The 68,958-nt window shown below is 35.9% G+C and overlaps 6 protein-coding genes across 10 annotated transcripts; 3 read left to right on the forward strand and 3 right to left on the reverse strand.

The window, feature by feature from the left end:
* The first annotated feature begins 3,874 nt into the window (after positions 1-3,874).
* On the forward strand, positions 3,875-6,908 carry LOC111876695 (pentatricopeptide repeat-containing protein At1g20230). Its single transcript, XM_023873267.3, has 2 exons — positions 3,875-4,044; positions 4,159-6,908. The coding sequence occupies exon 2, from the start codon at positions 4,163-4,165 to the stop codon at positions 6,221-6,223; it is 2,061 nt and encodes a 686-aa protein (XP_023729035.1). The 5' UTR covers positions 3,875-4,044; positions 4,159-4,162; the 3' UTR covers positions 6,224-6,908.
* LOC111876697 (oxygen-evolving enhancer protein 1, chloroplastic) lies at positions 6,224-7,525 on the reverse strand. Its single transcript, XM_023873270.3, has 2 exons — positions 7,178-7,525; positions 6,224-7,085 (listed from the first exon to the last, which is right to left on the reverse strand). Exons 1-2 carry the CDS (start codon positions 7,409-7,411, stop codon positions 6,330-6,332), a joined length of 990 nt encoding a protein of 329 aa, XP_023729038.1. The 5' UTR covers positions 7,412-7,525; the 3' UTR covers positions 6,224-6,329.
* Positions 7,526-8,717: 1,192 nt separating this feature from the next.
* Positions 8,718-12,208, reverse strand: LOC111876696 (wall-associated receptor kinase-like 14). Its single transcript, XM_023873268.3, has 3 exons — positions 10,908-12,208; positions 10,128-10,202; positions 8,718-10,013 (listed from the first exon to the last, which is right to left on the reverse strand). The coding sequence occupies exons 1-3, from the start codon at positions 11,650-11,652 to the stop codon at positions 8,788-8,790; spliced, it is 2,046 nt and encodes a 681-aa protein (XP_023729036.1). The 5' UTR covers positions 11,653-12,208; the 3' UTR covers positions 8,718-8,787.
* A 23,193-nt stretch (positions 12,209-35,401) lies between these two features.
* On the forward strand, positions 35,402-39,069 carry LOC111876693 (protein DA1-related 1). Of its 5 annotated transcripts, none has more exons than XM_042899289.1 (12): positions 35,402-35,468; positions 35,823-35,986; positions 36,197-36,364; positions 36,490-36,769; positions 36,863-37,007; positions 37,091-37,211; positions 37,407-37,490; positions 37,602-37,934; positions 38,022-38,084; positions 38,157-38,272; positions 38,360-38,418; positions 38,512-39,069. In XM_042899289.1, the coding sequence occupies exons 3-12, from the start codon at positions 36,236-36,238 to the stop codon at positions 38,847-38,849; spliced, it is 1,668 nt and encodes a 555-aa protein (XP_042755223.1). In that variant the 5' UTR covers positions 35,402-35,468; positions 35,823-35,986; positions 36,197-36,235; the 3' UTR covers positions 38,850-39,069. The 5 variants fall into 5 exon arrangements, with proteins under 5 accessions (XP_042755223.1, XP_023729031.1, XP_023729030.1 ...); XM_023873263.2 differs by lacking the exon at positions 35,402-35,468 and adding an exon at positions 35,475-35,719; XM_023873262.2 differs by lacking the exon at positions 35,402-35,468 and adding an exon at positions 35,475-35,633.
* A 656-nt stretch (positions 39,070-39,725) lies between these two features.
* On the forward strand, positions 39,726-41,603 carry LOC111876692 (serine/threonine receptor-like kinase NFP). The gene has a single exon (XM_023873261.2). It carries the CDS (start codon positions 39,726-39,728, stop codon positions 41,601-41,603), a length of 1,878 nt encoding a protein of 625 aa, XP_023729029.1.
* A 71-nt stretch (positions 41,604-41,674) lies between these two features.
* LOC111876691 (lysM domain receptor-like kinase 4) lies at positions 41,675-44,145 on the reverse strand. Its single transcript, XM_023873260.3, has one exon. It carries the CDS (start codon positions 43,777-43,779, stop codon positions 41,830-41,832), a length of 1,950 nt encoding a protein of 649 aa, XP_023729028.1. The 5' UTR covers positions 43,780-44,145; the 3' UTR covers positions 41,675-41,829.
* Between the last annotated feature and the right edge of the window lie 24,813 nt (positions 44,146-68,958).

Consider the following 68,958-nt stretch of genomic DNA (forward strand, 5'->3'; position numbering starts at 1 on the left):
TAACAGTTTCAAAACAGATAATCACTCAAAATTAAACCTACACTCGGATTAGGTAGATAAGGGTATGGAAAACGAAAAAATTGAAAGTGGAGGTGCGTCTTTTTTTATTTTTTTTCCGATTCATCTCATGTACAATCAATTGTAAGACCAATGCTCTGATACGACGGGTGGAATTTTAAGGTAACAAAAATCATGTACTTGCAGAAATTCTCTTAAAACTTAAGGATATATGCAACCTAATGATCTATGTATTCACACATTAAAAGCAACATACAATGAACTACAAGAACCCTAGCTATAATCAAAATTACTAGAATTTGGGTTACATACCTTTGTATTGTTATAGCAAACAATACCCTTGAATCCTTCCTTGAACTTCAGAAAGCAAGCACCAAAAGTATGATGCCTCTAATGGCTCACACTTAAAGCCCTAGAAACCCTAAGATGAAGAGGATAGAGAGGAGAGAGGAAAAAATTTCGTTCATATGCCTCTTAGGAATGTTATATACGAAATTTGCAAGCCAGTGAGTCCTATTTATAGTTTAGGTAATTTGCAGATGAATCCAGATTTTAATTAATTAAATAGTAGATTTAATCACAGTTCAAATCATTTCCTTATTTGCAATCAGAAGGCTTCCAAAAACCCTGGAAACACCTCCAAAACCGTCCATACCATGGATGGTTCTATAATTGTTCATTTTATTCAACTATTAAACAATTACAATTCACCATTTGCACCTTTAATTCATTCCAATCAATCCCGAATTAAGTATAGATTAATTATGATTAATAATTAGCTAATTCTTATTGATTTCATATTAATTTATTAATCATATAAATTAACAAATCAGTTATATAATCATTTATCTCATATTAATTTATTAATCATATAATAAATTAACAAGTTAATTATATGTTTATAATTAATGTATTAATCATATAATATATTAACAAATCATTTCTTCTCTCTCTCATAATAATTTCTAGCTATTTCTAGTTATGAGGGCAACCCAAAAAGGACTTTGCTTATAATTACAAGTATATAACAATTTAGTCATAAGCTTAGACACCTTAATCCAACAGCGTTAAAGACCCCTAAATTACAAGTAAAAAAGGAATGGTCAAGATGAAGGTGATACTAGCATGAAAATGGTAAAGGGTCAAGATGAAGGTGATAGTAACATAAAAAAGGGAAAAGGTCAAGAAGAAGGTGGTATTAGAATGAAAAAAGGAAATGCTCAAGATGAAGGTGGTGGTTCCAGAAAGAAAGGGAATAGTCAACAACAACAGGATAAGCTGAAGCTAAGGAGAAAACCAGAAAGGATAATTAAGATGACATTGGCAAAAGAGTTGAAGGTAAGGATGGTGAAGGGGATAGCTCATTGAAACCAATGGACTTAGATTAGGATTTTCATGATGTGTTGTGCATGAGGGAATGTGTTGCCGATTGTTTTCTTTTTTAATTGTGGACAAGTTTCTATGTTGGTGTGTTTTAAGTTGTTATTGACAATTGCATAATATGAATGTTTGTTTGTGGTTATGAGACAAATATAACAATGTACTTTACTATGAATGTTGAAACTTTACTTAGAATGTTGACACTTGCAAACTGGATCAACACTGTACAAATATAGCAATGTACTTTACTATAAATATTGACACTTTACTAATAATGTTGACACTTGCAAACTGGATCAACATTATATAAATATAGCAATGTACTTTACTATAAAGGTTGACTTTTTACTATGAATGTTAACACTTGCAAACTGAATCAATACGATACAAATATAGCAATGTACTTTACATATTTGCATTTATCAAAACTACACTACCAAATCAATCAACAAAATGCATTTGGAAAAAATGAACAAAGTTGTATATACCAAGTTGATATCATAAGAAAACATTAGTAAATAATAACTAGATTTTATTTCATTAATCCAAGTGGCCATACATACATTAGAAATGAGGTTATCGTCTAACCACCCCCCCCCCCCCAAAAAAAAAAAAAATGGTTCTAAAAACCCTAAAATCGCCAAAAGTGACAACCGATCCAAACAACCAACAACAAACATACCCTAATACACCTTTTATACTATACATATGGCGAAATTAGACAAAAACAAACTACACCCATCAAAAGCCCAAAAAACACTAAAATCGTCATCCATTTACCTACATAACTACACCCACCGAAAACCCCAATTAATGACATCAAAGTAACCACATACCCCAATCGTTGACACCACTGCAACTCCAATCGCAGTCATCACGGTAACAATCTTTTTCAACAAAATGATTTCAACCATTATTTCATCTGTCATCTCTCATTTCCTCAAGTTTCACTTGTGTTTCCATGGCATGGAGCTAGTAATAAGTTGGTATGTCTATTTCCGATTCTCTGAAACCACCATACGATAAGCTTTGTTCTGAAGCCATCTTCTTGATTTGTAGTAGCAAAAAAGATCATACTTGGCTTATACAACAAAGGTTTCAATTAGGGTAACAAAGTGGGTGGAAAAAACTGACTTAAGGTAAGTTTTAATTTATAAGAGGGGTCATCGAGTTAGCTGACAATCTTGGGGACCAAGGGATTGGAGGAAGAATGGGTGGGTGTTGATTCACCAATGGTGATCACCGTTCATTTCCTTAAAAAAACCTAAAAATAATAATAATAATAATAATAATAATAATAATAATAATAATAATAAAAGAAAAATAAAAAAAATTTAAGTGATTTTTAAAATAATTGAATTCGTTGAGATTAGCCCTAAAAAAATTGTTTAAAAAAAAAGTTTACAAGGTGGGATAATGGGATTCCCATTTGTTCGGTTCCAATATACAGTATCTAGGGCTATTAATTGGGTCAACCCGATCGAGTTTCGGGTTAAACGGATCGGGTTAGTCGGGTTTTCACAAAAAATAATTTAACCCGGTACCCAACCCTATTAAGGTATGGGTTGGTCGGGTTCGGATTAATCGGGTTTCGGGTTAATAGGGTCAGGTTAGTCGGGTTAATACACTAAACACTTAATTTAAACATAATATATATGGTTTTTTCAAGAGTGCAATCTGATATAAACTAAACCATTTTTTTACTCTTTTCTTAACATCAAGAATGCATACAAATTGAAACAAATTAAAAATAAAAGATCATGGACCTCATGGTTATTACAACATACGAGAAAGCATGCAAACCACAATAACTAAAAGAGTTCTTCCATTATAAATATTAAATAGATGAACTTTAATCTCTAGTTAGCGATCAACACCATGTAGTTTATTCATGTTTATAGTTAGTTTAAAGTAGAAATAACTATCAAAATAAAATCTTTACTTTCTCAACCGTTCCAATAATTTTGAGATGTGGAGGTTTTATATCTTTTTGGACTTCAACTTCACAAATGGGAGTTATTTGACCCTTGTATGCTTCTAGAGTCACAAAAATTTACAATTTCAAAGGATTTGTAGCCTTTTTGTATGTTCAAGTAAAGAGCAGTGGAATATGTAATGGTTGTGAATTCCTAACAGGGTTATTCGGGTTGACCCGAAACCCGATTTTTTTGTAAAAATCAACCCTAAACCCGACCCTAACTACAAATCAGGTTTGAATCAACCATAAACCCGACCCTAACTACAAATCGGGTTTGTCGGGTTTATGTAGGGTCGGGTTTATGGTTGATTCAAACCTGATTTGTAGTTAGGGTCGGGTTTAGGGTTGATTTTTACAAAAAAATCGGGTTTGTCGGGTTAACCCGAATAACCCAACTTGGAATTCTAACCCTGTTGAACCCGACCCTAATTATCTTATTCGAGTTAGGGTCGGATCGGGTTAATCGGGTTCGGGTTTATTTTGACACCCCTAACAGTATCATATATGTATCTTTCTTGAGAACACCCGTGGATTATTACTCCGAAACAAACTAATTTTGATGAGACAATAAGTTCTTTAAGAGCTTCAGTTAGTTTTGCCCAGGCATGTCGGTTGATTTCGGGATTCTCACAAGTCATAACAACTGGATTTGAGGCAGCAGGTTGCGAGTGAGTAGCTTTCATACCATTCTACGTTATTATCTTTCCCTGTCAACACAGTGTTTCAGCAAATCCTAACTGCCTTATAATTGTTGGTCTTAAACTTGTATGCATTTTGACTAGTCAAATGTTGCCGAAGCTGCCAATCAACCTCCCGCCCCATCTTAGTCTCAAACTCATCAAAAATTACTGTGATTCCGGTGATCTACGACGTGCCCGCCAGCTGTTTGATAAAATTACCAGCCCAGATTTGCATTCATGGACGACGTTAATATCAGCTTACACACGACATGATCTCCAAAAAGAAGCTATTAATCTTTACACCCGGTTGAGGGACATCGGATTCCAACCCGATAGATTTGTACTTCTGTCAGTTGTCAAGGCTTGTACCACATCCGGAGATCTTATTCAAGCTCAGAGAGCTCACAAAGATGCTGTCATGTTTGGGTTTCATCACGATCTTTTGTTAGGGAATGCAATGATAGACATGTTTGCAAAATGCAAGCATCTTGAAGGTGCCAAAACAGCTTTTAACGATTTACATGTTAGAGATGTAATTTCTTGGACATCGATCTGTTCTTGTTATGTTAGTTGTGGGTATCCCAGAAAGGGCCTTCAAGCCTTTAGAGAGATGGGGTTAGATGGAGTAAAACCCAACTCGGTTTCACTTTCTTCAATCCTTCCTGCTTGTTCTAAGTTGAAGTGTTTGGATTTAGGTAGAGTAATACACGGATTTGTGGTGAAAACTGGAATGGGAGCAAATGTGTTTGTGAGTAGTGCACTTATAGATATGTATGCCACTTGCTTATGCATCAAAGAGGCTGAAATGATATTCAATCAAATGGTTAACAAAGATATTGTGTCTCATAATGTAATGATATCAGCATATTTTGAGAATGGAGAACCCGAAAAAGCAGTATCCATGTTCAAAAAGATGAAAGAAAATCATTCCAAGTTAAATTACGCATCATGGAATTCCATTCTCTCTGGATGCTTTCAATCTGGACAAACACAAGAAGCATTAAACTTACTTTCAGAAATGCAAGAATCAGGATTCAAACCCAATCAGATTACATTGACTTCTGTGTTGACCGCATGTACAAATTCAGAAAGCTTGAGGGGAGGTAAGGAGATTCATGGCTACATCTTTAGGCACTGTTTCTTGAATGACACAACTGCCTTAACAGCTCTTATCTTCATGTATGCTAAATGTGGCAAACTTAAATTCTCTCAAAAAGCATTTGAGATGATGAATACAAGAGACACGATTGCTTGGAACACAATGATTATAGCAAACTCAATGCATGGAAATGGAGAAGAAGCATTAACTCTCTTTACTCAAATGCTAAAATCCGGTGTGAAACCGAATGCGATTACTTTCACAGGTGTTCTTTCTGGTTGTAGCCACTCAAAGTTAGTAGATGAGGGTCTTTCTGTTTTCAACTCAATGAGTAAAGTTCATTTGATTGAACCAGATGCTGAACACCATTCATGTGTTGTAGATATTTTAAGTCGTGCAGGTAGGTTAGAAGAGGCGTATAAATTCATACAAAATATGTCAATAAAAGCAACTCCTTCTGCTTGGGGAGCTTTACTTGGTGGATGTAGAGTGTATAAAAACGTTGATTTGGCACGAATTGTAGCAAAAAAGCTATTTGAGATTGAACCAAACAACCCCGGGAATTATGTTTCGTTATCTAACATTCTTGTGAATGCTAAACTATGGGGAGAAGCTTCAGAAACTAGGAAAGTAATGAGGGATAAAGGAATGAAGAAAGAACCAGGTTGTAGTTGGGTACAAGTTAAGAACAAGGTGCATACTTTTGTGGTTGGAGACAAGAGGAATGAACATAGTGATGATATTTATAAGTTCTTGAGTGATATGGGTGATAAAATGAGGCAAGCTGGATACTTACCTGACACAGAGTTTGTTCTTCAAGATCTTGATGGGGAGGAGAAAGAGGACACATTGTGTAATCATAGTGAGAAACTTGCTGTTGCGTTTGGGATTATGAATTTGAAAGGGGAATCGGAGATTACAGTGTTCAAGAATTTGAGAATTTGTGGGGATTGTCATAATGCTATAAAGTTTATGGCCAAAATTGTTGGGGTGAGAATAGTTGTGAGAGATTCTTTGAGGTTTCATCATTTTAGAGATGGGTTTTGTTCATGTAATGATTTTTGGTGATTAATAATCAAATATGATAACATTATTATAAGAATTCTTGATAATATACATTGAGCACAAAATCAGAATCAAGAAAACAAATAAAAACAAATACATTGAGTTAATATCACTCCAACTGAGCATACCAAACACCTTGAATTTTAACATCTTTAGGGACTTTTGCACCCAAATCAGTATCGGAGGGCTGAATGCTCTCAAACACTCCGATCACTTCACCGGTGTCAGGTTTGGTTGAGGTGACACTCAAAGTGATCTTCCCTGTTGACGCTGCAACATTCTTTACATTTTCTTTGGAAAGCTCCTCTTCATCTCCTCTCCCACCCGCCGGTAAAGCAACGGCGTTGTCATACCCGGTGGAACCACCTCTTCCCTTTGGGTCGAGAAACGAAGACCCTCTGTACGACGGGACTAGAAATTCCCCACCGAAGCTTTCCGGTTTACCGGAGGCGACAAGTTGTTTGATCGTGAACAGGAATGGCACACGCTCACCTCCAGGAAGCTGAACAGTGACGGCAGCATAGTCGATTCCGTCTTTCTCTTCGAATTTGATGGTGCCATCGGAGGATACTTCGAGAGGTCCCTCGATTTCATCGAGGGTGTAGGTCAATCGGGTCATGAGTTTGGTTTTTTGGAACTCCGGTGTGGAGTTCTTGCTAACGCCCTCGGCTTTGACAGTGAACGACGTCGGCTCTAAGCAAAATTTCTTGGCGTTGTAATTGCCTGGTTTGACGGCGAAGCCGTCGACTCCGCCTTCAATGGTTGGGCACTGGTTAGCGGTGCCTGTTCCTTTGACTTCCATGTAGGTCTTACTTTGGATTTCATCGAATGTTAGCCTTTTAGGGCTTCCTTCGGCGCTTGCTCCCTGTTATAATTAACGATTACAATAATATTGTAAGTAGAGGAGTAGGTAGAATTTGGATGATGATGATGATAAGATGGAGAATAAAAACCTACTGAAACGACGAGGGCGGAAGTTGCGAGAGCGAAGCCGGCGATTTTAGCAGCGTCGGTGCATTTGTGAGCGAAGTCTTTGAGATCGGATTGAAGGGAACAGGTGAGTTTGGCTCCCGATGACTCGACGCCGAAGGCCTTGCAGATGCTCTGAGAAGACTTGAGCTGTAAGCGGCTTGAGACGCCGACTTTGGTTGGCTGCATGAATGTTGCAGCTGCTTGTAATGAGGCTGCCATTGTTGTAAGTTTGCGAACCCCAATTCCCCTCCTGTGTCTGTTGGATCAGTCTGTTGTGAACTGTGATTGTAGTGACTACTTGCAGGGAGTTGGGTTGAAGTAGGAAAGGGATTTGTGTGGTGCATGGGAAATACTTGAGTTGATTGGAGGAAGATAAACAGATAGGATAAGGTGGTGTTCCATTGGATGCTCTGAGCTACTTTCTATGGTGTTGTGCATTGCCATGTGGTTCGTAGGACATGGAAATTCCTTTGCAACATATTTAATTTTAATTCATAATGTTTTCCTTATGCAGCAACCAGGTTTTTACTTAATTTTTTTTTTTTTAATCATGCTGTAAATCTTTTTATTCAATATTTTTGTCTTTGGTCTTGGTTAGAAAAATTATTATAATCAAGTTGATGGAATTAATTTGGATACAAAGTGTTCCTTTTTTATATGTATTTATGGAATGAAAATTTAAATAGTTGATTTTTGTGTTAGGGAAATGGAGAGATTGCATGGATATGTGGTAGAACATTGTTGGACAGGGAGGGTACTGAATATATTTTTGTGGGATTCGCTGGGAATGACATTGATCTTTGAGAAATTAAAGACCGTGTTTGTTTTCATGGTTACTTTTTTTCCTCCATAACAGACCGCATTGCTTGATAGAAAACAGTTATTGTAAATAAAGGTTTGTGAAGTTGTAATAATCAAGTAAATAAAACCTATATTTTCATTTTCTGTTTAGCTGATAAAATAAGCTCCAAAAATAAACAGATAAATATATATAAACCACCAACACGAATAGAATACCCTCCTATCCTCCTGTCAAATAGGGAGGGAAACCAATCAATATGAAAGTCTACCAAGATCCAGGCCTACGTAGAAGACAACATCACCATGTATTACCTGTAGTAGATGTAGTAGCAGCAGCAGTGGTGGTGGTGGTGGTTGTGGTGGAAGTAGACGCCTTCTCAGATGAAGCAACAACCACCCCAGGCCATGAACGACACATACAACGCTTACCTTCCTCTATACTCCCATACAAAATCTTCAAATGCTCCCCACAACCACCCCACCCATACTTTCCACACGTGTTGCATTCTACCCTGTAACACATTGTCTCACACACTCTTTCTGCCTACTCTCATCTCTTCCTCAATTTATACACTCATAGGAACTTTGGTATCATCTATGCATTCATACACGAGGCCTCCTATTGAAAATAACGATCCTCATTGTTCATTGTTTTAAGTCAACATAGACTCATGGAACCCCGAATAGGCACCCTAAGATCCAATTCTATGTTCAATGTGTGATGTGTCTTAACTCTTAACTCTTATACATGATCACGATTGAAAAAAACAAGAAATGACACAATTTATTAGAGTTCACTGTACAATGTTGCCTAACAAACTATTAGTCGAGGGTGAGCTCTGTTCACTTAACCACGGGTCCCGCACAGACACCGGTGACGTATCTTTCTCCTTTGACTTAGTCAAACGATTCAATATCATCTGTGGGACCACTACTTTCCGGCTTCCTACGCCCGCCACCGAAGAAGAAGAGGTGACTGATAATGGTGTCATGCTGACATCATCATCACCACTCATTCTAATCATCTCCAACTCATCTGCAACTTCTGTCATTGAAGGTCTCATGTCTCCATGAAAAGCTAAACACCGAAACGCCAGCTCAGCAACCTTGTGAATTGACGAAAGCGTCCACGCGTCCCTATTCGGATCCAAAAACGGATCGATAATCTCGTCCACACGCCCTTGACCGATCTTGTTTACAGCTAGAGCCGCCAGGTTGACTTCGGTGCTCCGCCTTGACAAGTCAACCACCTTCAAAGCGGTGATTATCTCCACAAGAACAACCCCAAAGCTATACACATCACTCTTATCAGAAAGATGATAGTTTTGATGATACTGTGGGTCCACATAGCCAGGTGTCCCTTGAGGTGCAGTTGAAATGTGTGACTCATCCATGATCCCAACTCTAGAAAGACCAAAATCCGCAACTTTTGAGCTGAATTTGTAATCCAAAAGTATGTTGCTGGATTTGATATCTCTGTGATAAATCGGAGGGTTCATGGAAGAATGAAGATAAGCAATCGCGTGAGCAGTTTCAGTCACAATGGTCAACCTTCTCCTCCATGGAAGACCATTTCCTCTTTCCTTTTGTAAATGTTGACAAAGTGTCCCATTTGGCATGAATTCATAAACTAATATCTGTTCGCCTTTTTCGATGCAAAACCCTAAAAGGCGAACAAGATTCGGGTGGCTTACAGAAGATAGAAGCTTGATTTCATTCATGACTTGGTCAATTCCATAATTTTCTATGTGTCGGATCTTTTTAATGGCAACCCATTCGTTGTTGTTGAGTTTTCCAGCATAAACTGTGCCATATGCTCCTATACCTAACCATTGTTTCTCAGAGAAACCGTTTGTTGCCTTTTGGATTTCTTTGTAGGGGTAAAATGGTACATTGAAGCTCCCTGTGGCTTCTGAAAGGAGACGCTTTGTACTCATTTGGTTTCTTGTAATAGCTCGCTTTCTAATGCAGTAGCAAATAAGTGCTATAATGGACATTAAAGATGCTCCCACAACAATCCCTAAAAAAATTGAAGGAACAAATAAGTAATGTTTGAGTGAGAAAATAGAATGGCAATGTAGTTTTTTGGGCATTAAGTAACAATTGAATTTAAAAGTGGTTGAGAGGAAATTACCTCCGATTAGAACAACTACTCTTGTGGTTCCACCACATTCACCAGACATGTATTTTGAAGCATTGCAATTTGAGACTGTTGCAAGAAAGCATTTTTCAGTCTGATTTATTTAATATATTCATTATAAACCTACGGAGATGAAAATTTTCCCTAATTAAGAAAAAAAAAAAGATGGTCCAATATTGACTATACATTCAAACTTAGTGGCTTTTTAGTTGTAGTCTTCATACCTTTACATGTCATTATCAACTTCTCTACACAGAGAAAATATAATGTATTTGCCTTTTTTGAAGTTATAATAACTCAATCTCTTATTTGGGAGCATGGATCACATCTTCATAAGATATAAATGAAACCCAAAAAATGGAAATGTTAAATGATCAAAACAAATAGCACCTACCAATTGGATGCTTTTTGGTCTATACTAGTGTGTGGTTGGAGTTCTATGGTCCATGAAGAAGATAGTTAGTTAAAATAAAACTATCAAGATCCACATATTTGGGTATTGCCTAAAGTCAAGGCAATTAGATCATCATCCCCCACATCCAACAAAAAAACAGATGGCTGGACAAGAAAATTAAATTCAGTTGCGTATGGTCTACTCTAATTACACATAATTAATTCATCCTCATTCAAAAATGGTAGACTAATGTTCTTGTTTCACCATTGTTGGTGTGCTTGGGACAAAATGAACAGAGGTATGGTGCAATTGAATTAACAAGGAATAACGACTAATCAGTGATTATACAGGTATATAAATTGGGTGAAGAGGGAACTAACCTCTCCTGCAACCATCGCCGTTGACGAATCCATCTCCGTCGTATCCCTTATTGCAGTGGCATCGGTACCCCGCCATCGCATTATAAATTGATATGTTCTCACAGACCGCTTGGTGATGGCAATGGCAATCCCCGTGCACCCACCACCCCAACTCCGCCGACTGAAACCCCATCGACAACGACGACCTCTGCGTACTGTTTCCGTCCAAAACAACGGTAATCGCCGAGTACAGAACCCGACAACCGGCCATATCTAATTTAGTCAAATCCATAAACTCATTTGCCATAAACTCTACGCGACCAAGGTCATCATCTGAGTAGCAATTTAAGCTGCTATTAGGTAATCTACAACTTGATGAGTTATAGTAACTCATTGAGACCGCGCATTTATTCAAGCCCACGCTACAGTTTCCCAACAGCAACTCATTTCGCTTTGTGAGGGCATAATTTTGGTTTCTGAGTAGTCGGATTTCTTCAAACCGGCGATCGCATTTAGCCGGCAAATTAATCAGTATATGATCTCTGGTTAGATTCAGAACCGTGTAGTTGCCAATACGAAGTTCTCCGGTATCTGCACAAGTAAGAGGGACTTCACAACCGTCGGAGAAGCCGAATGGGAAACGAACTGGGATATCGCGACTACTTCCTTTACAAACGCGATTGCAATTTGCTCCGACAGATGCTGCTGATGATGATGATGATGCGATTACCAGAATCACAGAGAAAAGGAGAAGGTGAAGAATCATGTTTCAATATTATTGAAATTGAAAAGTCCTACAAGTATTAAGCATAACGAAGGGAAAGCTCAAAACGGGGCCAGTAATGGACCATTTATTGGAAGAAATTAATGGGGTGCAGTTGATGTTGATGAGAATTTCCTGCTTTATTCAATAAATGATTTCGGTGAAATACTGAGAGCTTGAATCTTGGATTTTGAATTTAAATATGCAAGTAACTTAGCTGATTGATTTACTCTTGATGAGATATTTCTAAAATTCAAAATATGACGCCATTGACGAGATTCAATGCTCTTCGAATTGACTAATAAAAGTTGAGGGGGCTTAGAAACTAGAAGCAGATCCGGTTATCCTTTTAGTTTTTGCTCTTCTCCGGCGGAGGCGTTTGTGAGAGACGGAAGGAGGCCGCGATAGAATAAAGGACATCTCTGAACGTTGGCAAGCTGAATCGTGCGACGATGACGATCTTTTCGGGTTACCATTTTAATCCAGTTGAAGTAACAAAATACAAAATAAAATCTAAATTCAAGATCTTTTATAATATTATTATTAATAATCAGAGAATGAAGAATACAGTTATATAAAATATTAAAACATCAAAGATCTTATATGGCTCTTTCAATAGATATTTTTTCATCGGTCAAAAGATTTGAATATTAGAAATAATATGTTACGATAATTTTAAATCTTAATATCATATTGTTTCCATTTGTAAGAAGCTATAAATATAGATTTTTTTTTTTGGAACTGCAGTAAGAAGCTACATTGACCATACAAAGTTGAATTATGAGTTTATTTATTGAGCATGTGGTGTAAAATATATGTATTATACAGGTTGATTATATATATATATATATATATATATATATATATATATATATATATATATATATATATATATATATATTAAAATGTAAATAATAAATATTTTTTTAAAATAAAATGTTAAAATAAAAAATAAAAAAAATATTAATTGCAATTTAGTATAATATTTATTACATTTGATACTTTATATATATATATATATATATATATATATATATATATATATATATATATATATATATATATATATATATAAATAAGTATTATGTGCTTTTTAATTTTAAAATTTGAAAAAAAAAAAACATAATTAGTGTTCTAAAAGCCGTGTCATGGCGTGAGGCGTGGCGTCGCCGTTACGAAAAGCTTCATAACGTTGCTGTTAGGCGTGGCGCGTGGCAAGGTGTGATATGGCATGCCATGGCGTGTTATGGCGCGTGTTTTTTCGTTTGAGACACATTTTTTTGCTATTTTTTATACCTTTTCTAATCGGACATATAAGTATTGTGTTTTTTTATTAACTTTCGTCATAACTCATTAAGCTTGAGGCTTGGCCTTGCCGCCACGCCACGCCTCACGCCTTTTAGAACCTTGACCATAATATGACATGTGGATATTATTTATTGAAAAAATATCATAAAATGACAAGTGTCAAAACTCATTAAAAATTGACATATGACAAAATTATCTTCATTTATTATAATAGATTCTTTGAATCCACCTAAGATTAAACATACGGATGACAGGGGGTAACTAAATGAATAGTGATAAAAAAAAAAAAAAAAAAAAAAAAAAAAAAAAAAAAAAACCCTTCAATTATTGTTGAAACTCTTGGTGTATATAATTACTTGGCGAATCTTCTCGTGCTGCCCAAGATATAAATGTTAAAATTTAAGATTTATCTATTTTTTATGTCTCTTTTTATATTGTTATCATAGACTTTTATAAAAACGTCTTTGTGAACGAAATCACTAAACAATAGTTTAATTAATTTTTGAAGATACGATATTTTGTCTAATATATCCGATCGTAAAAAAATGTCGGATATGCTATATTAATATTTGTTAAAAATCGGGGTATAGAATTGTTTGGATCAATAAGAGTTGTGAAATGCTTTCATATTAAAGCATTTGGAGAGTATACTCGAAAATCTCTAATCAAATAAAACTCACTCTTTGCAAGAAGAGAGAATGTAGATGTTATGAAAATTTGTACCCAAAATGACTTCAAAATTGATTATATAACAAGAAACCAACTAACTTCGTGTCTTAAAACTTTCATATGGTGGTTACAGTAATGTAACTTCCTGTTACATAATCTGTCATAAATCAACTTAAAAACGGGTCTAGAACCAGGATCACAAAATCAAGTTTATTCCAAAACCAGGATCACAAAATTGAGTTTATTCCAAAAAACTGGATTTATGAGGCCTTTTTTATATAGCAACATAACACATAAAAAAAAATCGCGCTGACCTGGCAGTTCGACCCTAACCAGGGGCTCTACCCCTTGGACCCCGCCAGGGGCTGTCATCCTTGGACCCCACTCCTAGTGGCGCTACCCCCAGACCCCTGCCAGTTCAAGGGTTTTCCCCTAAATAGCAATATACTTTCAACAAAGACAAAATTAAACAAATGTGTACTCCGCACCATCCTAATTTTATGAATAATTATCAAAATGACATTGATCATCAAATTAATCATGTTACACTTAAATAATATTAGTGATATAAATATCACCAACAATATTATGTGAAGATCATAAAATTAGTATCTTTTATTGAGAATGTATGCCTAGGAGTTATTTTATAATAAAGTAAAAAATGACATTCTAGGACAAAAAAATTGTTGAATATGTGTCGTTTGTTTATGTTCAATTGCAATAGAAAGTTATATTTGAAGATTGATAAAACTTAAACGATGTTAACGGTATATTCTAATATACCAAACTTTGTATATTGAAAGTTATGATATAAAAATTAGTTAAGTTGTTCAAATTATTAAATGCTAATTAGAAATGAAACGATAATAAAACAAAAATAAACCAATAGTAATTATATGTATGTATGTATGTATGTGTATATATTGTTGGTGATTTTAGTGTCACCTGACATTTGTGTAATTGGAACTGACATATAAGCTAATGGGCTTATTGTTTATGCTATATATTATATGTTTGGTAAATGTGGAGTGCATGCATATGTAAGATCGAGTTATAAGTCGATACGACTTCATGGTGGGGGTTGCGCCCCTTCGCACGATCCTAGCGGGGTTTAAGGAGCATATCCCCTGTCTTCATAAATTTGAGTTAGTTTTTTTTATGGAAAAATTGAATTCTAGTGGGTGATTATAGTAAGATTGACACATCTTGTCAATTTTGGTAACCATTGATTATGTCATTAATTTCGAGATTTAAATAACTAATTTAGAAGATTGAACCCTTATTTGTCATGTATATATACGACTCTTCCTTTGAGTTGTATATGTAACACTCGGTTCATGTAAACATTTTATCAAGTTTAAAATTTAGGTAATTTAACTCGGATCATGACGTGAAGGATGCTTGTCACGCCGTGAGGAGAATAATGGAAGCGCACATCACCTTTGGGCTCACGGCGTGAGCACTTATGGCTCACGACATGAGGCCGGTCTGAGAGGAAACCCTAATTTTAGGGGTCTTATTCTGTATTTAAAGGAAGTGAGGGCTAAGGTTAGCCCACCCTCAACCCCATCACATCCTTGCACTCCCCTTTGAAACCCTAGAATCCATATTTGATCTTGAGCTTACTTGTGGTGATTCTAGTCAAGAAGAAGAAGAGGAGGGGCATCTAGTCCATCATTTTTGAATTTAATCCTCATAATCAATCATTTTCACACCTTCTAGACCTTTTGTGAGTTTCAAGTTCATTACTTTATGAGGCCATGAGCTTAGATCCAAATTTTTTATGATTTATCCTTCATATACAAGATGAGGTAGTGGTTGGAATCCATAAAGTTGCCAACTTTATGGATTTCAGTGTCCATTGAGTAGTATAGATGCTATATATGGAATATATGGAATATGGTTGAGTTTTATGACTCTTGCACGGGATTTGGTAACATTTCCTCCTTTTGTGCCCTAGTTAGTGTTTGGGACATGTATTGGACATGCATGTCCAAAAAGCCATGGTTTTATGATGTTCTGGAGTAAATAAGACACTATGGAGGATTTAGTTGCTTGTCCAAAAAGGGGTTAAGAGTTGTATTAAGCATTTCTATCCAGAGCGTCCTCACGATGTGAGCACTTGGGTGTCATGATGTGAGGATGGTGTTCCTCGCCTATTTTGGCTTATTAGGTCACGACGTGACCGCTAGAGGGTCACGACGTGATGAGTGGCTGTGGGAATTTCGAGTGTGGATTCAATTTTGACTTTAACCAGATTTTGACCAAATTTGACTCAGGGGTATTATGGGTAATTTGAGTAGTAAATTGAGTTGGGTTACTGTTTTCATATAGGTGATAAGTAGAGTCAGTATCCGAAGTGGTGATATGTTCAGCTATCATTTCATACTATAAGATGAGTTTTTCCTCACTACTTTTGGGTCAAAGACACTAATGTCAACCCTCTAGATTATATGTTATGGTATATAGGATGTTGCTATGTTGTAGTGATCTGTATATGTGCATGTTTTTTTGATGACTGGTTATATGATTATTTGTTTAATGAGTATCTGTTATTTGTTATGCATATATCGACATGGTATAGTGGGGTTATGACAGTACTGCTTTTGTTTTTATAGAAAGTAAACAATCAAGCAGTCAGTCAATAGGGCGAGTGTAACGCCCCAAATCCCACACCCAAAAATTTTGTTTTTATAGAAAATAAACAATCGATCAAACATGTTTGTCAAAACCATTAAGTATTCATAGTAAATCAAATAGCATCCCAAAAGTACATTAGAGTCATTGAGCAGAAAAATCCTGGTGTGTGCAAGGCGATCATCCCGAGCTCTTTCCCTTCGATCTGGAAGTACCTAAAACATAATCTGAAAACCGTAAGTACAAAGCTTAGTGAGTTCCCCAAAATATCTCATACCATACATACAATGGGCCTTGCCCGAAAACCATCGGGCCCCGTGCGGAACAAATTTATCGACGAATCTAGCATTTGTAGGTTCCCAATAATGATTATAATTATGAAAATAAGCTATCCTAAAAGCTTAGTAAGTGTGTTGCACTTACAGAGGTTTCTAGCAAAAACTAGGATTTATGTTGGCAGAACTCCGACTCGAGAGCTTCTAATTCTCGAGCCCTCTAATGCTCCAGAGCTTCGCTAAACTAAAATACTCTGAAATCCCAAAGAAAAAACCTATTTTCGTGCCTAAGAACTAGATAGGAAGTTTAGAAATGATGTGAGGAAGAATGGTAGATTTGAAAGCTATTTATAGGCGAAATTCCAGCATGTGCGTCACACACATGGTCAGAGCATGCCGAACATGCGGTTAGCTGGGTGACGTGGCCCCTGTGAAAACGTGACACGTGGCAAGATTTGGGTAGCCTATCAGAGCGCATTGTGCCTCCGATCGGCGTATGCCATGCACACGCGTATTTTCAGTTTTTTCAAAAAAACACATCTTCTTCATACGAGCTTCGTTTTCGACCTTCTTTATATCCACGCATAGCTATCGACATTATCTACAACTTTCATTTAAACTCTGTCGGCTTTTTCTCAATTTATTTTTAAAGCTATATTTTTAACAAGCTTAGATTATTAAAGTTCGTATAAAACTCATAACTCATTCATACAAATTTCATTCTCGACTATCTTTATATCGACGGAATAGGAGATCTTCAACTCTTGTTTAAATTGGTTTTCCTAACAATCAACCGATCTTGATTTTGGTTTGTAACGCCGCGTTTATTTAAATAAATTAATAAATGTAAGTCTCGGACTAAGTTGTGAAGAATTTTGAAAGTTGAGGGTTAAAAGTGTAAGTTTCGGATTTAGTTTTTAAATATTTTTGAAGTCAGAGGCTGTTTAGTATATGTTGGATTTAAGTTGCAAATATTCGTGGGGTCAGGGGCTAAAGTGTAAGTCTTGGGCTTAAATTGTAAAGGATTTCAGGAGTGAGGGTAAAAAGGTAAATTTGGGACCTAGTTGAAAGAAGAATGAGAATGAGTGACCAAAATCATCATTATGGAAATGAATTGGGAAAGCACCAAGGTATATAATCCATTCGGAAACTCTAACCCTAGCATTCTTTGAGGAGCCGTCACCCTCTCCACCTTCAACCTCTAGCCGCCACCCTTATCCCTCCACCCTCCCTTCCGACTAGCTTCCAGCTACCATGCGTGAAGACGGCTGCCACCATCAATTGTTGTTCCGACCAGTCAAGGGCCCGTTGCCGCTGCTCCTTCGCCGTCTAAACGCCTCCAGCCTCACTGTCGGGATGTTGTGTGCATCAGAGGATCGCCATGGCTGCCGGAAATGATGTCAAGGCAGTGTTGCTGGAATTTTGGACGTTCTTTTTCCTCCCTCTTCTTTTGGTTCGCGTTTAGGTGGTTGCTTCAGCTCATAACCGTCGTTGTAGTGTTGGAACTGTAGTGTTGCCATCAAATGCCACCACCTCTGCCCCTTTTCTCTCCGTGAGGATGACTGTTGACGTTACCGTTAACGAAGACCGAGCAGGGGCCACCTTTGGCCGTTGTTGTTGCTGCCGTTTGCCAACTGAGACCGCTAACCCTAGCCGCCACCCTCATTGATGGAGACTGTTAAAGAAGATAAGTTGTTGCCGCCCCCAATTGTCGCCTTCCTATAGCCACCAGCCACCGTGGAAGATGGTTGTGTGTGTTGCTATGTGTTTAGGCGTGTGTTGGCATATTGTGTTTTGGTGTGCGTGATGTATGTAGTTTCGTTGGGCCAGAAAGTCAATAAAGGGCGACCACCACCATGAGGTGGTAGCTGCCGCCACGAGCCACCACCGGCCACCATGGTGTGGCTGTGTGTGTGTGTTAGTTAGTGTGTGTATTTTGGATAAAAGCCTTGTAATTGTAATTGCGTGGAATAATGAAAATAATAATAGTAACCACCACCGTAAGGTGGTCGCCGCCGCCGTGAGCCGCCATTGGGCACCACTACCCGAGGCGGTAATGGGTGGTGCCCCGCAAGCAAGCCCTAATTGACCTAGCAAGACCTAAATGGGCTTAATGACTCATTTGGGCCATGTTTGAGTGAAAAACCCTAGTGTCAAGTATTTGGGCCTTGGACTTATTAGACCCACTTTTGGGCCATTGAGATGGATTGTGTATTAAGCCCAATTTCTCCATATCAATTATCTAGTAGAGTAAAGGACTTAATGGATTAAGTCCTTAATGGGCTAAGTGAGAAAACCCTAATATTCACTTGGGCTTTGTGTTGGGCCATCCAAGAATAATCAAATGGACTAGAGTAATTAGTTGGGCTTTAGGGTAAGGTCCATATGAAGGATTGGGCCCAATTTAGAAAATTGGGCCATAGTTTGGGCCTAGATGGTTGTATGATATTGGGCCCTTAGAATGAGACATGTTGGACTGGACTAAATAATTGGGCCTTAAGGGAAGTCCATGTAGAGGTTTGGGCCCAATTTGGAAAATTGGGCCATAGTAGGGACTTGGTCCATTATTAGACTTTTGGGACTTTGGTTTGGGCCTTGGGTTGGAGTCAAGCTAAGATAGGGGTAAAGTAGTCTTTTACCCAAGTATAGACAAGATGGTTATGATTTGGAACCTAATTATTAATTGGGTGTTATTTTGGTGTTAACAGTTCGGGAATCTGTCATCCAGCAGCTGGGGTTGAGTCTGCGGGATTTCAGCAGTGTGGGATTGTGTCTACGGGACTTCAGCAGTGTGAGGTGAGTTTCCTTCCAGTAGTAACGGGTCTACGGCCACAATGCCGGCCCGTTTATTTAGCAGTAGTTTAGTGTGCTTGATGTCTTTGTGATTCAAGCATGTCTTTGTGTTATGCGTTCCGGACTTCGGTCCGATGCAGTATGCAGTATATGTGTTTATGCTAGTAGTTATGATTATGTTATGCTATGTTCAGTCAGTTTCCGGACTGCGGTCCGATGTAGAGGGCAAGGCCCTGGTTAGTTCTAGACTTCGGTCCGATACAGAGGGCAAGGCCCTGGTTAGTTCCGGACTTCGGTCCGATGCAGTTTCAGGACTTCGGTCCGATGCATAGGGCAAGGCCTTGGTTAGTTCCGTACTTCGGTCTGATGCAGTTTCCGGACTTCGGTCCGATGCAGAGGGCAAGGCCATGGTTAGTTCCGAACTTCGGTCCGATGCAGTTTCCGGACTTCGGTCTGATGCTGTGGGCAAGGCCCAATACGTGTTTATATGTTATTGTATGGTATGTGGTAGCTTGGGGGAGCTCACTAAGCTTTGTGCTTACAGTTTTCAATTTTGGTTTCAGGTACTCAGTTTTCGAAAAAGGAGCTCGGGAAGATTGCAGTGCACACACCATTTGTTTCAGCCTGGGATGTTTATACTCTGATATACTTGACAACTGTTATAATATTTTGAGATACATTGCTTATGATTTTTATATGAGATTTATCGAGTATGGTTTTTATTATTAAATTAAACGAAATTTTCAAACTGTGTTTTTGGGATGTTACATGGTTTTATTGTCGCATACTACAATGCTGAAGCTTTTAAAAATCATGACTTCCTCATGTGAAGTCAAATGTGGACGTTCTCTATATGCACGCTCTCAGTTTTACGACCACTATAACTTTCGTTTAGATCATTACGACTAATAAGTAATCTATATTTGATTCGTATTTTACGACGTGCATAGTCGTGTCGACTTAATCGCGAAACTTCAAAGAAGCATAACTTTTTAATACGAAGTCGGATTCAGGCGTTGTATATATCTACAGAAACCATATTGATGTTTCTCACATGTTTATAATGATTACTTTAGCTCAAAATTAATACATATCTACTTTGAATTTATAAACTACGCTTTATATTGAAATTTATTGGAATACAAACATGGGGTGTTACATACACCTCGTATGTTTTTCTTATTAGTGTGTGTTTGGAAAAACTAATTGATAGTCGGAGGTTGTTGCTTTTATTTATACACAAGTGTTTTATAAACCTAGCTAATAGTTCTTAAAGGTGTAAAATTAAATAAAAATAAAAATCTAAAATCTCTCAAATCCTATTTGAAGTAGATTTTGAAATATGATATTTTGTTTAAATAAAATTTAAAAGATCCTATTGCTGAATGATTTTTTTTAAAGCTAAAAGCTTAAAAAAACTTCAATAAAACTCTCAAAAGCTCTACGTCGAGCATACCCTTAATAAAAAACTTCATATATTTTATACTAGTATTATTTAAATTCATTTAGCTAATATTATAATACTTGTTAAACGTTAAATATACTACAAAAATATGGAGTCGGTGCACACAAACCATCCGAGTAATGGTGATATGGTAACATGGATTGCTTGTGGATCGTATGTAGTCACTTTATGAATTAATATTTCGATCCCATTATCTAGGATAATCCCACCTTTAAATGTAGGCATAGAAAAGTCAAATTCCTAAAGAGAATTGTTTGAGTTCTATAATCTAAGAGATAGCCAAAATGGATTTACCAAAAAACATGCCTTTCTTTCCTTTAAAAAGGCAATATATATTTTGATGAGACGTATGATTTACACTTGAATTGATTATTGTATTTTGTGACGTCCATAAAATTTCAATAAAATTTAAAATTTTCAAAACAACCTATTTATTAAAGAGGTGTTTACAAAACTGTTATTTCCAAAACATTTTATTTAAAACCGGAATCATTTACACATAGTTTTTAAAACAATAACGTTATCAGAGAATCCAAGGAACATAAGTTCTAAAAACACAAGGATGTGTACGGTCACGCCTTCGTCTTGCCAAAACATCTGGAGCAACTAAAACCGTAAGCACAAAGCTTAGTAAGTTCCCCCAAAGTACTACCACACAAACATATAACATATACCAACAAACAACATGCATACAGAGCCTTCAGCCTGACTGAACCGCCTCGCAGGGCCTACAGCCTATCTGGACCGTTCCCAAGCCTTCGACATGACTGGACCACCTCGCAGGGCCTACAACCTATTCGGACCGCTCCCGAGCCTTCGGCATGACTAAATCGCCTCGCAGGGCCTACAGTCTATCCAGACCGCTCTCGATGACATGACTGGACCGCTGTGACAACCCGGATTTTTTTCCGTCAATGTTAGCCCGATTCCGCTAATAAAATTTGAATTTTATTGAGTTCCGTCAAATTCCTTTGGTTTGGAAAATCATTTAGTTATATAATTGAATTTTATATATGAGTCGGAACCAAAATCACGCAAAAAACCCGAGTTTCCTTTGAAAAATCAAAAGTTTTCGGCCTAAGTACTGTTCACGGCCGTAAACCAGTTTACGGTCAGCGACATGTGGACCCCACCACCGACCATACACCCAAACTATAAATACAGGACTCCCACCTTCATTTGAACTTTTCTGGCCGAAAACTCTCCCTCTCTCTAACCTCTCGACCGTAAACACCAAAACACCCTATTTTCTTCCGAAAATCATCAAGGATCACCTTTGGAGGTTGTTTTGGAGCATCTAAAACGCGTTTTTCATCGATTCCAACATCATTGTTCTTGAGTTTGAGGTCATACACGCTTCAAATCTTCAAGGGCCGCAAACCGTTTACGACCGTACACCCTTCAAATCTTCAGAGTTCCTTCAAGAACACCATTCACGATCGTAAACCCTTCAAGGGGATGTTCACGGCCGAGAACCGTTTACGGCCGTAATCCCTTCACGACCGCAAACCCTTCTTAAGCGGTGAACTTGGCTGAAAACCCACTTTCCCCGATTCAATCGAGTCCCGATAACATTCCTAAACCGAAAACAAGTGTTTTTCTAACACTATAAATAATGGTTTCACTAATAAAATACAATTATGTATTTAATTGTTGATTAGGATCCCGTTAAGTACCGTGTGCATCCAACCAAGGGTCTTCACTTCCAGTTTCGCTGTCCAACTATTCACGCAACTAACAGTGAGTTCATACCCCTATTCTTTTACTATTTTCACGTTTTTAGGGGGGGGGGGGGGGGAATACAAGCCAAACATAAATGATTTTGTGAACTTATACAAAAGAATTTCAACATGTTCAAAACTTATGCAATTGATACAACCAAAAGATTTCCATGTTTTATAAGATATTTAGATATTTTATCCCTTTTGTAACATGCTGAGCATAAGGGACATTTTCAACATACATCCATATCAAGCATGGTTATACGAATCACAATAGTATATTTGGGACTAACAATTCTACACCTGAACTGCTAGATACATTTAGGCAGGCATACATGGGGTGACAAACATCATATATCCGACACTTGAAGAACGTCGTAAGGGTCACTAGGTCATATCAAGCATGGTTATATGACTCACAATAGTATAAACTAACCTTATTTTTTACGGGATTTCATTCTTCTTTAGTTTTATTTTCATTAATACAACTGGAGGATTTCAGGGATTTCAATGCATAGTTTTATTTTAAGTAATAAAACTACTATACACACTGGTGGTAACCAGGGTTTTCAAACATAACATTTTATACATCACTGGCGATAGCCAAGGTTTTCCTACAAAGGGTTTTTCATTCAAAACATCGTTATTGTAACGCCCGCAAATCCGGGCTAGTCAAATTAGAGGCAATAGGGGTCGAAAACGACTTTTCGACAAAATATTATTTAGAATAAATAATCTTAACCAAGTTGTATAGTATGTCACAAGGTTTCCGTACATAAAAAGAACGCCGAAATCCGAGTTATAACGAAGAAGTTATGACCCGTCGAAGTTTCGCGATAGAACCGGCACGATAACGGAAAGCGTAAATAGTGAATTTACGATAGAGCGAGATTTAGCCTTAGCGATCTAAACGGAAGTCGTAGGATATGTTAAACTAAGAACATCGATAAAAAGAACGCCCAAATCTGACTTCGTATGAAGAAGTTATGATTTTTCGAAGTTTCAAGTTAGCAGTGTACAACCCGAAATTCGAATATTAGATCGAGCGGTTTTTAGCCGACATGACCTAAACGAGAATCGAATATCTCGTTGAGAGTAGCGTAACGAGAAAAAGATGGGCGAAAACGGATGTCGGATGAAAAAGTTATGAGGATTTAACGGACCAATCCTGTCCCGGCCCGTTAATAATATAAAATTTAAAATCAAACCTAAATTAGCCGACGGAGTCTAAACGAAAGTTGTAGAGTACATTCCCACCTTCGCGTGGATATAAAGAACGTCAAAAACGGAGTTCGTATAAGAAAGTTACGAATTTTTAAAGTTGAAGTATGAAAATGCGAAGTCTGGTGCGAGACTGGTGACGTGGCGCGTTGTGGGCCGTCCGATGAAGGTCTCAGATCTCGCTTCGGATCATGCCACGAAGCCTCGCCCTACGCCCCGCGTACGAGATCTGGAACACCCCGAAGTGGCTAACAGCTGGAGTTTGTCTGGCGCTCTTATCCGATGACTACGCCCCGCGTAGGTCCGAGGTACGCCCAGCGTACCGAGGCCTCGCAAGGCTATAAAAAGGGGCCAAGATTTCTTCATTCTTCACACCATTTTTCACTTCTCTCTCTACATATTTTCTCTCTCTAAGTGCTATAAACCCCCCTAAGCCCTAGTTAAGCCCCTTAGCCCCCGAGGGAGGCCCCGAGGCTCCCGGAGTCCCGAGAAAAAGGAGTTTTTCGGTTTCGAAACGCTGCTCCAATTAAGTTCCGGTTTTCGATAAAATTCGTTGTAAGTGTGCTACGCTTACGCAATTTTTAATATAGCTTTCAAATAATTATAGGAATGTTATTTGGTCCTTAAAATAATTATTTGGGCTATTATTATGAGTTATATTGAGCGTTATTAACGCTTAATAATAGTCAGACTAATTAATTTGTCGCAGTTATCGTTAGACTAAACCCTAGTGGTATTGGTACTAGGTTTTATCGAAGGAATATCGTTTTGAGAGTATCGAAGCGTTGTCCGAGTGCTGAGTCACCACCTAATCAAGTGAGTGCATAGTCCCTTTCATCTTACACATAGATATGAAGTATTTTATATAAACTACGTGCTATGTGTGCATATTATCTGAATACTTGTTGTTTATGCTAGATGAACATTTTATACATGTTTTAAAGGATTTAAACTGTATAACGTATTTTATACGAATATGTTGGGTATGATGATGGGTAGTTGAATGATGAGAGATAGAAAATGACGTGAGTATACATTGGCAGCTATAGACTTAGTGCATATGGGACAAACACCGGTAGCTATGGACTTAGTACCTGTTAGACGTTGGTAGCTATGGATTTAGTACCTGTTGGGAATTGTTAGCTATGGACTTAGTACCTATTAGTTAGACGCTGGTAGCTAAGGATTTAGTACCTGTAGGAATTGGTAGCTATGGACTTAGTACCTGTTGAACATTGGTAGCTATGGACTTAGTACCTATTAGATGAACACTGGTAGCTATGGATTTAGTACTCGATGAATAGACTATAGCAGCTATGGAATTAGTGCTTTATGAACGAACATTGGCAGCTATGGATTTAGTGCCAGTCCTATAACCTTGGAAGTAAGGGACTTCGGAATAAATGAATGCAGGATAGATGACTCTTAGGTTAAATCCTTAAGAGTAAAGAAGATAACGGGGATGGGTAATTGGGTTAATTGTTTGATGATTGAACATAACAATTATATTATTGTGGGTTGAAAACCCTATGTACTCACCAGGTTTCCCAACCTGACCCACTCAGTTTATGTATATCACAGGTGACGAAGTGAAGTGACATTACACTGAGAGATTTAAAGAGATGTAGATCACTAGTGTAAATAATTGTAAGTTCTGTTTATGCTTATGTTTCTGTATTAACGATAACATCCCAAACGTATTAAAATGAAATAAATACGTTTCTTTGAAAATGTTTTAATAACGTATTTATCATGTTTTTCTGGGAACAAATTCCGCAACATTTTTATGAAAAGAAATACTCTGATTTTTACAAAGCATAAACAAAATCGGTTTTTTCTGGCCGTGATTTTGGGGATGTCACAGTTATACAATACAGTTGGTGGTAACCAGACATACAAACTAATACATTATACACTACTACAGAACACAGTAATAAACATATATGTTAGAAAATATTGGATTTTCTTGGGAAGCATACAAACATTTTACAGATTCAATGACAGGTTTTGATTACAAAAACATGCTTATGAACTCACCAGCTTTTATTCTAATAATCTCTTTTCAAAACCGCTTGTATTCTCAGGAAATCAGTAGACAGGTACCTCAACAGACTTTTGAGAAGACGCAGTGTTTAGAGTCTCATCTTTAGTTTGCTTCTTTTGATGTATATAAATATGAATCAAGCAGATATGAATAACTTTTTATATATTCAATGTAATGGTTATGTTTACTTTGATTACTATAATGCAATTGTTGTGATACTACATATGACGTCATCCACCCCCGAACGTTTCCGCTGTTCCAGTTTGGGGGTGTGACACATTGGTATTAGATCTAATGTTTATAGTGAACTAAGTATATTGAACCTTATATGGTATATAACTATAAACACTAAAGGGACCGAAGTGCTCTGAAACTAAAAGTATATTTAAAAATTTAAGTATTTTACAAAAGTATACATGTATATGTATGTACAAGAAGCTATAACATAGTAAGAACTACATAAAATTATTTAGGATGAGTTGGACACCGCGGTTAAACATGAATAGTTATGTAGTCATATGTGGGGCCAATATAACCCGATCAACTATATTTGTTCGAGATATGACCAACATGTGTTTGGGAGTGACTGTGGTGTTGCAACAAGTCTAAAACTCACCAAATCATATACAAATGAAACACATAGTGAAAATACTATAGGAGTATTTTATGGTTCTATAACACTGCACAGAGTCATCATTAGTAGTACAAATCCTTATAAACGAAAGACCTGCAATTCCTTGTTATTGTTAGTAGCTATCATTATAGGTCTTTATTTTCGCTGTAGGATTTAAATACATCTTGCTCGAAAATATCCAATTCATGATCAGTATAAAAGGATTATGATCATTTTTCCCCTTGTATCTTTTAGAGAAAGATGCCTCCCAGGAAGAGACCCAACAGAAAGAGCAACAATCCTCCGACAAACCCTCAGCCACCACCTCCTCAATTCGATCCTGCCATGTTCCAAGCAGCAGTTACAGCCGTTGTGGCTGTCGCGATGTCGTAGATAAATTCTGGCGGTCTACCTGATCGGGAAGTGGTACCCATCCCCAAAATCTTTAGGGTGGTCAGGGACACCAGAAGGAGTGTCCCTACAAAGATTTCATGAACGTGAAGCCCAAGTCCTTCGACGGCAATGGAGGAGTCATTTCCCTAACCAGGTGGATCGAGAAAATCGAATCGATTTTTGAGATTTGTGCATGTTCTTAGGTAAACAAGGTGAAGTTTGCAGCCTGCACCTTCACCGATAGAGCATTGACTTGGTGGAATAGCCGGGTCAAATTCCTAACTCTACCGGTAGCTAATGCCAGTGGTTTGGGAGAGTTTAAAGGAACTCATGCTTACTGAGTACTGCCCAAGGGGTGAGATGCAGAAGTTGGAGCACGAGCTCTGGAACCTGAAGATGAAGGATTTTGACATTTCTACTTATACAACTAGATTCTGCGATCTGGCTCTTCTATGTCCAGGGATGGTCACCCCGGAAAGCAAAAATATAAAGAGGTACATTTGGGGACTGACGCCCCCAACTCAAGGAAATGTTTTGGCTGCTAAACCTCTCACATTCGACAGCGCCAAGTGCCTAGCACAGACCCTGATAAATCACGAGGTTGATCTCGATGAAGTGGCAGCCGCTCCCGAACCACCAAACGCGAGTGGTGGGAAGAAGAAGTTTTGGAACAAGCGAAAACGCTAGTCTTCGTAGGAGTCCTCTAAGAAACAACAAGTAGTGACAGTTCATGCCGCTACCACTCCTGCTGCTGTTCCTATAGCTCAAGCACCTACCAGTAGATATGATGGTACTCTTCCAAGGTGCAACAAGTGCAACTTTCATCATCATGGGCAGTGTCGTGAGATGTTGTGCAACAACTGTGGCAAGAAGGGGCATACAACTCGATTTTGCAAGACATTAGCCTAACCAACCAATCAGGCTCCTGGAGCGGGCATTGGTCAAGCCTGTTATGGCTGTGGGGAGATCGGGCACTTTAAGAGGAATTGTCCCAAGGCAACAACAGCTGGCAACACAGGGAGAGTGCTAATGATGGGCCAGGAGGAAGCAGTTGTTGATCCCACCGTTGTTAGGGGTACGTTCCTCCTCGACAACTCTTATGCATGCATTCTTTTCGATTCTGGTGCGGAGAGAAGTTTTGTTAGTCATGCATTTCAGCATCTACTCCAGCATAAGCCCCAGTCTTTAACCGAAACATTCACCATTGAGATGACTAACAGAAAGAAAGAGAGCACTAACGACATATTCATAGGTTGTACCCTTACCCTAAACGACCATTCCTTCCCAATCGACCTTATGTCAGTTTCCATAAAAAGCTTTGACGTCATCATCGGCATGGATTGGTTGAGCCCTAATCATGCTGATATCCTTTTTTATGGAAAAGCCATTCGCCTCAATCTGCCCTCTGGCGAAACTCTTATTAATAATGGTGATAAACTCAGCTCAAACCTTCGAATCATTTCATGCATCAAAGCCCGGAAATATCTATGAAAGGAGTGCCATGCATTCCTAGCCCATGTCGTTAATGATAAGCAAGAAGTTAAAGACCTCGAGAGCATCCCCGAAGTCTGCAACTTTCCGGATATCTTCCCCGGAGATCTTCCCGGAATCCCTCCCAAGCGCCAAGTCGAGTTTCGTATCGACTTAATCCCCAGAGCCACTCTCGTAGCTAAATCCCCATACCGTTTAGCACCGGCAGAAATGCAAGAGTTATCTATCCAGCTTAATGAACTTCTCAGCAAGGGATTCATCATACCAAGTTCCTCACCCTGGGGAGCCCCGGTCTTGTTTGTAAAGAAGAAAGATGGATCCTTTTGGATGTGCATCGATTATCGTGAATTGAACAAGTTCACCATCAAGAACCGTTATCCCCTACCTAGAATCGATGACCTCTTCGATGAAGTCCAAGGAGCCGACTATTTCTCAAAGATAGACCTGAGATCAGAGTACCATCAGTTGCGAGTCCATGAGAGTGATGTTCCCAAGACAACATTTCGAACTCGCTATGGTCACTACGAGTTTGTAGTCATGACTTTTGGTCTAACCAACGCACCGGTGTTATTCATGGATCTGATGAATCGGGTGTGCCACCCTTTCCTAGACAAGTTCGTAATCGTGTTCATTGATGATATACTTGTCTACTCTAGGAGTGAGGAAGATCATAAACATCACTTGAGGCTGGTGCTGGAAACTCTAAGGGCGGAGAAAGTTTATGAAAAATTCTCTAAGTGTGAATTATGGATAAGAAAAGTAACTTTTCTTGGTCATGTGGTTAGCGAGGAAGGCATACACCTGGACCCTTCCAAAATCAAAGTGATTGAGAATTGGTCAGCACCAAAGACGCCCACATAAATCCGTCAATTCTTGGGTCTCGCTGGCTACTATCGCAGATTTATCTAGAATTTCTCTAGGATTGCTAAGCCTTTAACCACCCCGACTCAGAAAGGTGTACCCTTTTGTTGGGGAGAAAAACAATACACTACGTTTCAAACATTGAAGCAGGCTCTATGCAGCACACCTATCTTGTCTCTTCCTGAAGGGACGGAGGACTTCGTGGTCTACTGTGATGCATCCAATCAGGGCCTAGGCTGTATGCTTATGCAACGAGGAAAGGTTATTGCCTACGCCTCGAGACAGCTGAAAGCACACAAAGTCACGATCTAGAGTTGGGAGCAGTGGTCTTTGCGTTAAAGATTTGGAGACATTATCTCTACAAAACCAAGTGTACTGTCTTCACCGACCATAAAATCCTACAGCATATCTTCGATCAGAAAGAGTTAAACATAAGGCAACGGCGGTGGGTAGAGCTACCCAGTGATTATCAGTGCGAAATACGCTACCATCCCGGCAAGGCCAATGTGGTAGCGGATGCCCTCAGCCGGAAAAAGTATTCAGGTCGTAAAGTGAAGGCACTAACAATGACCATCCATTCCCATCTGTCCGCTCAAATCAGAGAGGCTCAGCTGGAAGCCTTAAAACCAAAGAACATGTCGTATGAATCCTTGATAGGAATAGAGAAGAACTTGGAGATCAGAGGAGACGGAGTTTACTATTTCCTGAACCGGATCTAGACCCCAAAGTCCGACAGTTACAGGAGGTTGTCATGAACGAAGCTCACAAGACTAGATACTCCGTTCACCCAGGTTTGGATAAGATGTACCTGGATCTCAAAAAGCTCTATTGGTGGCCGAACATGAAAGTAGAAATCGCTACCTTCGTGGGCAAGTGCCTAACTTGCACCAAGGTGAAAGTGGAATATCAAAAGCCCTCAGGTCTACTTCAACAGCCAGTAATACCTGAGTGGAAGTGGGAAAGGATTACAATGGATTTCATCACTAAGTTACCAGGCCAAGTCTTCGAGTGGGTACGATGCCATTTGGGTAATTGTCGATCAAATGACTAAATCCGCCCACTTCCTGCCAATCAAAGAAACATTTAAGATGGAGAAACTTACACGAATCTACATGACTACATCCAAGAGATAGTTTGCCTACATGGCGTGCCTGTGTCCATTATCTCCGATCGGGATAGCAGATTCACGTCGAGATTTTGGCAGTCACTGCAAAAGGCCCTTGGAACTAAGCTGGATATGAGCACAACTTACCATCCACAAACCGATGGGTAGAGTAAGAGAACCATTCAGACATTGGAAGACATGTTGAGGGCGTGTATTATAGACTTTGGCAAGTCGTGGGACACCCATTTCCCCTTGGTCGAGTCTCCTACAACAACAATTATCACACTAGCATCAAAGTTGTGCCGTTTGAAGCCCTCTATGACCGTAAGTGCAGATCCCCTCTATGTTGGGCTGAGGTGGGTGACATGCAGTTAGCTAGAGGTCAAGTCCCAGATAGCTTTCTCACTAGCCAAGAAATCATCCTTGAAACCACAGAAAAGATTGTACAAATTCGAGAACGACTAAAAGCTTCAAGAGATAGACAAAAGAGCTATGCCGACAAGTGACGAAAACCTTTGGAGTTCCAGGTTTGTGACCGTGTCCTTTTGAAGGTCTCACCCTGGAAAGGCATGATACACTTTGGAAAGTGTGAAAAGCTGAATCCAAGATACATAGGACCATTTGAGATCCTCGTTAGGATCGGTCCAGTAGCATACAAACTCCATTTACCCCAAGAACTTAGCAATATCCATCCCGTCTTCCACGTCTCGAACTTAAAAAGTGTTTATCTGACGAAACACTTGTGATCCCTCTTGATGAGATCGAGCTCAATGAGAACCTTAATTTCGTGGAAGAACCAGTTGAAATCATGGATCGAGAAGTCAAAAGAACAAAACAAAGTCGCATACCGATAGTGAAGGTCCGCTGGAATGCCAAGCGGGGACCTGAATTCACTTGGGAGCGCGAAGATTCAATGCAACAGAAGTATCCTTATCTCTTTCCGAGCCCATGATTTATATTCTATGTTTGAATTTCGGAACGAAATTCCCTCTATCGGGGATGATGTGACAACCCGAATCTTTTTTTGTCAATGTTAGCCCGATTCCGTTAATAAAATTTGAATTTTATTGAGTTTAGTGAAATTCCTTTGGTTTGGAAAATCATTTAGTTATATAATTGAATTTTATATATGAGTCGGAACCAAAATCACGCGAAAAACCCGAGTTTCCTTTGAAAAATCAAAAGTTTTCGGCCTGAGTGATGTTCACGGCCGTAAACCAGTTTACGGTCAGAGACAGGTGGACCCAACTACCGACCCTACACCCCGCCTATAAATACGGGACTCCCACCTTCATTTGAACTTTTCTGGCCGAAAGCTCTCCTGTGACATCCCCAAAATCACGGCCAGAAAAGACTGGTTTGTTTATGCTTTGTTTAAAAATATGAGTAACATTTTAAATGAAAGTGTTGCGGAATTTGTCCCAAAACAAAATATGATAAAGATTTATCAAAAGCATTTCCGTAGAAATGTATTTCATTAAAAGACTTGGGATGTCATGTTCGTACAGATCAAAAGCATAAACAATACAATATAAGCCCACAATTTCGCAGATGGAAATGCCCCATCTGCGAAATCACCATTCCATCTGCGAATGTACAAGCAGATGGAATGGTCCATCTGCGAAATCACGAATTCATCTGCAAAATCCCCTAGCTTTCACTATATAAACGTTTTTTTTTTCTCCATTTTTCACCCTTCTCTACACAAAAACTCTCTCTATTTTTGAGCTTTTCTTGCGATTTTGGCTAGTTTTTGAAGAAAATGGAAGATTATGTCAACAATCCCGCAAATATGGTTAGATTTTGAACACTTTTAATGTTTAAACTTTTTTTTATTTTATCATTTATTGTATTATTTAGTGTAAAAAAATAGTAATTATAAAGTTTTTGAAAGGGTAATTTTGTTGTGTTTGATAGTTTTAATATTTCTTTAGTATACTTGAACTTTAAATGTTATTTTGTTAGTGGTTGTTTGAATGTACAAGTAGAGACTGCGTAGAGTGTGCATCTGGTGGTTTAAATTTAAATAAATTGTTAGATAATGTTTACAATTTGTTATTTTTGTTGTTTGTTTAGTTGTTGTATAACTTGAAAACTTGTATATTCTTATCGTATAATTGTTTATATAAAGTGAAAGATAGTTAAATTACAGTATGTGCAAAATAGTCGTTTGTATATATATTTGTCGTATAAGTATAACATTTGTATAAGTTGAAAATTTGTCGTATATATATTGTTAGAAATTGTTTGTATTTGTCGTATAAGTTGAAAATTTGTATATATTTGTCGTATAACTTGCAAAAATGTTAATTTGGTTGTCGTTTTATTTGAAAAATTGTTTGTTTATATGGTTATAAAATATTAGTTTATATAATTAGAAAGATAAAAATTGTTTATATATTTGTCGTTTAAGTTGAAAATTTGTTTAATAAAATGTTTATATAATTATGTATGATATTGTTTTTTATCGTAAATATATTTGTTGTATAACTTGGAAAATTGTTTATATATATATGTATGTTATTGTTTTTTATCGTAAATATATAAATTATTAATTAAGAATTTGTATTTACATTACTAATTGTTTATGTACTTATTGCAGTTCATAATCATATATTTTAAAAACAAAATATTTTTTAGTTCTCTAATTTGTTTTTGTGTTTTGTTTGCAGTATGATTTTAGTTTTATCAATATGAAAGCAATTGTGAACTTAAAAGGCTCGGGCGGTAATATATGGGAAGTATTTGAAGTTTTAGATGGTGTCAGACGTGCCATTTTCAGAGATACTGTATTTGGTTATTTTATTGATGTCCCTCGTTTACAAGGGGACGCATTGTTGTTCCATAAAATGTTCCTTCATCAGATCCGGTCGGACCCTGTTTTATCTCCAGATAGAATAAAATGATTATATTTTCGAGTAGGCAATACGAAAATGGTTGATAGGCCGGAAGAGTTTTGTTTGATAACCGGCTTCAATTTAGGGGAGTATCCAAAAAACATTGGGAAAAAACGTTGGAAAAATTATTAACTAGTAAAAAAAAATGTTTATTGCGTGAGTGGCTATTTCCGGACCATACCAATAGTTCGGTGAAAATCAGCGACCTGAAACGTTTAATTTTAAATCGAACATTCTTAGAACTTGACAACGTTGATGCAGTTAGAGTATGTTTGATATACATTTTGTGTGATGGTTTTTTGAGAAAAGAAATTAATGATCGGGTGCCACAAGATTGTTTTTTTTTTTTTGCTGAGAATTTGGATCTCTGGAACAGGTATATTTTGTTTACGTTAAAAGTTTTATTTTATTAAAGTTATAATTTATATAAAAACCAATTTTGTTTTTTTGTTTTGTTAGTTTTGCTTGGGGTAGCTATCTTTGGGATTTTACTTATGTTGATCTTGAGGATACATGGAACAAAATAGATAATTATTTATCACTTCCTGAGCGTCGTCAAACTTTAAAGTACTCCGTCTCAGGATTTTCACCCAGAACATATTTGTTTGCTTGTCGATGATTAGGTTGCAAAAATGTTGAAGAACATGTGTGTACATCAACAAATTTATTCACTTGGAAAAGTCCATCAGAATTTATAATTGTTTTTGCTCTTAGTAACCAAGAACAATTTTTCGAAACACACACAGCTTCATACCTTGATTTGGTGGATCTACTTGTCCTCGTCTGGAAACCTTCTCGAAGACATTTTTTTACCAATACACCGCTTTAAAAGTTCTTTGTTCTTAAATATACTCTCACATTGAATCTTTTGAAGATTCATGTCTACCATCTGTGTTGGGATATCTTCATTAAGATCAAGTGGACATTCTGGTACAGGGGGCATACCGTGAAAAAGGTTATCGGGAAACTTAGCTTTAACTTCATCACCCAACTCATCTCTATTGGAATTGCTTTGTAGCTCGGTTATATCTAAACGTACATCACCAACATCAACATAATGCACGTAAACATGATTTTTTTCATTTTTTTGACTTGAATTTTTTTCTTTTTAGTTTTATCTACCACACGCCTATTCATAACTTTAACTTCTTATTCGGCAACATCATCACAACGACCGCCCACATCATTAAGATAAGTACCAACATCATCATCACCAACATGCTTGTAATTCTCAGGATCCACATAGTGAATAGGTGAATAACTAACATTAACATTTTTAGCAACACTGCGAAACTGAGGTACACTAGGAGTATTGAAAGTACCTATTGGATCGTTGCTCCCTTTATAACTGCATAAATTACCAACAAGCTGGTTTCCAATTTCACCACCCCCATTAACCTCCTCGACTTCATCAACCACCACAAACACTTTCACAGCCCTTCATCTACTACATTTGATTACGTTTATCAACATTCTAACATCCATGTCTTCAACTATAGCTATATAATAATTTAATTCAGGATGGTGGAAACGAAGACCAATTCTATATTTGTCTAACAAACCAATTTTGCTTCTTACCAAAGATACAAAATCACTATAACTAATATACTCAGAAAATATCAAAGCAAATTCGGAAATACCTCCCTGTGGACATACGTATTCCAGATTAGTTATATTAACTTGCCATCTCCCACCGGTTACAAGACAAACCAAATATTCAATCATTTTTTAGAGTAAATTTTAGAGAAAGTTCCTAAACAAATGACAACCAAAATAATAATTTTCTACAAAACTTTTTATATAGCAACATGATTTCGTAGTCAAACCAATTGATTTCATAGTCAAACTAAAAAAAAAAACAAAAAAAAAATCACAATTTCGCAGATGGGATGAGAGTAAATCGTAGATGGGGCATTTCCATCTGCGATTTTACCTTACATTTTCAATATATAGAGAGAAAAAAAATTAAAAAAATAAAAATAAAACCACCTACGAATGTACAAGCAGCTAAAGCACAGCTGTGCTTTAGCTGCTTGTACATTCGCAGATGGAATGGTGATTTCGCAGATGGGACATTTCCATCTGCGAAATTGAGGGCTATTTTTACAATTTCGAATTTTTTTGGCTATTTTTATAATATAATTAATGTAAATGACTATTTTTGTCATTTTCTCTTTATTAAATTGTCGAATATCAAAAAAATTGATTAACTAAACTTGTAGAGTAGTACAATGAGTCAAACAAATAGTCCTAATAATTGTAAAAACTCAGTCCGAAACACCCCTTTAATTTGGTTGCGCCTTTCTTTCATCGACGAATGGAGGAGGTAAGCAGTTGTTTTCACAGTTTTGACATGTAGCGTACTTTATTGTGGAAAAATTGGAGCAAAAGGCCCCAATTCCCAAATCAAAATGATAACCAAATGCTAAATTTCAACCAACATCCTTTGGGTTGCCTATCTGCTTTCTACTCGCACCTCACCCAACATATGGTTTGAATTTGATGATCCTTTTACTTTTAATGTTACAAAAAATCCAACTTTATACTGTTCTCCAAGATTGCTTGTACTTGGTCTAGGTTTTAAGTTGCCTCAATAACTCTCTTGTTCTTTATCTGAATTTTCTCCTTTTTCGTAAGAATCTTGTTTAAAGTCGGATTCTCTTCATACTGTTGTCGGCAGGTGGTGAGTAACTGAGTATCATGAAAATGTGGGAACATAATTCATCTTCACCATGGACTTCGATTCTCTTTTGATGATTATGCCCACTAGTGAACTGGGTTCCTTTGATTCTCCGTGGATTCATCAGCTTCATTGGTTTCTGCGGATTCTTTGAATTGCGTAAGGTCAGACTTCCACTCCCAGAAACATTATCTGTTAGTCTATTACACTCTGACGTCAAAATTAACAAAGTCTATCTGGAAGATTCCTTATTTATTTCACTTTTTAGATACTTTAGTGGTTGAACCCTTTCAGTATTTGATTAGGTTGTTGGAAGTTGAGATCAATTATAAAATTACCAATCCTAAAGATCGCCCTTTTTTCTCAACATATAGGTTCGCAATTGTTCTAACAAAAAGCGTTAATCGATTGATATGATTAGGGGTATGGGTTGGCTAACTAAAATTTTAAAAGGGTCCAGCTCAAGCCATAGAATCTCAGAAGGTCGATATCATGACAGATACGAAAATGAAGAAGTTTGGGAGGAGCCTCCTTCTACAGAGGTAGTTAACATTTTCTTTACATGTTTAATAACATCTATCTCTATATACCTATATTAATGTATGTGACTATGTGGTATTTATCTAAAATTGCACTGAATTTCTGTACTCTTTTGTCCTAAATTTAGGATGCATTGTCAGACTTTGATCAGGAAGAAATTGACAGAGCTATTGCATTTTCCCTTGTTGAAGAAGATGAGAGAAGTGCACTTTCCCTTGTAGAAGATGACAAAAAAAGTGCACGTTCAAGTGTACATGAACATGAAGAAGAAGAAGTAGAAGAAGAAGGTTCTGTTTCTTCTCTAGAAGAAGATCATAATGATGCAGTTTCATCTCCAGAACCAGAACAACATAACAGAGGATCAAATTATCCCTCTGAAGAAGATCATAAAGGAAAAAAAGTAATTGGTAGGTTGAATTTGCTATGAATTGACAAATTCTCCATCATCTCATGTGTCATATTATCATATACTTATTTAAGTGATACTACTATCTTATTAGATGAAGATTCTCATTTGGAGGAAGAAGATGAGCAACTCGCCAAGGCTATTCAAGAAAGCTTAAACATGAACTTGAACTCACCACCACGAAATAACCATGGAAGCCTGTTTCCTCGTTTGCCAAGTTTCTTTCCAGGTGTATACAGGTAGTTCTTTTTAAACACTTTCTTTTTGTTCTTCCAATATTAACCATTGCAAACCAAAGCCATCTGAAACATGTGGAATGTAGGATATGTGCAGGTTGCAATGGTGAAATTGGTCATGGGAGATTTTTAAGCTGCATGGGAGGCGTTTGGCATCCAGAATGCTTCCGTTGTCATGCTTGCAATATTCCAATATCTGATTATGAGGTCCAACTCTACTCCAATTCTTTAACAAGGTGTTCCTATATTCCTTCTAAATTGACACCATAAGGTTTACATAATTTAAAGAAAAAAAAAGATGTCAGATTTGGATTCACAAGTCCATGAAAATCACAACATTTCTTGTTTCTTGAAAGTTTTCATTTCAAAATTTTACCTTTTTACCGTTTATCATCTATGTAGTTTTCCATGTCTGACAACCGTCCGTTCCACAAATCATGCTATAAAGAACATCATCACCCAAAATGTGATGTTTGCAAGAACTTTGTAAGTTTCTTGTTTGTTATCCCCTTTTGAATCTTGAAACTATGGTTGTATCATGTATGTAGATAAACTGATAAAGATTGTTTTTTTTTTGTTGTTTAAATTTATGGGCAGATACCTACAAATGGGGCTGGTTTGATCGAGTACAGGGCACATCCTTTCTGGCTACAAAAGTATTGTCCTAGCCATGAACATGATGGGACCCCTCGATGTTGTAGCTGTGAAAGAATGGAACCAAGAGACACAAAATATCTGTTGCTAGATGATGGAAGAAAGCTATGTTTGGAGTGTCTTGACTCTTCAATAATGGATACTCATGAATGTCAACCCCTTTATCTTGAAATCCAAGATTTTTATGAAGGGTTAAATATGAAAATTGAGCAACAAGTTCCATTGCTTTTGGTTGAAAGACAAGCTCTAAATGAAGCCATGGAAGGAGAAAAACACGTAAGTCTTAAATAACTTAAATGTTTTTCATTTTTTTTAAATACCAGTGAAACTGTTTTTTTGAGTTCAATCTTGCATTGGTGGCAGGGTCATCATCATATGCCTGAAACTAGAGGACTTTGTCTTTCAGAAGAGCAAACCATTAGCACTGTATGATTCTTAATCTTATTTAAAGTAAATAGTAAATATGTGTTAATGTTTTTATTTTACTGAAAATGGCAGATAATAAGGAGGCCAAGGGTAGGGGCAGGTAGAATAATAGACATGTTTACAGAGCCTTATAAACTTGTTCGTAAATGTGAAGTGACAGCTATTCTCATTTTGTATAGTCTCCCTAGGTAAGTTTTTATATATATTTTTGTATAAATTCATAAATCATTCTTCAATATGTGATCATATATAGTTAAAAAAGTTCATCAATTCAGGTTATTGACGGGGTCAATTCTGGCTCATGAGATGATGCATGCATGGCTCCGGCTTAAAGGTTCGTGCTTTTTTCTGTTTTTTTGAGTGGACCATTTTGCCTTCAATCATCTTTCTTGATTCTTTCATTTCTCTTGTGTCAATCAATAAACAGGATACTCTAATCTTCCTCCTGATGTTGAAGAAGGGATTTGCCAAGTTCTTGCTCATATGTGGTTGGATTCTGAGATCATGGCTGGATCTAGTGGCACTAATGCTGCAGCTGCTTCATCATCATCATCATCATCATCATCATCTGTTCCTGTTTCATCAAAGAAAGGCAAAAGGTCACAGTTTGAGAAGCAACTTGGTGAGTTTTTTAAACACCAGATTGAGTCAGATACATCTGCAGCTTATGGAGATGGATTCAGAGAAGGTAATAAGGCTGTGCTCAAGTATGGGCTTAGAAGCACTCTGGAACATATTAGACTTACTGGAAGATTTCCTTGCTAGTCAACTGGAAAGTCAATGGCTTTTGAGTATTAAAAGAAGAAAAGATGAATAAAGAACTGTTCCCATGAATGGTTCCAACTTCCAAACCCTATTTGGAAAGTGGCATTACAGGATTTTTGGTTTTTACTTTCTACAACTGTTGATATATAGGGTAAAAAAATGAAATGTGATGATATAGAATGACATGTGTTTCTATTTATACAAGACCTCAGTTTAGCCCTTTCTATTTTCTAATGTTTTACTGCTTTACTAAATGACCGAAAAATGTTATGTGGAAGAGGTTGTAGTTACATTGAAATGAGACTCAACTGATGTTAAAGGGACAAAAAATTGGTAATCTTTTGTCCCACCTAAAGTGATAGACAATTGTGTTACTTAAAATCTCAATATCATTAGTTGATTTCCAAACCATTATGTAAGGAATAGAAGTTAATGTGAAGGAAACAGAGTAGGAAAAAGAAATGTGGATCACCAACAAAAAATTGAAGACATACACTAATTCCTTTGCCACTTGAGATTCTTTTTTAAAGTTGTTTTGAAATCTATTAATATTCCTAAGTTGTCCTTTTCTTGTTATCATCATCAAAGATGTTAGAATTCCATGGATTTTGAAAGTTTCTAACAAGACAAACTTTAGACTATGCCACAGCTAACATCATAATCTGCCGTCCCAACTTGGATTCTTTATTTAATTACATGAATATATTACACAATTATTGGAGTCATCTTGGTTAATAAAATCAAGAAACTCATAAAGGTATGACGTATTCTATACAACTCCACTATAATATTAAGGATTGAAAACAACAGGATAGCAACTTCCCTATTCTCGGCACATAATAACAGAGATTTAGTAAGATCAAAATTCACCTGCCAATGAAGCTCATTACCATGGCATTCTCATTTCTTCCATTCCTAGCTTTTTCTGTCTTCTTCATTTTTAATCCATGCATTGTCTCTGCAACATCTGCAGACACAAACTTCTCGTGTTCTGCTGACTCACCTCCTACCTGTCAAACCTACCTCACGTATCGTGCCAGGTCACCATACATGGATCTTGGTAACATATCTGATCTCTTTGATGTCAGTCGCCTAAGTATTGCAGAAGCTAGCAATCTCACATCAGAAAATCAAGAAATAGTTTTTAATCAGCTTTTGTTAATACCCATCACCTGTTCATGCAATGGGAGTATTTATTTCTCTAAAGTCACGTATTCAATCAAGAAAGGTGATAGCTTTTATGTTGCTGCAACTTCAGTGTTCCAGAATCTGACTGATTATCATTATGTTCAAGACATGAACCCTTCTCTAAATCCAACCAATTTGACAGTTGGTGATCAAGTGGTGTTCCCTTTGCTATGTAAGTGTCCTACAAAGTTACAAAAAACTCAAGATAAATATCTTATCACTTACATATGGCAACCAGAAGATAAACTATCACCTGTGAGCTCTATTTTTAACACAAGTTCTTATGATATTGATAAAGAGAACAATTTTCGTAACTTCACTGCTGCTGTTTGTCTTCCAGTTCTTATACCAGTCTCTGAATTGCCAATCTTTCCTCCTCCACCTCACCTTGATAATCACCTCTCTGATGTAAAAAGTCAAAAGTCAAAGAAGCTTCGGCTAGTGTTTATAGCTTTGGGAACTATCGGATCTTTCTTTCTTTTTATTCTGTTGTTGTTTATGGTTTATAAATATCGTTCGCGTAAGATCAAAAGAATCATGGCTCGTAACGAGTCTTCTTTTGAGTTTACTGATCTTTTACATATGAAGAAAGGTTCAAAAGTTGAAGGTTTTGAACCCACCACGAAGAACAATCAAGATAAGTTGCTTCCAGGGGTTTCAGGGTACTTAAGCAAACCGATTATGTATGATAGAAAGGAGATCATGGAAGCAACTATGAACTTCAGTGAAAGGTATAGAATTGGAGGGTCTGTTTACAAGGCTGTAATTCAAGGTCAGATTGTGGCTGTGAAGAAATTTAGAGATGCAACAGAGGAATTGAAGATACTACAGAGAGTAAACCATACAAATCTTGTGAAGTTGATGGGGATTTCATCTGATTTTGATGGGAATTGCTATTTAGTGTATGAGTATGCTGAAAATGGATCACTTGACAAGTGGTTGTTTCCTTTATCTTCATCTTCTTCTTCTTCTTCGGGTTCTGTTGTTTTTCTTTCATGGTCTCAGAGGTTGAATCTAGCATTAGATATTGCTAACGCTTTGCAATACATGCATGAACATAGTCAACCTAGTATTGCTCATAGAGACCTCAGGACAAGTAATATACTTCTTGATTCCACTTTCAAGGCCAAAATTGGAAACTTTTCTGCAGCTAGACCTGCCATAAGCTCCATCATGTTAAAAGTTGATGTTTTTGCTTTCGGGGTTATTCTCATGGAGTTGCTTTCAGGAAAGAAAGCCATGGAAACTAGAGAAGATGGAGAGATTTGTATGTCATGGAAGGAAATAAAGAAGATTCTAGAAGTTGAAGAAGAGAGAAGAGAGGAGAATCTAAGGTTGTGGATGGATCCAAATCTTGGAAGCTTTTACCCTATTGAAGGTGCTTTAAACATGGCAGTATTAGCTAGAGCTTGTACATCAGAAAAGTCTGCAAATAGACCAGGAATGTCAGAGATCGTCTTCAATCTATCTGTTCTTGCTCAATCGTCTTCTGATATGTATGAAAGATGTTGGACTTCTCCTGAAACAGAAGATCCTCACCTCATTAGTCCAGTTGTAGCTCGTTGAAACATGCCAAAAGAAAAGTATATCTCACTGTGTGATATGTAATATATCTGTAAAACTCCATTCTCATCGTGTTTCTTGAATATACTTTTCGTCTATTTACATATAACATAGAAGAAGGTTTTGATACAATAAATCTCGAAGCTTTACACCATGAAAATTGATTCATATTCCATTTAGAATTTGAGATAATATAAAATAAAGTACAAATCTAAGTGATTTTACAAAATCATCTCCCTTGAACTGAAATGGTTACTGAAATATCTACAGCCTGTGAAGTGGTCAAAACCCTAGAAAGAGATTGTGAAACTTCATTCATATCAGGTCGAGCGGATGGATCTTTATCCAGGCAACCATCGATCAATCGGATTACTGACATGGCGAGATGCGGAGGATAATCCCCTTGGAGAAAAGGGTCAACGAAATCGGTCAACTTTTGATTTTCGTCTGTATCTTCTACCTCAAGAACATCATCCAAAACCTCAGATAAATTCTTCTTCACTTTCTCATAAAGCTCATACACATGTTTCCCTGTCACTATTTCAAGCATTAGAACGCCTAATCCATAAACATCAAGCTTTGTGGAAACCAAACCGTTCTCTAAATACTCTGGAGACATGTAACCTCGAGTACCAACTATGTGTCTAGTCAGTGCGAATTGACCTGCTTGCCCTTCGGCTGATCTTGCGAGATCAAAATTTATTATCTTGGCTCTGAATTCATCATCGAGAAGGATGTTGCTGCTCTCTAGATTCTTGTAGACGTATGGAGGAGTGGTATAGCTATGAAGATAATCAAGCGCGTTTGCTACATCCAAAGCGATTTGTATTCTCTGAATCCAATTCAAGGATTTGTTGGTGGTTTGTTCATGTTCATCCTGATAGATCCAGTCACTTAAGGGTCCGTTGACAGCAAACTCAAAAACAAGGTACCAATGGCTGTCATTAAAACAAACACCTGATAGGCGAATGAGATTATGATGGTGAATAGTGTTAAGCAATTGAATCTCCTTCGAGACGTCTCCATGCATTTTCTTGATTGCAGCAAGGTCTCCATTGATGGTGCCTTTGTAAACAGATCCTTTGATTAAACAATTGGGGCTAAAATCTTGTGTGGCTGACTTAAGTTCCTCAAATTTGTATACTTTGAGGGATTGAGCTATGCTGTTCAAACTTTCCATGAAGTCCGAGTCTTCATCAACATCCAACTTCTTATCCCCTGGTTTCACGATTGCTTCAAAGCTCTGAGAAGCAGAAGAAACCATAGGCGGAGGAATCTGCTTTCTCTTCTGAAGAAAGCAAAACCAAAAAACAGCGAACCCAATTGAAGATGTGAGAGCAACCCCTCCAAGGACTCCTATGAGCATGTATATCCATTTATTATCAACGGAGGAAGTGGGTGGTGGTGGTGATGATGGTGGCGGCGATGTTGTTGGTGGGGGTGGTGGTGCTATGGTTTGAGATCTTGAAGGTTGGTCGGAGAGGGGAACTAAAAGGGTGGTGAAGGGGTAAATGGTAAAATCTTGTTCTGATAATTGATTGGCTGCAAGAGTCACCCCAGTATTAACCCCAAAGATCGCACTTATGGATGAAACACTTTGTCCCCAAGTGATCAAGTAAGATAACAAATACCTGATACCATCAGCAGCTTGATTTTCGGTTGGACAAGCACATCTTAAAGGCACTGTGAGTCTTGAACCAGGATATATATCAATGGTTAGATTGCTCCTTTCAACCTGAACAGCATGACAAGTCGATAGCCCTTCAAAAGTATTGTTTGCGATTGTGAAAGGGGTGTCTCCGGATTGAATAACATACGTTGCATTGGCTTGATAGAACTGACCAAGACACGAACACCTGGTGGGCACGAGAACTGTCTCACCGGTTCCAAAAGCAGCGGTTTCAGAAACGGAATTGAGTTGAGAAAGCTGAGTGGCGTTTGCGTTTAATAGATTGGAGATGGACGTAACAGTGTTATACGGGGGTCGGGATCGAAAGGTGAGATAAGCTTCGCAGGTACGATTAACGCCATTACAGGCATAACCAAGAACAGAAGTTGAGGCATTTCTGACCCTGCAGTTTGTGTTTAGCTTCTTGATGTATGGCTGCTGGGCTTTGATTGAAACCAGTGGAAAAATTAAAAGGAGAGAGAAAATTAAGAAAAGACGCATGGACGCCATGCTTCAGCTCAAATTAAGCAGATTTAAGCTCAGAAAACAGAAGAAGTTGATTAAATGGGAAGAAAAAGGTGGATTTGAGTCACATATATATGGAGTTGACGAAGCTGGATGAAGAACGCGTAGGCATGATAGTAAAGATTTTAACAGATATTGTCTGGAGTTTTTTTTTTTTTTTTTTTTTTGGAAGCAAAGTGTTGAATTGAAAGAGTCATATGGAAGGAAAGTAGATAGATTCTAGAATGAATGGGTAAAGTGACTGGAGTGAGTAAAAAAATGGATATGAAATGGTGGTGGTGATCCATGATTGGATGTTGGTTGGGTCAACGAGAGCGGAACCATCCACACCAAACTATTGAAATGGTGGTGGTGATCCATGTATAATAATTTCTATATCATTTCATCTCAATATCAATTTCAAAGATGGTGACAATGTTATTTAATACTTTTTTTAACAGAATTTTTTATTATTTATATTAAATAGGTTTTATATCATTTCTATTTTTTATTTTTTATACAAACAATGGATGATTTAGAAAACAAAGACAAACGATTGTGTGGTAGGTTTTTATTGGAGCACATAATTTGATTATAATGGTTGATGGGAAATAAATTAATATTGATAGGGGTGTTGAAAATAAGGTAAAGTTGTTAAAATTATAATTTTGATGATGGCGGTTTTACAATCTTATTTAGGTAAATCGATTTTAATCGTATTTGGAATGTTTTAAGGTAAGATTGAGGAATGATCGTATGATTGATTCGTAAAAGCTCTACCATTTGAATGTATATATATATATATATATATATATATATATAATATGTTGTATCGGTTAACTAAGTAAATCGAATGTGAACTTTATAAAACATTTTTTGAATTGTTTATTGTTAAATGATGCATTGAAAATGTATTTTCATATTTTAAACTAGTTATTCTTATTTGAATAGTTAATTGGTCGACAAAAATGTATTTTTTAAGTTTTAAATTTTTTTGTAGGATGTTACGCTTATGATCTTACAAAACGAAAAATGAACCTATATAGAATTTTAATATTGACAGCCTTAGGATGAGGGTTCATCATTCCTTTAAAAACAGACAAAAATTGCTTGAAAATCGAGAATTATTGACACTATATATATTTTAATTTATACGAGACCTAGAATTAGGTATATACTTTGACTTGAAATTGTCAACTATTGATTGAATGGATTAAGGTATAAACAATTTTATTTATTTAATATCCCTTGTTTGCATAGATTATTAGTTTAATATTCACTAAAAGATCTCATTTAAAACTCATATTTCACGAAGAAAATAAATATTTTTCAAATAACAAAAGAGATAACTTATATAGATAATTTAACTGGGCTCGCTAAATTGTGAAAAGATGTGGTCCATAGTTAACTTTTTTTTTTTTCGATACAATGCATCTCGAATCATTTATAATAAATGAATGTTTTTTTTTTGTCACTTGTTACATTCTCATTAATTTGTCAAATGTTATTTTGTGGTTATTTTGATTTTTTTCACATGTCATTTTATGAGTTTTTCTATTTTATTAAATTTCACATAATATTTTAATGTAATAATTACAATAAATATAGTAATAAATGGATATTAATTTCACTAATAAACTTACCTTTTAATTCCAAATTAAAGCTCATTAGTTTATTTTCTTTATTTAAATTATTTGTTTAAATTTAAAGATAAAAAATATTTCCATGATAATAAATCATTATTTTTCTTATTATCTTATAATTCAAAGTTCTTAAATATTTTGACCTTTATATTTAACTTTTTTTTTTGTTTAAATTAACTAATGTAATACATGGGTCTCACAACTAGTCTATTAATATTCATGCGAGCTACACTTTGTTTGAAATTTGAACATATCAATTGGGTAAGTTAAATCAACTGGGGAAGATGCTTGCACTTTATGATGGGTTTTGGTCATAAGACATCCTATGTGCTCATACAAACCCTAATGCTTGGATCTAGGTTTCTCTATTGTACATACTTTATATCCAAGACTATATACCCTAACTCTAGCATATGGAAATCGGAATTCACATGTAATTAAGTTTAAGAACATACCTTGATTGTTATATAGCAATAACAATCCAATTCCTCCTTGAATTGACCTTGGAAAGTTGAGAGTCACAAGTGTCACTCCTCTAATGACTTACAAACACCATAAGCAAGTGGAGAAGGTATAAAGAGAGAGGAGGGAGGTTAGAATTCGTCCTTAGGACCTCTTGGGAAGGGTTAGACGAATTCATGAGCCTTAGGGGGTTTATATAGGTGTAAAGATTAGGGTTTTAGTCCTTAACCTTATCTAGTTGCTTGCCCACCAAGCAACCATAAGATAAGTCTTAGAAACCCTTATCCTAGTCGAATTCTAAGGCATTATCTCCTTAAATTCGTTCACCCTATATTTAAGACAATCCTTACCTTATTTTGTAACTATCACATAATTACAATTCAGCCCCTCTAGTTTAATTAATTACACTTGATCACAAAATTAATTCTTAATTAATTATTGACCAATATTAATTAAACAAATATGATTTCTCCTTTAATATATTATTCTTATAACATATTAATAAATCATAATAACCTCTCTCTCTATTTATTTCTCCAATCAAGTTGCTTTGGTGAAGGCAACCCAAAAGGACCATGCACCATCGGGTCAAGTACATACCAAAATAGTTATGGACTTAGACACGAATCAAACAGTCTCCCACTTGGATAAGTCTAACAACTATTCTGCGTATGACTTTGGATCCCGATCTGCAATCGTAGCTTTCCAAAGCCGTTGTCAACTCTGATCATATCAAATACGCGTGTCCTTAGATAAGGGATCATATATTCCTCCATTCTTGATATCGTATGAGATATGATTTCAAATCATTCTCTTTGTACTATATCTCGATTCCCGATTTATGACGACTGACTAATTGAACAAATCAAATTAGCCCTAGCCCGGCCGAGCATTTACGTTTGTCATCACTAAATCATCGAGGGGCCCAAAGATATTGCTTTTATCCTTCTTTGGATAAAAGGAACGAATAAACTTTGATACAATGCTTGCTTGCACTTACTCACCGAATCACACACAACAATATGTTTTATAACACCAAGTTACTAGTGCGTTTACATATTATCAATGTGCAACCGATTTGCAAGATACAACTCACACATCTCGTTTTCAAGAATATAAGATGCTATCGTCTCACCAATCACTCGTGATACAATTCATGCAGTGATCCAAGTGAGCGTGGGTTTAATCCAATGCTCAAATCACATTCATAAGCACTCATGAACGTTGCAGCAAGCATTTGCTTATGTCTAATGCTCTTTAGACAATCCACACACCAATTCACGACAGTCTTCATTCATATCTACTTCCAACATATGAACGACTGTGGCCCGTTCGAATAATTCGATTATTCTTAATAAACTCAATTACTCTGGAAGTCAAAACATGCAAATGTGAAACACAAGAATAATACTAATCCCATATGACCTCAAACCTTTGAGTATAAATAAAACTCCTTTTATTTATCACCATATCGATTACTCATTATTTGTCGTTTCGGGTAATCAACTTCTTACTTGAATTATTACACTTGTCCCATGCTCCTAGCATGCACACAATGTTTACCTATGGTTCTTACTTTGTGAAATAGATCAAATTGAACACACTTCCAATCATTCTCATTTCACAACTCCAAATCCTTTTCATAAGTGTGAGAATATCAAATTCTTGTTACTTATAAAATATGATAGATTCTAACATCCTATGCAACGATCCTTTCGTAATGTCACTGCACCAAAGTCACAAAGACTATTGCCAATGATATTACAAAGTCCTCTATCGGAGATTGTTACAAGACAATTCCTTAGATACGATGTCTCTCACTCAAAGTAAATTCCTTTGAACATCCTTTTGCATAAAAGTTTCTAATCTAGTCATAGATTTTCAATATTCAATTCCCAATATGGACACGCTTCCATATTTTCCATATGACAACTCATTCTTAATAGAATCTTATCTATTCATAATAAAGTCGATATGGTCCATCCAATATGGAAACATTTCCATAATTTCCAATACTATACTTCCAACTACTCACAAGCGACCAATCCTCGTCGAACTTGGATTGTCCTTTGATAGTTGTTTAATTATTTTAATCAAAACCAATTCTTGTCCTTTTTCCCTCTAAATGCGCTAGACATTTGGAAAATTTTAGAATGGTCAAACATTAAAGCATTTGCAATCGATCCTATACCCGAAGCGTATGGGACACGACGCATAATGTTTTATTTGCTATGTTCTCAAAATTCGAATAGTGAAGAGGGATGCCGTAATCATAATCGAAATTTTAAGAGCACACTTTGTACCTTTGACTAAATTTTATTAACATTTCTCAACCTAAACCTTTAGATTTGAAATGAAGCATAATATTCTCTCCCTTAATTATAGCAAAACAACTCTTCAACTATTGCGACTTTGCAAAGTATGACTCTTGTTTTCTATAATTAATATTGCTAACCTTGCAATACTTTCCTTAATAATCATAACTTTTATGCTCCCACTATCTTGATGATTATTATAAAACATAACACTTATGCTCCCGCTAGCTTCGACATGTATTCATAAACATCTTAACTTTCAGAAAACAATGCTTATTGAATTTCTTAAGTTCATGTTTCTAATACTTAGTGCTTTGATAATCTTTTATCAAGGTTTCTTGAACTTATACACATTTGCCTTCGATAGTTCATATGTGTGTCTAAACAATTAAGACTAATTGCCAAACCTTACAATTCAAATTATGGAAAGGGATGCCGTAACCATAATTGAATTCGAGAATGCAATTTTACAATCACTATCTTCTTAAAATCTATCTTAGTGAAAGCATTTCCTCACAATCATTTTCATGAAGGAGGAAATCTTATGACACTTAGATTTAAACAGTATATTTGTTCCTATCCATGTGAATTTGTCAAAACCAAAGTTTACGACAAATTCAAACTCTTATGGATCGATCTTTCTTGATCTCGATTTCTTGCCTTTATGGTAGCATAGCTGCCCACCATGTCTTCCAAGTAGTTAAGCAGCTCACCCTTTCCTATCAATGTACCTTTCATTGATTAAGGTGCTTTGCCTTTTATGCGTTCAAAATGAGAACTCATAGAACTCACATGCATAATTAACTCGATTGGATTGGCATAGAATCAAAATAATGTCAACACGATAGGTTGTAAACCTCAACTCGTGTGCTAGTGATGATCGATAAGGTTTATTTGATTTGTTCTTGAAACCTTTCAAGACTATTAAGACTCCCACTGACTCCTTGACATATACAATTCTCTTGTCAACACATTTCTTGACAAACAAATATTCAAGAGTTAGTGTAGCTTTTATCAAAACTCTTCATAAATTGGTCCTAGTTGGTCTTTGTCTTATCCAAGACATCACAACTTTCCACATTTGATGAATGTTACAAACCTTCTTAATACTTTTCACTTAATGTCACAATCTTAACTTTAAGACTTGTTATTGGGACGAAGTATGATTCACTTCTTGATTTAACCATTTCTTCAATCCTTGATTCCTCTTCTTAGACATACAATTGTACTAAGACTCACTTAAAGGATCAATTGAGATATGGTTCTTAATCATTAAGACCTATCATAAAGCATAAAAGGTACTCTCCCATCTTCTTAGAATGGAGAAACTTTTATTTTTCTGCCTACTTGATTCTTCTTATTCATTCTACTATTGATTTAAACCTTTTCAATCAATTCAGAATTACACTTAATCTTATAAGTATAATCATATTTACTAAACCTTTAGTAAATCATGACGAATATCATTTTTACTCTTATGGTGGACTTGATCAACACGCAACTTTGTGTATTCGATCTCCAAGTCCTTTACTTGACACTTTGTCAATGAATTAGTCTAATTTCCAAATACGAAATTTCTCATTCATCGTGCATCCACGTTGCATGATTCCAAGTTTCTGTCCAGTTGAAACTTGGGCGATGAGAAACTCTCCCTATTTGGTAAATTATCGACTTTCCATAAATAACAATATAAGAACAAAATCCATTATTGCTAATAATAGAAACATTTTAACATCAATTTTTCATACACGCCATTGTGAGGATAAATAAATAAAATTTAAAATCAAAATTTATTTTATTGCGGAAAAATTTGTCCTTACAATGCAACTCATTGAAAAACTTATGCTAATACATCTTTCTTAGCAATCTAATTCTAACTCTAAGTAGTGGCTCAAGAATCTAATCTTCGAGAAACGCGATCGAAATCCATTCCTCCACGGTTAGATTCTGCTCACTTCTTCCTTTAAGCTCCCTTTCTTTTCTTCGATTCTACAAAACATCAATTGTAATTTTATCACATTATGTATTAAGAATCTAGAATGAAGTTTAAAAGAGTTAGTTAATGGATTTTACCTATATAAGAGCCATACATTTCGACTCTCCCATCTCTTAGATCTCTTAGGTAAATGGGGCTGCTTCGTCTCCAATGCCCCTTCTCTTGGCAATAAAAGCAAATTGACTCTTTTGGAACAGAACATGGAGCTACTTCAGACAATGCCTTTCTCTTATGATCAAACTTTTCGATCATAGCATGTCTTTCGTTGCCATTGTCTATATCTATAGAGGTCTTGAAGGCAGATTCACCAATCAACTTTGCTTTTCTATTGCGCCAAACCATTGCTGATTCGGCAGCAATAAGCATATAGGTGAGATCTATAAGGGTCACGTCGCGGTTCATCATATAGTACTCTCTTACGAACTCACTATATGAGTTAGGAAGTGATTGAAGATCCCAATCAACAGCCATTTCCTCACAGACAACGGATCCCAACATTCTTAACCTATCAATGTGTGACTTCATCCCTAGGACGTGTGCACACACCGACTTTCCTTCTTTATGTTTACTTGCCAAAAGGGCTTGAGTGATCTTGAACTTTTCAATCCTTTGAACTTGTGGGTTAGGGAGAATAATTGGAGGAAGAGGAGGAAGTGAAGCATGATCTCTTGTTCCTTGATCGAATCGTGGAATATCATCTTCATGTGGAATGCTTGTTCCACGGGATTTGAGAAGACCATAGTTGTCAAGCTTTGACATCTACAAAACGGGAGAAAACGAATTCAAGTTAGTTGATTGATTGAGTCCTTAATAAATCACCCAAATGAGATACTAAGGCTAGGACCCAACACAATATTCTACAACTCGGGAGAGGGATGCCGTAACCCAAATTGCAGAACATTTGAAGGTAAGTGAATGACGATTCACTAATTTCCACCATGAAAAACGAAAAAGAAATTTAAGTTTTAAATCTATGAAAACTCCTAGATCCTTTGAGATACATTGAACTTTCAATGGCATGTTTAAATCTCGATATGCCCCTCTTGTTTGTGACTGGGATGCCGAGGATCACAAAGCGGGTGTGAATAACCATGCAAACTTACATGGTGCACTCACATGTTATAGTCACCTATTCGATGTGCCGGTAAACCACACACGCTCCACCGAACTATGACAAACATTGAGTCACCCTTTGCTACCATTGCTTAGAACCATTTAGTGTGCCGATAAACCACACACGCTCCACTAACGTCTTTGCAAGGGCACAAAGTGTAATTTCATGGAATTGCATCAATTCACTTTTGCCTAAGTAACTAAGATTGGGAATTTTATGAAACATTTAGTTACTTTAATAATTCATTATACTTATAATGGAAGGTTTCGTCCTATCCTACCCGTTCGGCTAACGACCCTCCACCAGTCAAGAGTGCCGTGGGTAAGAGTGGATACTCATTCAATCGCCATTTTATAGGCAATTTCCTTAAACACCCCTTATAGACCAGCTTCGAGAATGAGGCCTACTAACGGTAAGACTGACTTTTACTCATACATATATATAATGTTAGACTTTTAATATTATATATAGTATAGGGTGTATTTTATACTTTCAAAATACTAGGTGGTCTAATTTAACAATTATACTTTTAATTCAATTAAATTGTAAACCTAAACTTTTATGGATTTACTAAACCTCTTTTAATTATACACCTTAATTAAAAAAACATAAGGGTGTGATGTGAACTTTTTCAAAACAATACTAGAGTTTTAGAATTTAACATTCCTAATTAAACTTTTAATCAACTTTTAAATTCCAAAACTCGAGGGCAAGTTTTGAAACATTTCAACACATTAGGGTTTAGAATTTAAATATGCATCAAAATTAAACTATTTAATCAAAATTTAAATTCCAAAACTTGAGGGCAAGTTTTGAAACCTTTTTCAAAACATAAGGGTTTCAACTATTTAAATTTCAAAACAACAAAACTTTTGGGGTTCAAATTTAAACTATAAAACCTAAAGGGCCAAATATGAAACTTTTCACAACAACAAGTATCAAATAACAAATAATTCAAATTAACATTTAATCACATAATTATCCATATTTGATGATTTCTTGCAAAATAATTTATCAATTTACTTAAAATAATTAATCAATTATCTTATAAGGAAACAATTATCTTATTAATTGATAAATATCTTCAATTAGATTAAAAATATAGTCAAATATATCATATAATCGGATTAATATTAATCTAACATGATAAGGTAATTATCCCAATGCAAAAACAGCAAGAAATCCCGAGATAAGCACTATCTGACGCACCGACTCGCCGAGTCACCCTCTGGAACTCGCCGAGTAGGGCTGACTCGCCGAGTCAGGTCGAACAGTGAGGCAAAAACACGATTTTCAGTTACATCAAGCATCAATACAATAGAAACCAATCATGGCTCTGATACCACTGATGGGTTTTGGTCATAAGACATCCTATGTGCTCATACAAACCCTAATGCTTGGATCTAGGTTTCTCTATTGTACATACTTTATATCCAAGACTATATACCCTAACTCTAGCATATGGAAATCAGAATTCACATGTAATTAAGTTTAAGAACATACCTTGATTGTTATATAGCAATAACAATCCAATTCCTCCTTAAATTGACCTTGGAAAGCTGAGAGTCACAAGTGTCACTCCTCTAATGGCTTACAAACACCATAAGCAAGTGGAGAAGGTATAAAGAGAGAGGAGGGAGGTTAGAATTCGTCCTTAGGACCTCTTGGGAAGGGTTAGACGAATTCATGAGCCTTAGGGGGTTTATATAGGTGTAAAGATTAGGGTTTTAGTCCTTATCCTTATCTAGTTGCTTGCCCACCAAGCAACCATAAGATAAGTCTTATAAACCCTTATCTTAGTCGAATTCTAAGGCATTATCTCCTTAAATTCGTTCACCCTATATTTAAGACAATCCTTACCTTATTTTGTAACTATCACATAATTACAATTCAACCCCTCTAGTTTAATTAATTACACTTGATCACAAAATTAATTCTTAATTAATTATTGACCAATATTAATTAAACAACTATGATTTCTCCTTTAATATATTATTCTTATAACATATTAATAAATCATAATAACCTCTCTCTCTATTTATTTCTCCAATCAAGTTGCTTTGGTGAAGGCAACCCAAAAGGACCATGCACCATCAGGTCAAGTACATACCAAAATAGTTATGGACTTAAACACTAATCCAACACTTTATAATGAAAAGTATGGGTTCGTACCCCGCTAAACCTCATTTTTATTAGGGAAAATGATTTATCAGGGTAATCATCTTTGTTGTTTTGTTCACATTTAGATAACTTCTTTAGTTTTATATACATTTGACCATTTAACTTGTTATATGTGTTCACATATTGTTATTGTCACCGTCTATAGCAGGTGACAATGGTAATATATGAATAAATTAACAAGTTAAATAGTTAAATGTGTACAAAAAAAGTTTCCTAAATGTAAACAAAACAAAATGTTAATTACTCTGATAAGTCATTTTCCCCACTTTTAATAGTGATTTTATTTTTTATATTTGTTTGTATTAATTTTTTCAAACGTTGTTTTAAAAATATCTATAATTTCCTAAATATTAGTTAATTATAGATCAATTTTAAATTTTACTTTTTAATTAATAAATAATGGTTTTGTTTTGTGAAATATTTTATATAGCCACTTATAATTTTTTGACTTTTGTTTTTAAGCATATACAACATTTTTAAAGTAAATAGTATCTACCAATAAAATTAAATAAAATAGATATGTAACAATAAGTATGGATGGTCTTTTAAAAAAATAAAAATAATATATTACTTAGCAAATAAAAAACAAAAAAAAATCTATATAATGTGAATGTTTTAAAAATATTCCAACTTTTTAATACTTTTTAATTAGAAGTTTATAAACTTTTAATTTTTTTAATACAACATTTTAAATTAGTATTTACAAAAGTATTTTAAAATATTAAATTGTCATACAAAATCTGTGAAACATTTTAAAAATGTTATAAAAGAAAGTTTAGAAATAAATATATGAAAGTTATAAAAAAACTGTATGAAAATGTAAAAAAAATGAAAAATAAAAAAACAAGTTAAAAACTTGTAAGAAAAATTTAAAGCATTTATAAAATATTTGATTTAAAAGCACTTGTATTAAATTATATGAAATTATAAAAAAAAAAAAGCTATAGACAAAATTTAAAACATTGTATTAGAAAAACCTATAAGAAAAAAATACCATAAAAATGTTGTAAGAAATTATAAAAAAATCTTAAAAAATTTATAAAAAAAAATGTTCACATTTAAACAATTTTTTTTACATCCAGGCGACAAATGTAATATATGAACACATTTAATAAGTTAATGGTCAAATGTATAAAAAAAATGAAGTTGTCATAATGTGAACAAGATAAAAAATGTAATTACCCTTGTAAGTCATTTTCCTTTTATATTATTTGAAAATTGAAATGGAAATTTTGCAAAAAATAAAACAAACACATGGTATAGAATCGTTAGTCATCCTGATTCGCGAATCATTAGCGAGCAATATATATTTTTCATGAGTAAAAACGAAAAACATTAATTTGAAAAAAAAAAACATGAGTATATTAAAAAACTCAAATTTTTTTGTTATAAATTTAAAATTAAGATAAATTTCCTAAAAAACAAATATAAAAGATCTTATGGCCGAAATTATTACGTCCTATGTTTTATAATTTATAGGTGATAGGTTCATAACCAACAAAGAAAATAATATGCGATCTTTTATTTTTCAAATTCATAATTCTTAAATTAGGTTTTTTTTTACCAAAAACTCTATTTGGAAAAACATGCGTTACTTGGAAATATGAAGAAATGCTTAACATGTTACCTATTGCATGTAATAATGCTAGGAGGGGTGTGAATATGGATTCTTTCCTTTGTCGACTCTGTCTAAAGGAAGATGAAGATACTGATCACGTTTTTTTTAGATGTGGTTATGCTATTGTGGTGTGGGACTTGTTTGGTGTTTGGTCAGGTACAAGCAATATGACACCTTAAAATTTCTCCTCCTTGAGTTCGGCTTTTAATTCTTCAAATGTTTATAAGAAATTTAAGTTGATTACTCCCCTTTTATACACATTGTTGTGGTCTCTCTGAAAAGCCAGAATCGATAGAATTTTCAAGACGGGGAAGGGCAACTTCTATGATAACGGCAGATGATATTCAAATCTCATCTTATATCCGGATTAAAAGAGCTAGTTTAGATTCAGTATGTTATTCGATTGGTGTATCGCTCCTATTTGTATTTGTACTATGTAATTTTTCTAGAATCTTATTGCTCATTTAATATATTTATACAGTAAAAAAAATCTAGAAAGAAAGAGAAACATGCATGCAAATAGAGCTGATATTTGTTTATGTTTTAAAAAATATATATTTATTATAATTTTAAATTTCAAGTTTTTAAGTTTTATTCATGATTTTTTTTCTTCTAATTTATGTTTTCATTTTTACCCCTAAAATATATATAATGCTCGTGAACGGTTTGCTAATCGGTAACTTGGGGTGTAGAGATGTACACAAATCAATTTGAGTACAATTTTAAACAATCCATTTTTTGAACAAAAATAGAATAATTTTTAGGATTGCACCGGCTCGATCAATTTTTTGTTTTTTGTTTTTATGTTTTTTGTTTTTTTTGTAAGTTTTAAGTTTTCTCGAGACGGTTAATTCAGTTTAAGACCATTTCCAACCCACTTTAATTTTTCCATTAAAAAATGAAGTAAAAAATAGGATAAATAGTGTCTCATCTTCAATCATACTTCAATTTTTACCTTATTTTTACTTTCAAAAAGTATATTTCATTCTTCTAACTTATATAAATTGTCAAATACACCTTTTCTATTATTTTGGTTTTAACAAATATATATATATATATATATATATATATATATATATATATATATATATATTATAATAATATTAAATAAATAAGATTATATTTATAATACGTAATTATAAGTTTTTGTAAAATACTTTATTGTGTTTTAAGATTTCAATATGTATTTAAGTTTTAATATGAATTTGATAAACAAAAAAATATATATTTATAATTAATTAATATAATTTAATATATAACACAATATTATAAGTATTAAATATTACATTTAAATAATAATTAGTAGATAAAAAACCGAAAATATATAAATATAGAAAACAAGGGACTAAAACCGACAACTCAAAGTTCATCCCTATTTTGGGAGAAATTTATAGTATAATACCATATTTAGTGTTATACTATTCATTTCCCCCAAAACGGGCGGATAAATGAGGTAGGGTTGTAAAGGAATGAAAGAAGAAATTGGGGAAATAATGGAGAATGAGAGTGAGTTGGAGATGCTCTAAGGCCGGTTTTTTTATCACGTCAAATATTTTTGTACCAAAAAATATAATTTTTTGCAAACAACTTCTACACAATATTTAGTAATTACTATCACTGCTAGCAACTAGCAAGTAACAAAAATAAAAATAAAAACTTTATCTAATATTATATGTTTTATGAGAAAATAATTATGAAATACTATTTTAAATTAATCAGTTGTAACTATATGGTGCAAAAAAGATAGTCAAAAGTCAAGGCCCTCCATTTCTAAATTTTCCGTAAAAGTTAAGCCGCCTTAAATTTCTACAAGAATCGAGACCCTCCATGTCGATGAGAAGGCCGTTTTTCGTCCTCTAATCTGCAACTAAGACCAACGATCACCACCACCCGACGACCAACCTAAATCACCAACACCTAATCAAGAAGCTACAGATAAGTGTTATTTATTTTTAATTTTTTTTATGAAACTTCTGATCATTTCTTTTTAGAAATTAATTGTCATCGTACAATAAGTGAGATGGTAAACGGACAACAGTTAAACCTTTCTTTCTTTCACAAAATTTTACACTATTTTAATTTCTATTGACAATTCAACTCCCTTCTGTAGTGGTCTAAATCCTAGACCTTTGGGCTTTGATAGACATTATTTTAATTTCTATAGACAAAATTCCAAATCCTAGTTCTTTAACAGATAAGGTCGTACCCTAAGTGTATATATATATATATATATATATATATATATATATATATATATATATATATATATATATATATATATATATATATATATATATATATATATATATATATATATATATATATATATATATATGGGTAAAGTAAATATACCTAACAATCTTATATAAGCTTAGGTACCTAACCACATTATACTACATTGTTTTGCATTATATTTCCATTGCGATCGTCTAAGGTTTTTAAACTTCAACCCTTAACTTGATTTACTTCCAAGATTTTCAGACATTCACTATTGTATTCCTCCTACACCATTTAATTTGTAACAGTAGTATATGAAGCCCACCAGAGGGTCTCTGATAGAAAGACGTCATTTGAAGGAAGATAACCGTGAAAGTCCAAAGATTTTGGAAGCAATCAAGTTATGAGGTTGAATTTTAAAAATTTTGGGTGATTACAATGCAAATATGATACAAAATTACGTATGTGGTTAGGTACCTAAGCTTATATAAGGTTGTTAGGTATATTCACTTTTCCATATATATATATATATATATATATATATATATATATATATATATATATATATATATATATATATATATATATATATATATATATATATATATATGTATATATATATATATATATATATATATATATACTAACATTTGTATTTGTACATCAACACAGTTGCTTTATTAGTTTTTTTTATATTTTATATAGATATAGAATGAATGATTTAGAAAATAAAGTTAAAATTGATTATGTGGTAGATTTTGATTGGACTAAACGGAATATAGACTTACGAATAATTGACTTTAAAAAGAGACAAAGACTTCAGAGTTATTGACAATTTGATTTCAACTATTTCGATCTATGCGTCGACTTGGTTCTAAGCACAATTTGATCTCAACTTGGTTCTAATTTAACCAAAAAAAAAAACTTGTTTTTGGTTTTAGTTGATAATAAAAAATAGGGACAATAACAAAGTAGTCATACGATGTTTTGCACATTTGTCCATTCAACCTTTTAAATTATTTTCATGTCTTTTGAAGGGAACAAAGTTATTAGTTACCTATCTTTTTAGGTCCTCGACCTTAAGTAGTCAGTTTCAGGTGACTTTTAGTTAATTAAAAAAAATCCACTTCATCTCTCTCTCTCTCTAGATGCAGATGTGTAACCCCCCATCTCCCATCTCCGGTGAATGCATATCTAAAACCTAACTGTACCCCCTACACCGTCGGCTAATCAATATATGCGACAATTTATAGGTTAGCAATTGCATCAAAGTATTTGGTGATCACCGGATCCGGGATCGAAGACATTAAAACCACAACGAAAGCATGAGTACCAAGAAACTCCTTTTCATTCTCCTCTTCGTATTCACTATTGGTCCTCGAATTGACGGCGTATTCGCCATCTGAACGACCTCATCATGGGTATCATTGAGGGGAGACATGTGTCCTTGTTGCTTCCATGGCCATGGATGAGATTTTCAATGGTACCAATGTCAAACAGTTGCGATCAGTTCATTTGGATGATGTTCATGCTAATCAAGCCAAGATCGATGTTTCTAAAGCGAAAACAAATGTGATTAGTTATAACTATTGTTGCTTAAGTACTTTGAATCGTGGATATATAATGAGTGATTGTTGATTTAGGGGGAAATAGGAGCTGATTTAGGGTGAAATAGGAGCGAGGCTCCGTGATGGGTACACGTTGCCGTTAACATAACAAAGATAAATGCGAAAACAAATATCATAGCTATAGAAAGGCAAGGTAAAGGGAAGAAAGAGGATGTGAATGTGTTGACGGAAGAGAAGGTGTCCGAGAACCAGAAGGAGGCTAGAGTGGTTGAAACGAAATATAAGAATGAACACACACACATACACACCATATCTACATCTTCACACACACACACACACACAAGGTTTCATCTGAAATACCTGATTTATAATCGATTCTTGTTCGTGAATTGATTTGAATTTGTTAATTTACTTTGTCAAAAACAATGGATTGCAAAAGTTTTAATCGAAGTATCAAATTGGTTGAAATATTGGTCGAGTATGGTCTGAAAATATTGTTTGGAATTGAAAACTTGGTGACTATCTAAAAATTGAAAGTGATTGTTGCAGTCGATAACCTTGGATTGAGTTTGGACTGATAATTCAATTCAATGATCTGTATTCAAAGGAAAAGTCAAAATTGATGTTCTTGATGCAAATGAACCAAAAATAAAAAGTCAATTTCAATGTGGCAAAGGGGTAACTGGGTTACCCCTTCATTTTGTCCAAAGTGAACAAATTGACCCGGCAAAAACAACTTTAATGATCTAGAAAACACATAAAGTACTTAAAGGACTGAATGGACAAATGTGCAAAACATCGTAAGGCTAATATATCATTTTTCCTAAAAAATAATATAAAATCTAAACTTAAAATTCACTATATAATGAAGGTAGGTATACATCCACAACATGGTGATGTGAGATGTCACCGTGGTGGTGCAATGAACACCACATCGTGTGATGTGCGATGATGCGGTCCCCCCGTTGCGCCATGAGAATACGTTGCACCCTTTCTTTTGCTTCCCCTCTAACGAATATAAATATCACCATATTGAGAAATGGTCCCCAAAAAATATCACCATATCTAATATTTTTTTTATCTAAAAACATTTTAAGCATAAAAACATCACAAGGATGACTCTAAGGACCAAAATGAACCCAAAAACATTCCTTAGACTAGATCTAACACCTAGAGTCATCAAGTTAGAAACTTTATACCTCTAGAAGGTAGATCAAGATGCATAAGGTGTGGATCCAAAAGCTTTAAGCACTCCCACACTTCTCCAAGAAACTCTTTTTTCTTCAATGAGCACCAAAATGCATGAAAACACTCCAAAAGCTCAAGAACCACACCAATGGAGACTAGGGTTTCGTTTCTAGGTCTTAAAGGGATGAAAGTTGAAGATAATAGGGTTTGATGTTTAGTTAAGAAGCTTAAATATGGTCCAAGACCCTAAATTAGGGTTTGGGTCTGACTGGAGTACGCCATGTGTTTGGTGGACGAGTCAGCAGTTGTACCCTTGGAGGATGTTCAGGTTGATAGTGATGGGTTTTAGCCATAAGAACTTTCCTATGTGCGCATGCAAAACCCTAATGCTTGGATCTAGGCTTTCTAATTAAACATGCTTTGAATCCAAGACTTCTAACAACTAATTAGGTATAAAACAATACAAAATCAAATCTAGAAGTATACCTTTGAAACTCTTGTTTGATCTTGTTGTCTTGGAGCTCTAGAGTCACAATTGTCACTCCTCTAATGGCTTACAAACACCAATAAGCAAAGAAGATGATTTAAGAGAGAGAAGAGAGGAGGAAATCGGCCAGGGTTTCTCTATTCTAGATGAGATGATGATTTCCCTATGCCTTGGGGTCTATTTATACTTGTAGACTCCTTAAGAGTTTCACCTTAAACCATAATTGGATAATCCTTTCCTTAAAGCAAATCCAAATCCTTACCATAGATAAGTCATGGACGATTTTGAGCTATCCAAAGCTCTAGAATCCGTCCAATCCTTATCTCTTAAGGATTTACAATCTAAAGTGTAACTATCAAACAATTAACAGTTTATACCCTCTTATTCAATTAATCTCTTTAAGTCACCAAATTAATACCAATTAATTTATGATTTATATTAATCAAATAACAATATTATTATTCTTTATATTATTCTCATAATATATTAATAATATTTATTCTCTCTTAATAAATCATCCTATCAAGTTGCTATGGTGAAGGCAACCCAAAAGGACCATGCACAATCGGGTCAAATACTTGCCTAATATAGTTGCAACCTTAGACACTATTCCAACAGTCTCCCACTTGGATAAGTCTAGTAACTATATACACAAGTACAATTCGATTTGCAATCGTAGCTCTCAAAGACGCTGTCAAACTCTGATCTAATCAATCTTGTCCTTTAGATAAGGAATCGTACAGTCCTCTGTTAGATATCATGCTGACAATTCTATGGAATGATTAGTCTAGCATTTAGGTTTCTCGATCTCTGATTTATTTGACATAGAACTTAATCGAACACATCAATTCAGTTCTGACCGGGCCCGGCACATAAGTCAAATCAAATCATCGAGCGGCCGAGATATTGCTTTTACCTTCTTAGGATAAAAGTTATAGATAAACTTCGACTTATATGCATTTACTTATTCATTAATCAACTATACACAACAATGCGTTTTATAACACCAAGTTACTGATGCGTTTTTGCATTATCAATGTACAACCAATTAACAAATAACAAACCATATATCTAGGTTTTAAGACTATATGATATTATCGTCTTGCGATCACCCTTTTACATCATATTCCATAAGGTGATTCCAGCAAGCACGGGTTTGTTCCAATGCTCAAAACCAGTTCATAAGCACTCATGAACGTCGCAGCAATCTTTTGCTATGTCTAATACCATTTAGACAATCTACGCACCAATTCACGACAATCTTCATTCATATCTACTTCCAACATATGAACGATTGTGGACAATTTGAATATTTCGATTATTCTTAACAAATTCAATTATTCTGGAAGTCAAAACATGCAAAATGAAACAATAGTTAAACAATTAACATAAGACAGTAACATTACTCATAAATAAAACTCCTTTATTTAATCATCAAATGTTAATTACATTTATCTATTACACGTTTCTAATACTATCTAATCTATGCTAATATCATCCTTCAGCCCAATACTCCTAGCATGCTGCAAGTGCTTAACCCTACTCAGTCCCTTCGTAAGCAGATCTGCTGGGTTATCTTCTGATGATATCCTCTTCACTACGAGTTGTCCTTCTTCTACACGATGTCTAATAAAGTGATATTTTCTATCGATATGTCTAGATCTACCATGATCTCTCGGTTCCTTGGTCAAGGCAACCGCTCCTTCATTATCACAGAAAATCTCCATGGGCTCCTTTATAGCGGGTACAACTCCAAGATCACCGATGAAGTTCTTCAGCCATATTGCCTCATTCGACGCTTCGCTCGCTGCAATGTACTCTGATTCGCACGTTGAATCAACTACGGTTTCCTGCTTGGAACTTTTCCAAGTCACTGCTCCTCCATTCAGGGTAAAGACCCAGCCCGACTGCGAACGGTAGTTGTCCCTGTCGATCTGAAAACTGGTGTCACTATACCCTCGCACCTTCAAGTCATCACTTCCTTCGAGGACCAAGAACCATTCCTTCGTCCTCCGAAGGTACTTAAGGATATTCTTCACCGCAATCCAATGGGCTCTGCCAGGGTTCCCTTGATATCTACTAACCATGCTCAAAGCAAAGGTTACATCAGGGCGAGTACAAGTCATAGCGTACATGATTGAGCCAACTGCGGAAGCGTATGGTACTCGGCTCATTTCTGCTATTTCAGCTTCGGTACTCGGACTTTGAGTCTTACACAACTTGGCATTACTTTGTATCGGTAATTCTCCCTTCTTCGAGTTTTCCATACTAAAACATTTTAGTACCTTCTCTAAGTAAGTGTTCTGACTAAGTCCTATTAGTCTCTTACTTCTTTCTCTTACTATCCTTATTCCCAAAATGTAAGAAGCCTCTCCGAGGTCCTTCATAGCGAAGCACTTCCCGAGCCAGGACTTAACCTCCTGCAGAGTCGGGATGTCATTTCCTATGAGCAATATGTCATCGACATATAGAACGGGGAAGCTTACTATACTCCCACTGGCTTTGAAATATACACACGATTCATCTTCGCTTCGTACAAATCCAAACTCTTTGACTTTCTCATCGAAGCAAAGATTCCATCTGCGAGACGCTTGCTTAAGTCCATAAATGGACTTCTCAAGCTTACACACTCTATTCGGATGCTTCGGATCCACAAACCCCTCTGGCTGAGCCATGTAAACATCCTCAGCCAACTTTCCGTTAAGAAAAGCGGTCTTGACATCCATTTGCCAAATCTCATAATCATGAAATGCGGCAATCGCTAGCATCACTCTAATAGATTTTATCTTCGCAACTGGTGAGAAGGTCTCATCATAGTCAACTCCAAGAGTTTGAGTAAAGCCCTTCGCGACCAATCGCGCTTTATATGTGTGTACGTTTCCATCCACGTCGGTCTTCTTCTTGAAGATCCATTTGCACCCAACGGTCTTACGTCCGGGCACATAATCAACCAAATTCCAAACTTGGTTATCATACATGGATTGGATCTCGCTATCCATTGCCTCTTTCCATTTTGCAGACTCCGGGCCTGACATGGCTTCCTTATAGCTATTAGGTTCATCAAGATTTATTAGTATACCATCACTAATATACGTGTCCCCTTCGGTAGTAATATGAAAACCATAAAACTGGGGTTGAACTCTAACTCTATCGGAATGTCTAAGAGGTAAGGACTCGTCAATCGGTTCAACCGGAGTTTCCTCCTCGGGTTGAGTGCCAGCGGTAGGGGTTCCTTCATCTATCGACTCTTGAATCTCTTCAAGTTCTATTTGCCTCCCACCGTCTCCTTGGCTTATGAGTTCTCGCAACATTTTCCTTCGGTCTATAGAAGAGATATCCAAAGGATTTCTGCAGGTAGCCGATGAAAATACATCGCTCACTACGAGGTTCGAGCTTGTCGTGAGTATCTCGTCTTACGAAAGCCTCGCAACCCCAAACCTTGATATGTGCCAACGAGTGAGCTTTCCCTGTCCACATCTCGTGAGGTGTTTTGGCAACCTTCTTAGTAGGGACTCGGTTAAGGATATGGGCGACAGTCTCTAAGGCATACCCCCAAAAAGAGATTGATAGTGAAGCACGACTCATCATAGAGCGAACCATATCCAATAAGGTTCGATTACGCCTTTATGCCACACCATTCAATTGTGGTGTCCTAGGTGGCGTCAATTGTGAAACTATTCCACACTCCTTGAGATAATCGTGGAATTCAAGACTTAGGTACTCTCCTCCTCGATCGGATCGAAGTATCTTGATTTTCCTGCCCAATTGATTCTCCACTTCATTCTTGAACTCTTTGAACTTTTCAAAAGTTTCTGACTTTTGTTTGATCAAATAGATATACCCATATCTACTATAGTCATCGGCAAAAGTCACGTAGAAGCGGTTCCCATCCTTCGTGGTTGATCTAAACGGTCCACATACATCGGTATGTATTAGGTCCAATAGACCCTCACTCCTTTCGCAGGTACTTGTGAAGGGTGACTTAGTCATCTTTCCAAGTAAACAAGACTCGCACGTGTCATCTTCCCTAAGGTCGAATGACTCCAACACTCCATCCTTTTGGAGTTGGGCTATGCGTTTCTTGTTGACATGTCCAAGACGACAGTGCCACAAGGATGCTCTATCCATACTATTGGAAGAATCTATGTTCAAAACATCATTTCCTAAGTTATCAACAATCATAACAGTTTCATATATTCCATTACATGGTATAGCTTCAAAATAAAAGACACCATTTAGATAAGCTAAAATAGAACCATTCTCATTATTAAAAGAAAATCTAAAACCTTGTCTAAATAAACCATGAAATGAAATGATGTTTCTGTTGGATTAGTGTCTAAGTCCATAACTATTTTGGTATGTACTTGACCCGATGGTGCATGGTCCTTTTGGGTTGCCTTCACCAAAGCAACTTGATTGGAGAAATAAATGAAGAGAGAGGTTATTATGATTTATTAATATGTTATAAGGATAATATATTAAAGGAGAAATCATATTTGTTTAATTAATATTGGTCAATAATTAATTAAGAATTAATTTTGTGATCAAGTGTAATTAATTAAACTAGAGGGGCTGAATTGTAATTATGTGATAGTGACAAAATAAGGTAAGGATTATCTTATATATATGGTGAACGAATTTGAGGTGTAAATCCCTTAGAATTCGACTAGGATAAGGGTTTCTAGGACTTATCTTATGGTTGCTTGGTGGACAAGCAACTAGATAAGGATAAGGACTAAAACCTTAATCTTTACACCTATATAAACCACCTAGGGCTTAGGAATTCGTCTTACCCTTCCCAAGAGGTCCTAAGGACGAATTCTAACCTCCCTCCTTTCTCTTTATACCTTCTCCACTTGCTTATGGTGTTTGTAAGCCATTAGAGGAGTGACACTTGTGACTCTCAGCTTTCCAAGGTCAATTCAAGGAGGAATTGGATTGTTATTGCTATATAACAATCAAGGTATGTTCTTAAACCTAATTACATGTGAATTCCGATTTCCATATGCTAGAATTAGGGTTCAAAGTCTTGGATTCAAAGTATGTACAATAGAGAAACCTAGATCCAAGCATTAGGGTTTGTATGAGCACATAGGATGTCTTATTATGCAAAACCCATCAGTTTCTAGCCATTTTTGGCGAATAGCAACAATTGTTCAAATCTAAACATAAACTATTCCTAAGCACTAAAGAATACACTCCAATCTTGGTCACAGGCGACGATTTTCTGTTTCCCATGATTAGATTGATCCTTCCTTGCTCCACATCCCTACTTCTTCTTAGTCCCTGCACATTAGAGCAAATGTGGTAACCACAACCGGTATCAAGAACCCAAGAAATAGCATGATTAGAATCGTTAGATTTAATTGTGTATATACCTGCGAAATATGGCTTGATCTTTCCTTCCTTGATGGCTTGCAGGTACTCTGGGCAGCTTCTCTTCCAATGTCGTATCTTGTGGCAGTGGTGACATTCTGCCTCCTTTGGGTTAGGGAAGGGCTTAGCATGATCAACTTTGGTCCCACTAGAAGAGGCACCATCTCGGGCTTTAACCTTACGATAGTTCTTAGACGAAGCCTTCCTCTTCTTTCCCTTTCCTTGTCCAATTTCCAAGACAGGAGTAGCGGGCGGATTGGGAGTTGGTGCAACAGACTTGTCCTTGAAGTTGCTCTCAGCGACCCTCAAGAGACCTTGGAGTTTGCTTAGTGTGACCTCCTCTTTGTTCATATGGTAGGTCATCCTAAATTGATTGTAGCTCGGAGGCAAAGAGTGAAGCACCATGTCGATCGCCAAGTCTTCCCCAAAGTCAACATTTAACTTGCGAAGGCGGTCGACATACCTTTGCATCTTTTGCAGGTGCACGGTAAGAGACTCTCCATGACCCATCTTAGCGGAAATCATGTTAGTGAAAATCTCATAACGCTCTTGTCTCGCGTTTTCGTGGTATCTCTCCAATAAGTCTTGATGCATCTCGTACGGGTACATGTCCTCATAGGACTTTTGGAATTCGGAGTTCATGGTGGCTATCATGATGCAATGTACCTTCGTTGCATCTCGCTTGTGAGTTTCAAAAGCGGTCATTTCAGCCGGAGTAGCGATTTCAGGGTTGATTTTCTCGAGCTTCTCATCGAGGACATACTCCTTATCCTCATAGCGAGCAATGGTGCGAATGTATCTTATCCATTCGCTAAAGTTCGTTCCATCGAAAGTGACCTTTTGACAAAGGCTCATCAGTGTGAAAGAACTTGCAACAGCGTTGTTTGCGTTCGACATCTACAAATAGAAAGGACAAAGATAGATTAGAATATGAATCCTTAATTATCACCCAATAAGAAAAATTAGGGCTAGGATCCAACAACAATATTTACATATTAGAAAAGGGATGTCGTAATCTAACATGAAAATAATATGAAGGTAAGTGAATGACGATTCACTAATTCTCCACCAACATAACTTTAAGTCCTAAATGTATTGAGAATTCCTAGGTTCGGATGAGATTCATTGAAACTATTCAATGGCATGTTTAAATCTCGATATGCCCCCTCTTGTTTGTGACTGGGATACCGAGGATCACAAAGCGGGTGTGAATTACCATGCAAATTCACATGGTGCCTTCATTGTGACGATCACCTATTCGATGTGCCGGTAAACCACACACGCTCCATCGAACTATGATAAACAATGAATCACCATTTTGCCACCTTTGCTTAGAACCAATTAGTGTGCCGGTAAACCACACACGCTCCACTAACTTCTTAGCAAGAGTGCAAAGTGTAATTTCATGGGATTGCATCAATTCACTTTTCCTAAAGTAACTAAGATTGGGAAATTTAAAAAAAAACATGTAGTTACTTTGTATTTCATATTATACTTTTGATGAGAGGATGAGGTTGCCTTATCCTACCCGTTCGGCTAACGACCCTCCACCGATCAAGCAAGCGGTGGGTGTGAGTGTACACCCATTAAACGCCATTTTATAGGCCGCAACCTTATACCCAACCTTATACCCACCTTATAGACTAGCATTTTAGTTATACATACATATATATATATATATATATATATATATATATATATATATATATATATATATATATATATATTAATCTTGTAATATTATATTAGTATAGGGTTGTATTTTAAACTTTTAAAAATCTAGGGTTTGAAATTTAAATTGTCTAAATTAAAACTTTGAATCACAAAACATAAATTTCAAAACTTGAGGACAAGTTTTAAACATTTAAAACATGGAGGATCAAATAACAAATAATTTTAATTAACAATTAATTTCCTAATTATCTATATTTGATTTATTCAAGATTTCTTGTAAGATAATTACCAATTTAATCAAAATAATTAATTAATTATCACATAAGGAAATTAAATATTTTATTAGTTGATAAATCTCTTTAATTAGATCAAGATTATAGTCATATATATCAAAAAATCGGATTTGGGTTGATCTAATATGATTAAGGTAAGTTTCCATAGGATAATCATCAAAAAAATCCCGAATCTGACCTTTCCTGACGCTCGGACTCGCCGAGTGTACCAAGGGACTCGCCGAGTCAGGCCAACTCGCCGAGTCCACTATGGAACTCGCCGAGTCCATGACTCAGAAACACAAAAATCGAATTTTGCAAATAAGATTCAAACAAACAAGCAACAATTTAATAGAAACCAATCTAGGCTCTGATACCACTGATGGGTTTTAGCCATAAGAACTTTCCTATGTGCGCATGCAAAACCCTAATGCTTGGATCTAGGCTTTCTAATTAAACATGCTTTGAATCCAAGACTTCTAACAACTAATTAGGTATAAAACAATACAAAATCAGATCTAGAAGTATACCTTTGAAACTCTTGTTTGATCTTGTTGTCTTGGAGCTCTAGAGTCACAATTGTCACTCCTCTAATGGCTTACAAACACCAATAAGCAAAGAAGATGATTTAAGAGAGAGAGGAGAGGAAGAAATCGGCCAGGGTTTCTCTATTCTAGATGAGATGATGATTTCCCTATGCCTTGGGGTTTATTTATACTTGTAGACTCCTTAAGGGTTTCACCTTAAACCCTAATTGGATAATCCTTTCCTTAAAGCAAATCCAAATCCTTACCATAGATAAGTCATGGACGATTTTGAGCTATCCAAAGCTCTAGAATCCGTCCAATCCTTATCTCTTAAGGATTTACAGTCTAAAGTGTAACTATCAAACAATTGACAGTTTATACCCTCTTATTCAATTAATCTCTTTAAGTCACCAAATTAATACCAATTAATTTATGATTTATATTAATCAAATAACAATATTATTATTCTTTATATTATTCTCATAATATATTAATAATATTTATTCTCTCTTAATAAATCATCCTATCAAGTTGCTATGGTGAAGGC

Source organism: Lactuca sativa, chromosome 2 (assembly GCF_002870075.4).
Source record: "Lactuca sativa cultivar Salinas chromosome 2, Lsat_Salinas_v11, whole genome shotgun sequence".
Classification (NCBI taxonomy): domain Eukaryota; kingdom Viridiplantae; phylum Streptophyta; class Magnoliopsida; order Asterales; family Asteraceae; genus Lactuca; species Lactuca sativa.

What these genes read in the sequence shown, in the direction of transcription:
- LOC111876697 (XM_023873270.3), bottom strand. Translation starts at nt 7,411, where the DNA reads ATGGCAGCCTCATTACAAGCAGCTGCAACATTCATGCAGCCAACCAAA. An exon ending in CTTCCGCCCTCGTCGTTTCA is followed by an intron (nt 7,086 to 7,177) that starts GTAGGTTTTTAT and finishes TAATTATAACAG; the next exon opens with GGAGCAAGCGCCGAAGGAAG.
- LOC111876696 (XM_023873268.3), bottom strand. Translation starts at nt 11,652, where the DNA reads ATGATTCTTCACCTTCTCCTTTTCTCTGTGATTCTGGTAATCGCATCA. An exon ending in CGGCGATGGTTGCAGGAGAG is followed by an intron (nt 10,203 to 10,907) that starts GTTAGTTCCCTC and finishes TTCTTGCAACAG; the next exon opens with TCTCAAATTGCAATGCTTCA. An exon ending in AGTAGTTGTTCTAATCGGAG is followed by an intron (nt 10,014 to 10,127) that starts GTAATTTCCTCT and finishes CAATTTTTTTAG; the next exon opens with GGATTGTTGTGGGAGCATCT.
- LOC111876691 (XM_023873260.3), bottom strand. Translation starts at nt 43,779, where the DNA reads ATGGCGTCCATGCGTCTTTTCTTAATTTTCTCTCTCCTTTTAATTTTT.
- LOC111876692 (XM_023873261.2), top strand. Translation starts at nt 39,726, where the DNA reads ATGAAGCTCATTACCATGGCATTCTCATTTCTTCCATTCCTAGCTTTT.
- LOC111876695 (XM_023873267.3), top strand. Translation starts at nt 4,163, where the DNA reads ATGTTGCCGAAGCTGCCAATCAACCTCCCGCCCCATCTTAGTCTCAAA.
- LOC111876693 (XM_042899289.1), top strand. Translation starts at nt 36,236, where the DNA reads ATGATTAGGGGTATGGGTTGGCTAACTAAAATTTTAAAAGGGTCCAGC. An exon ending in TAAAGGAAAAAAAGTAATTG is followed by an intron (nt 36,770 to 36,862) that starts GTAGGTTGAATT and finishes CTATCTTATTAG; the next exon opens with ATGAAGATTCTCATTTGGAG. An exon ending in ATTTTGTATAGTCTCCCTAG is followed by an intron (nt 38,273 to 38,359) that starts GTAAGTTTTTAT and finishes TCATCAATTCAG; the next exon opens with GTTATTGACGGGGTCAATTC.